Source organism: Dermacentor andersoni, chromosome 4 (genome assembly GCF_023375885.2).
Source record: "Dermacentor andersoni chromosome 4, qqDerAnde1_hic_scaffold, whole genome shotgun sequence".
Taxonomy (NCBI): domain Eukaryota; kingdom Metazoa; phylum Arthropoda; class Arachnida; order Ixodida; family Ixodidae; genus Dermacentor; species Dermacentor andersoni.
In genome coordinates, this window is record NC_092817.1 from 110593046 (window position 1) to 110665134 (window position 72089).

At 44.5% G+C, this 72089-nt stretch overlaps 2 protein-coding genes across 2 annotated transcripts; one reads left to right on the forward strand and one right to left on the reverse strand.

Moving 5' to 3' along the window:
• Nucleotides 1-553: 553 nt before the first annotated feature.
• PMP34 (Peroxisomal Membrane Protein 34) lies at nt 554-1716 on the forward strand. Its single transcript, XM_050184472.3, has one exon. The coding sequence runs from the start codon at nt 775-777 to the stop codon at nt 1714-1716; it is 942 nt and encodes a 313-aa protein (XP_050040429.1). The 5' UTR covers nt 554-774.
• A 94-nt stretch (nt 1717-1810) lies between these two features.
• Tfb1 (transcription factor B1) lies at nt 1811-48555 on the reverse strand. The gene is made up of 12 exons (XM_050184471.3): nt 47977-48555; nt 45865-46072; nt 39413-39509; nt 32470-32629; nt 20737-20886; nt 20004-20083; nt 17713-17877; nt 11515-11715; nt 8558-8648; nt 7433-7548; nt 4524-4616; nt 1811-1900 (listed from the first exon to the last, which is right to left on the reverse strand). The coding sequence occupies exons 1-12, from the start codon at nt 48128-48130 to the stop codon at nt 1811-1813; spliced, it is 1605 nt and encodes a 534-aa protein (XP_050040428.1). The 5' UTR covers nt 48131-48555.
• Nucleotides 48556-72089: the final 23534 nt, after the last annotated feature.

Consider the following 72089-nt stretch of genomic DNA (forward strand, 5'->3'; position numbering starts at 1 on the left):
GGTGCCATAACGCAGGACATCGGATTTTTCGACCCATGAGACATCTAAAGCGTTCGCCTTAAAACTGACACCGGCGTTAATTGCCACCGCGCTAATCCTGTACTTGCGGCAAGGCGACGGGCGGATTATTTTATTACCCAACGTCGTGCTCATGTGGCATGACTAACGAGCAACCACCAGTATTTCTGTAATAACTTGGAGGTTGGTGTGTTTAATAGCGTATTACAAACCGCAGGCCGTCAGGGCACCAGTTTGACTCCTAACTTGCTGGGAAACTCCTTTACATTTCGGCGGCGGCGACAGAGATCAGAGTGTAGTAAAACTGGAAACACGAAAACCGAGACTGAGTGACTGAGTCCGATAAATGTATATGCTTCAAAAGGCTGCGACGAATTCAATTTGGCGTTGTGTAGGCGAAATCGTGCTAATGTTCGCTGTAGAACCATTTCTAAGCTTTCAAATTTTCCGCCGTTTACCTGTGGCGCTGTACACGCCAGCGACACTTACAGGAATGCAACGTTAACACCCGCAGCGTCTCTAGCGGCTAGCGTCGGAAGCGCGTAGCAGGAAATTATCAAAATATCGCGTGTCGCAGTGGTGTCAGGTTGGATAGGTGTCGTCAGCAGTTGGCGACCTTTCAAGATTCAAGGCCTCCAGTTACGTGCAGCTGAGAGGCCGTCCGTCATTCATCAACTGATGCTGCCGCAGTTGTGAGACGGCGGGAGGCAGCCGGGTGCGTATTTGACAGGCACACCCCGAACGACCGGCCTCACGATGTCGAAGCACATCCGATGGGACAATTTGTTCACGTACGACACCCTCGTACACGCTGTCGGAGGAGCCGCCGGCAGTGCAATGGCCATGACCGTGTTTTTTCCTCTTGACACGGTCCGCTCCCGCCTGCAAGTCGAGCAGCACCGCGAATCGAAAAGCACCCTCGCCCTCCTGCGTGAGATTCTGCGTGACGAAGGACCGGGCGGTGTGTACAGGGGCTTGGGACCCGTGCTGACATCGCTGTGGTGCTCGAACTTCGTGTACTTCTACTCGTTCCACGGTCTCCGATCGGTCGTCTCCGCAGGCGACGCACGCCGGCACGGAGCCCTGTCGGACCTCTTGCTGGCTGCCCTCGCTGGTGTCGTAAACGTCCTCACAACCACGCCGCTATGGGTCGTGAATACGCGGATAAAGATGCAAGGAGCCAAGCTGGCCGCCGGCGACCGCGAGTCCCTACGCAAGCACCCGCGGTACGAGGGCCTCTGGCACGGTCTGGTGCACATCGCCCGCACCGAGGGCATGTCGGCCTTGTGGGCCAGCACGTTACCTTCGCTCGTGCTGGTCTCCAGCCCTTCTGTGCAGTTCATGGTTTACGAGGCGCTCAAGCGGCGCGCCGACAGCGCTGGCTTGCCCCTCAACGGCGCCGTCGTCTTCCTCATCGGGGCGGTGTCCAAGGTGATCTCGACCGTGGCTACTTACCCGCTGCAATTGGTGCAAGCCAAACTGCGCTACGGCTGCCCACCGGAGCTGACCAACAAGAGCCTGCTCGGAATTTTGATGCACATCGCCCGAACGCAGGGTCTTCCTGGTCTCTACAGGGGTCTCGAGGCCAAGCTCTGGCAGACGGTGCTCACGGCGGCGCTCATGTTCGTAGCTTACGAGAAGATCGTGCGCTTCGTCATGCAAATATTGAGGCCATCGGCGGTGCGCCGCGCTGCTTAGTGAACAAAGAACAACACAAAACTCCGCAAAGGGTTCGAATTTTTTTTATTTCTTTTTTTCTGCTTTATACGACGCCCCACAGCTGCGCTGTCGGTCATCTTCGCCCCAGCGACAAACGACGAGACTGCCAGCTGCTGAATTTTGTGTAGGCCGCCTGCAGAAGGTCGTCCAAGTGGCCCGCCAACTGTGTAAACAACAAAACATATGACACCGCTATTAGGACAGCTTGTAGTGGCATCGAAGGAAAATAAATTTAACAATGGCAATAAGTGCAAGTGACAATAGTTTGATGAACTACTTCTTTATTGGTTCTCGTGTTCAAGAGTCAATTTTGCAACTGTGTTTATTTTTCAATGTCCTGAAACCTTAGCAAGCTTGAATGGAGCGATGCTCTAGTAGTGTGTATCTCCATAGCATGTTTAGTAGAAACTATTTCTGAACCAATTACGCTGCACATGTTGCAAAATCACATGTTCAGTATTGCAGAAGTGCAATGTGGTAAGTACAAGCCCTTCTACACCTACTAGATGGACCTAAATGGGCAAGGTTCTGACATGTTGCAGAAGCCACCGGGTGTGCTAGAGCTGAAATTAGCGTCGAAAATTGATAGCTGGGCATAATTATATCTTTTATGAATGCTACAATGGTAAACTATGGTGCCAAACTACTAACACTATGTTTACTCACCAACCGGAAAATTTGGTATGCTTGCTATGACTTGAAGTTGCTCATTTCATGTTTTAAGTGAGAAGGATAGTGCAGGAACAAGTTTTTCTTTCTGATGGTTAAGCAGATCTTGGTGCAATTATGCTGCCATGTCCATCATGTCATACACAATACATTACTGAATAAGTGCTAGAAACCTTGTTTCTTTCACTCCCCAGATCACGAATGCATTATGTAGATCTTTTCTCTGACAACTCTTGAAACTTCCCTTTGCAGTCGGTGCTGCGTCAGCTAACCAACCTTGAACACTAAACATAGCAATGTTTGAGTGCATTTACTACAGCGGACTTTCCAGAATAAGCAAACAAGGTGCTGTGATAAAGACTTGGCACTCAAGGCACCCATTTGGCCTTGTGCCAGCTTGATCTGAAGCAAAGAGAAGTGCTTGCAGCAACTTTACAAGGTATGCACATGACGCAAGTGGAGTGCTGTGTTTCCCGTGCAACCAGTTAGGAGGAGGAAGCACTCGGCACGACAATAAAGTGATCGAAGCCCTCAAGTGGAAAGCAAGGAGATTTTCCTACTCTGGCAAGCAAGGCTGTACAGAGTGTCTAAAAAAAAACAGATAAACAAGGTCGCATAATGAAATCTTTAAAAAAACAAATGTTAGAACTGAAATGGATGCAACAAACTTGTATATAGCACAGTGCTATTAACATCACTCCACAGCAATGGTACAAAGTTTGTGCTTAAAATATTTACAGAAGAATAAATAATGACAGTTACGCTGTCTCTGCAGACTACACCTTCAATAATTGATTCTGACTGAGGTTTTTGTCGTGTATAGGCTGTGCCTAGGGGGACAAGTTGTAATTAATATATTGCCCATATAGAGCAAAGATCATTGCATAGATGACTGCTGATCAGTTTGCAATGGCAAAATGTTATAGCTGTCTAAGCCCTATTCGCGTACACACACAGTAGAAGGGTGCATTTCTGACATACACACTTGGTTCTGCGCGATGACTGGTTTGACCACAGCATGCCTGCTCAGATACCTTTCTTTGTTACGACATGCTGTCAAACCAAAGTGTAAAGCGCAAATGCCACGATCTTCCTGTTGCATAGCTCACAACTGCTGTTATGCGAAAACATAAGCTCAAAAGCACACTTTGATCATGCATGACTTGTACTGATTTTACAAGCAAAGGGACCATCCATAACACATTTGGCTTATCATGCAAGTAGCCACAGCAAATCATTTTCTGCTGTCTGTAAGTGCAAAAGCTATCACGGAAAGGGCAAGAAACACAACATTTAAATAATGAACCCAACATCGAAAAATAAAAAAAATAAAAGAATTTTCAGACTCAAGAGGTGCTGCGATTCCTTTAACTCAATCACTGTAAAGAGTACATGTTGCCAATTAATCCTTCATCATTCTTTACCCTTCATTTGCTGAGCAACATTTCCACTCTACATTATATCCAACGTAGTCTTCACTACAGCCAAGTAGGATTCTTCACTGTATCCAGTACATGGTCACTGGTTCACACAACTACACATGAAATGATTTTCACAACACCATTGCTTTTGTTCTGGACATTCTCTGGTATGGGAGAATGATTTAGCACTGCACATATTACATCTTCACCCGGACAAAGCACCAGCTACTGCATGGTGGCTGGAATGCTCAGCTTGAAACTGCACGGTCATTCGTTTTAATTGCGGCTACATCTGTTTACGTATCATTTCATATTATGACGTGCTCTTGAATATAATCGTGATGAGCAAACACCACGATCAACTTATTGCTTGGCTCATTACTGCTCTTCACATACAAAATACAACCAAACAGCTACAAAAGCTAGCAGAATACCCAAGTAGAATCCACAATATCTTTACTCAAGATCAGTCACTTACCAAAAAGGATTCTGTCCTTCGTATGTCCAGCATATCATAAAGCTTGTATCTCTCTCTCTCTGTCCTTCAATTTCACTATGACATTAATGCTTTACAAGCATAATACACACAAACCTCCAATCATACTATTTATTATGATGCATCAGAAAACAGTGACTGGGGATAATAAACCTGTCAGGAAAGTAGAAATAAATAACATGTGGCCTCAGGCTACTCACATCAGGAGCGTGATGCTCACGAAGAAGCTTGTCTCGGAAAGGCTGAAGTTGAGCATATTGGAAGCGTTCCAGTGTAGACCTCATGTTAACTGCCTGCAATACAACAAAGTAAAATAATGAAATTCAGTTCCTAACCCTGCACCAGTGATTGTACACATCATATTCAAACCTGTTTTGATACAGACATTACTCAAACGCCATGGCAGGGAAAGTCCTTTCAGTTCACTAGAAATGGACTAATTTCACGAGTTTAATTATGTCACAGTGACACAAACGATGCCAGCAACAGAAGTCCTTAGCAAGATGAAGGGCAACCAGAGTAGAAAGCACATAGTTCCTTTACCATGACAAGACAACTTAATGCTCAAGTTGAAAAAGTAGGGAAGAGAGCAAAAACATAACAGTTTCACCTGTAAGGTGGAGCAGTGGTGTAATAGCTGGCGAAATATAATGCACCGAAAGCCTCGGACTGTTTCGCGGGGTGTTTGTTGAAGCGAACATTCACAGGTAAGGACGAGCAATTTCGTATTTGATTGCGGAAGTTGCGCCTCCAATTGGTGAAGTGGAAAGACTTGCTTTTCTTCCTCCTCTTACCTGTCTGGACTTAATTACTGATCTCTACCAAACAACCCTTTAGCTTCCTACTGCTAGATTCATTAGGCTTTTCTCAAATTTATATTTGGGCTACCCCATTAACAGCCCCCATGTTATCCTTGAAGAAAACAAGACAGCAGTGCAACCCAGTAACCATGATGAGAAGCCAAGCGCTATAGAAGAAAAAGCCGATATGCTCAATCACTGTCATTCAATGTAGAAAAGGAAAGCTTAATTTCAGACCGCTTCCACAAATGGGAAAGTGCAGGGGGAGATCACGAAGAAGACATCGATGCCAGCTTTATCCAGTACGCAGATGTTGAGCGGGTGTTAGCCAACCATGGCAGCTGCTGGCGTGATCCTGCTTTCCAGGATCAGTATTCTCCATTGCTGTAGCATCGGCAGAGTGGCTGAGGGTAGAATCCTGACCTGCCAGCCTGCTGGTCGTAAGTGAAATCCTCATGGCACAATGAGAATTTTTCTTTTCTCTTTGTAATTTTCTCGCAAAGGATTTTTCGGGTTCCAGCGACAAAAACGACCAGGGGAGCAAGCCCATAGCATCTACCGCTGTAACAAAAGTGTACAATCGGAGCAGGGATGAGGCAATGCACTTTTCCCCCCAATATTTCCTTGGCAAAATTCACAATGGCATTCTCACTGGTATTCCTCTCAAGGTTGCCTTGAACCCAAGTACTACAGTGAGAAAGTCCTAAGGACTATTGGTACAACAGCACTGGCAGGCCCAGTGCACATCTGCACTGAATGTGATGGGACTGGTCTGTAGATGGAGTCCTGCATGCTAAAGCTGCACTGATGGCTATGAGAGACATCATACTGGAGGGCTACCAATCTCAACCAACTCTATGTCTTTAATGCACACCTAAATCTAAACGGATGAATGCCTGTGCATAGAGACTTCCCTTAGCGAAGTGCAGCCATCCCGGCTGGTTATTGAACCCATGACCTTGCACTCAGCTGCAGAGCCACTGCAATCATCTCAGTGTATTTTTTCAATTGTAGAGTAATACAGGAGGGCTAACCGATTGGATGGCACTTTGGATTAACAAGAGAGAGAGAGAGAAAAGTGTTTTGCTTACTCGTTCTTGAAAGAACACCAATAACGTAAGCCATAGTTGCACCATGACCCAGTGCGGAGTTATCACTGGGCCATGAAATTTTGGCATACCCAGACGTTCCTGCCAACTACACTTACCGATATTTACAGTGAACCTGTTATCATGACTAGATGAGGTGAAGGATGTCTGCTGTCAACTTCTGCACAAAATGTCGGCAGGAATTCAAGAAACCAAAGAAGATATAGTGCAATGAAATTTGGAAGGGATGTTGGCTTAGTCAAGGGATGTGGAGAGAAATTATCAAAGTTTTGTTCGTTGAGCTTTGCAGCTCTACGAAGGTTTTCTAAAGTGTGTCTTTTCTCAACTGCAAGGTACATCTAAAAAGAAACTTTGGCAGGAAGAAAGTGTGGCTTATGAGTAACGCACTGGAGATATTTTCAAAAGTTGTATTTTACCAGCTGCTGCAGTAAACAGACAGCTAAACATTTATGCTTGAAAATTTGTAAACATATACGGGTGACCATTCACACTTAGGTACAACCATCGAAAGTATCTACGTTTCTAACGATTTTACGCTGATAAGTGTAAGCAGTTGCCGAGTTGAGGCTGCCAGCAATGGTGCTACAGATGTGGCTAGGTGCAGCATGTGAGCAAGGAAATCAGTAAGGAGGTCACACGAGGGCTGCAGAAAACTTTTGCAGAAACACATTCTTGACATAAGAACACTCCAAGGCTATAACAAGGAGCATGCTGGCGGGTGCCGTGGAGCCTTGGCAATGGAAAACATTGCGCTGCCGGACTATGGGTTGTGAACCTGCAAGGTTGCACAGAGCTGCCAAGGTTTCCTTGCCACCTGCATTAATTCTTTACAAAGATGCAGCAGGATTAAAATTTCGTTTTTCGACCTTTGCTAAGCTTTTACCAATGTGTAGCCTCGGCGACACAGCATCATTAGCTGTAAACTTGGTGCACATTTGTCGACACGTGAGACGTGACCCACTACTGACTCATGACATGGTGAGCATGCTAACCATCAAGCTTTATATAATATAACGCCACCTTTGAGGCTGTTCCTCAAAGCTTCTCGACTGGAAACATCACCCTTCTATTATCCAAGTCATTTATCCGAGTCTCGATTCCTTCAACATGGCACTGTTTCATAAACATTTGTGTAATCAAATGAGAAGCAATGTACAGATCGGTAGTCGGTGCAGTCTGGCCAATCGGCAGGGTGCTCACCTTTTCTTCAAGTTGGGCACTGGTGCTGGGGAAGCACGTCCAGAAGTGCCGCAAAAGCTCAAACTGGGCCGTGTAGATGCTGCGAAGATCTCGCTGCACATCCACGCTCACTGTGTCTGTAGAAGGAGCAAGACACCAAAGCGACATCTCACAGTTGCCAAACTGTTGGCTACATTGGCCAAAACAATTTCAGCCAAATTGTTGATCACACTGGCAAAATTTTAAACATGTGAAATCACTCATGATTGGACAATTGCAAATCACTGTCAATTTGTCTAACAAAAGGCACGAAGAAAGCACATATAGACAGAAATGGTGCTAACACGCAACTACGTAGTTTTACTTCTGGAAAGCGTATGCATGCTGAATGCGCAACTCGAAAGAGCAAGTGTCACAAGTAGCCCAACCAATGAAAAAAGAAAATTGAGCAGAAACCATCGCAGAATGATTGTCAAAGTCAGGCAATAGCTTCCAATTCATCTGCTGAGACATCCTGCTGACACACTTATTTACCTCTATTGTTTAATACTATGAGGCATGTGAATGCTATGAGGTATGGACGTGTCAAGGTGCACTCGGCATGTAGTTTAGAGCCTCACCATGTGACAAGACAAGAGACAGTGATGCATTAATTTTTCCTTGCAGCTATGGTTGACCCATCACATATGCTGTGGTCAGCATCTTGTGAAGCATTGCCCATGATGCAAAGTGCTTCTTTTATATCCTGCAGTCATGTGCCAGTGCTCTAGCACAGCACGTCATGATTACAGAGGAACAATGTGTTTTGTGTACACAGAACATTGGTTCTGCATTCTCTTTTGCCATCTGAAGTGGGCTGCAGTTGGCGAAGGCATGAAACCAACACCGCCAGTGTGGCTGCTGTGTCTGTGGAAAGCTATCACAATAAATGCAAAACTCTTAGTATTCACAGCTGCATCTAGAATCTGAAACTCACTCTGGTGTAGTGAGAAAGAAAAAAGACTTATATAATCATTAACAACAAATTAATCTGCAAGAAAATAAATTTAATGCAGTACCTGGGTCATGCGCCTCACTTTGTTTTGTCATCTACACTATTTGTGCGATGTTGAACCAACACGTTACCACAAACAACATGAAGCTTGCCTTTGAGAGGCACCTGTTGTGCATTCTTCATCAGGGCACCACCTGGAGATAATTCACCCAGGACAGACAGGGCAGCTGAAGCAGGCAGTATCTGCACAAAGGGAGAACACAAGGCATTTACCACACGACAAAGACATAGAATGTGCATAGTGTAGGTCTCGTTGCCGCGATAGAAATATCCCACAACATGAACAACGACGCACCGACTCAGCAAAGACAATAAAAAATGGTGCAGCTTATCTTGCTTGCTCAACCTCAGCAGCTGGAGAGTTGTCAAACATGCCATATTGGCCACATCCTCTTATGTCAATGCAACTAACCATTTGCAAAAATAAATGTAAGAACATGGTGGCCCATTGTGATTCCAGCTCCTTTAATCATTTCCGGTGCACGCAGTCCTCAAAAGCATTGCCTTTGAGACTTTGAGGATGCTGTCACCAAGGCGTCGATCGATGGCGAAGGTGATACCATGTCGCGCGACATATCGCTTGGCTGGAAAAGCGACTTTTAGTTCAAGCCAGGAACTGGCCACCGCGGCACACAGTTCTAACCGCCTGTAGTGGACCCGATTTCCACGCAAATTAACAAGCAAGTATACATGAAGTTCAATGCAGTTTGGCTGGACTATGCCACTTAGATTGAATTATCAAAAAAATGCAAATTAATGAGGTGTGAATCAAATAGCTTTTGCTGTTCGGTCCAAAAAGATATAATTGCCTGTGTTTGATCATTTCTGAAAGTTACCAGAAAATCCTGAACTTTGGGCTGCCAGACAACAAAAACCAAGATTACTCCCCACTCTTCCTCCTTAAACACAATGTAATACCTTAAAACAAAGGACCCTCCCTATATTCTGTGAGGGCACCATTCAGGGCCTGACTGTCTATGACAATGATGTTGCAACTATGAATGGATATTCAGAAAATGTGTTGATTGATACTCAGGCCATGTGAGCATGCAGTAAACAGTGGTATTTGCCAGTTTTACTGTGACTAAGTTGGAAATATTTTACACACAATACATACTCCAAAAAAAGTTTACTGTCCTTCCTCAAGGTGTTCCCCATGCTTGTCCTTCCTAAAGTGTTGTCCTTCCTAATGTCCACAAACAGCTCTACTCCAGCGTTACAGGTGCACTGCATAGGTCCTTTGCTTGAGCAGAGGACACGCAATTCTTTTCACCCATCTAATGTATGTTCTAGTCATACTGCTAAACTGGAAAAGAAGAAATATTCAGAGGTGATTTAGCGGCAAACGCGGGATAAATGCGTGAGCATTACGTTGCAGTTATTTGAGATCCCAGGTGCATGATTTAAACCGCATGCACCACACTGTAAAGTGTTGTTTAGGAGCTCTGCGCTGTTTAGGAGTGGTCTGCTCCAGACCACCGTCAGTTGCACTGCATATATATATATATATATATATATATATATATATATAGTAATATCATAAGAAGCCAACAAACACTGACACCATGGACAACATAGGGGAAATTACTTGTGCTTAATAAATGAAATAAAGAAACAATAAATTAATGAAAATTGAAGTGGATGAAAAAACAACTTGCTGCAGGTGGGAACCGAACCCACAACCTTCGCATTTCGCATGCGATGCTCTACCAATTGAGCTACCGCGGCACCGTTTCCACATCCACTTTCTTGGGTATTTATGTGTCCTAGTAGAACCCTGGGAGTGTTAGCCAGCACCACCACCCACAGACGTTGGCGGCGGCCGTGGAGCGTCCTTTTTGCTGCAAGCGTCACGAGACGCCTTGGTGACAGTTGTGGGTTAAGTTCCCACCTGCGGCAAGATGTTTTTTCATCCACTTTAATTTCCATTAATTTATTGTTCCTTTATTTCACTTATTAAGCACAACTAATTTCCCCTATGTTGTCCTTGGTGTCAAGTGTTTGGTGGCTTCTTATGATATGACTAATAAAATTGGGCCCCTCAGTTAACCGCCTTTCTTCTCTGTTATATATATATATATATATATGACATCTATGTTCATTTATTTTCATCATACACTCTTGTCATACTATGCCAATTTTGGTATCTATCAAGTTAACGAAACAACCATGAGAGCACCAAAGCATAGGCGGCGGTATAGATACTGTCAAAGTGGCAAATCTTCGCCAAGAAATGCTTCGCATTTAGAAAACACGAGCCCCTTTGTCACACCCGCCTCTGTGCCACACCGCGTCAAGGTAAACAGCACAAACAACTTATTCCTCAGCAGGACGGTAGCCACCCTGTTAGGTTCCTCTTATGTTTCGTATATAACTACTCATTGCTGCTAAACCACAGCTTAGAATTAGTGAGAGTGCAACAGTAAGGGCACATTTGTGAAACGAATTTTCAGAAATACACAACTGATCTTCGAGGCTGATTGCAGGCTCTCTCTCTCTCACACACACACACATCACGCTGGATGCTCCGTCTGCCTAAATGCCAGCAGAAAGTGCGGCCTGTCAACTTGAATCACTTCAGTACATCTCACAAAACTGTTTCCTACATAAAAGACGGCATGTCATACTAAATAGACTGCACGAGCGCAAAATAACCACCAGAAACTACCGCCAAGCGTATACCTCGTATACAGCACGAAACGCTCACCGAAGCCAGAACACTGACTGCCCCTAGATAGTAGTGCCACTGCCTACACAATATAGTGGCACCCATGAAAGAAAGGTCTATATGCACGAGAAGAAAGGAAACTTTCTGATGATCACTTAACACACATACTTTTTTTCCCGCTTTGACACTCCTAATGCTAATGCACTAAAAAAAAACACGGAATAGGCAGTGCTCAAGCAATTGTACTCCTGCGCACAATTGTAAGATACAAGCCTTTCCAAGCCTGAATTTTTAAGGGATAAATGCCCAAGAATGTGCATTACAAAAAGTCCAAAGTACCAGTACAGTGCACAAATAAAGCCTGTGCTATCGCTTCCTTACCCCTTGGCTTGAGGGGGTCCACTGCGAGAGCTCCCGTTGCAGGACGCTAGGTGCCACATGAGCCTCAGGTGTCGCCGAACTGTCACCTGTCGTGGGTCCCCGCTGGTGACGCTCCCCCTGGCCCAGCCGCACGGGGAACCCACTGCCAGTCCCACTGTTGCCAACCAGGTCATCCAGCTGTGCCTTTTCCCACACTTTGGCCTGGCAGAGAATAAAATGAGAAAGGGGAATGACAAGTGAAGCCACAAAAGACATTGGGGAAATTTCTATGTTTTCCTTGGCTTCATAGTCTGCTGGCTTCGTGTGGTTGTTACTAACAAAACAGAGCCACTCAGTTCTCTTTACCCTTCATTGCACAGTAAGGGTCCAGTATCTGGCAGCCGTGATGTTTTGAGGCAGTTTACAAGGATTTATCGGCCAGTTGTCAGTAAGTGGCCAGTCTGAGATCACGTCTACGTTATGCCTGCATTTGAAATGATGTTCTGCATACTCTATGACTGCGCCATGGCTGTGTCTTGCACTAACACTCCCAGGGTTATTCCTGGCACACATATACAAGTAACTAAGACTGTGGATAAAGGAAAAGCTGCCACCGTGTAGCTCAATTCATAGAGCATTACTAGTGTAGTGTGGAAGCTGTGGGTCCATCTCCCAACAAGAGCAAGCTTTCCTCATGGTGTTTTCGTCCATTTTCATTTTCCTTATTATTTTTAGATATCGATTAAAGACAGTTAATTTCACCCATGCTTTTTTGGCTTCATTTTCTGATGGCTTCATGCGATACTCGCTGGTCTTTTAAAAAGATCATCAAGTAGTGCTACTTCTTGCATGCAGCCTACATCCCCCATGTTAGTGTTTAAACAAGTTGCACAGCACTGCATTGCATCTGCTGCTTCAGTCTGTGCTTGCAAACTAAAGAGGTGCTCATCCATATTACTATCAGAAAGCTAAGATATCTGAACACTTGCCAACTGAAAATGTGGCCGGGCAGACAAAAAATCTTGTCTCTGGTCAAGTTTCAAACTCACACCTTTCAGTTGGAAGCCATGAGTTTGGCCTACTGTACTAAGGCAGTTATGTGGAAGTTATGTGATATAGGAACATGTTATTAAGCTAACACACATGCAGGAAGGCACATAGATGTACCATTTTGCGCATGTTTTACAGACGACTACAGTCTCGCATTGCAAGCACGGGAACACTATGTGCAACAGCGAAAGGACACATTTCCTTGTGTGTCCAGCCAGATTCCTCCTGTCATGAATATTATTATTCATGACAGGAGGAATCTAATATTATGCACTGCTTGATGATCTTCTTAAAAAACCAGCAAGTAGCGCGTGAAGCCATCAGAAAATGAAGCCAAAAAAGGCACAGGTGAAATTAACTGTCTTTTTAATCGACATCTAGAAATATTTATTATTTTTCATAGTTCCTTGTCAACAGCAACCCTGCCACATGAATGGAAGACGGCCCGAGTAATCCCTATATTCAAGAAAGGCGACAGATTATTACTACCTAATTACACACAGCTATATTTAACTTCCTCATGTTGTAAACTTATACAACATATTATAGCCAATCAGATTACAGAATTCCTTGACAAACACTCAATATTAACAAGTTTTCAGCACGGTTTTAGAAAGAAGTATTCGACCATGACGCAACTCGTCACTGTTACGCATGAGTTTGCCAAAGGTCTTGATAATAATGTTCAAATAGACACAATTTTTTTAGATTTCTGTAAGGCCTTTGATAATGTTCCTCATGACAAACTAATCTATAAACTAAACAAAATTGGTCTTCCAAAGGTGTTGGTCGCTTGGGTGGCTGAATATTTGAGAAATCGGGTGCAGTTTGTCACAGTCGAGGATCGAAATTCGCACCTTCTACCAGTCACGTCTGGTGTGCCCCAAGACTGCAGTGTATTAGGACCTTTGCTATTTTTGTGTTATATAAATGATATCGTAGATGTAATTGATTGTTCGCAGATGACTGTATCTTATTCTGTGAAGTTTGCAGCATACATGATCAACAAGAACTAAACAAAAATCTAGATTACATATACGAATGGTGCAAGAAGAGGGGCATGGTCATAAATGCACAAAAAACATTTTCCATTTATATAACTAAAGAGAAATCCCCTTTTCAGTATGCTTACTCCCTAGGTTCATCTACAGTTAATCATGTCAATAGCTACAAATATTTAGGTGTAACGTTCACTGCTAACCTCTCCTGGAATTTACATGTTGACAACATTTGTTCTGCTTTCAGAATATTGCGTTTCTTAAGACACAAGCTTCGTAATTCACCACCAAACGTAAAACTTCTATGCTATCAATCATATATCAGACCAAAGCAAGAATATGCAAGCATAGTATGGGACCCTTACACAAAACGTAACATTGATAAACTCGAAAGAATTCAAAGAAAGGCCGTTCAATTTATCTTGTCTAAATTTCGTTGTGTGGACTCTCCGTCGGAACCAATGACAGCCAATAACATACCACCATTTCAGTACAGAAGAAGGCAATTTCGCTTGGGCTTCCTGAATTCTCTTCTTAACCAGAAATTTGCTATTGACTCTTCATTGTATTTATCCCCTCTATCAACAAGAAATACACGACATCACCAACCAAGATTTTAACGCCATATTTCGCAAGAACAGATTTCTTTTATTTATTTGTAAAATACCTTACAAGGGGATTGAGTAAGGGGGGGCATAGAATCAAGTAAGTACATACAATCTAGTAACAATAATAAATTTTTAAAAAACACCAGCTACATAAAGCTGTATATGAGTGCAATAAAAAGGAACTCTATAAGTTTGTAACAAACATATTACAGTGCAAGAAAAAGGTAGGAAAAATAACACAGGACAATGAGTGTAATATCAATGGTTAACAAGGGTTAAGCGAGTTGAGTGAGTGCTTGAATTTTTCACGGTCAGTTTCCTCAACTATGTTGTCGGGGAGGCTGTTCCAGAGCCGAATGGCACGTGGAATTGCAGACGAGTTAAATGCTTCTGTTTTACCATAGATGCGCATGAAGCTATTATGATTGTGTAATCTGTGCGACGTGTGCAATGACGTTTCTAGGTGTAGGGAACGTTTGTTAGTGTGGTGGGTGTATTTATGAAACAACGACAAAAGGGCTATGTCGCGACGATTGCTTAGCAGCTGAAGCGAAAGGTGACTCTTTATTTGAGTTACGCTAGAACGGTAGTCATAATTACAGCAAATGAAACTTATGCTATAAATCTTCCTTTTTCCCGCACACAGTGTCTCAATAGAATTCTATACGCACACAGTGTCTCAATGGAATTCTATACCAGAGCGTGATCGTCTTGCCATCGTGTAGCATTGTGTACATTTGCCCATTGTGTTCATTTTTGCTATTTATTTGTCTCTGGATGTAAAACACAACGTATGCTCACCGTTATACTTAATGTGATTTGTTAAAAAAGAATGCCCGTCCTGCTTGGACCACGTTATGTGGTCTGCAGTATGTATGTATGTATAATTAAATAAATACATAATAAATAAAAAGTGAAACACCTTAGGAGTGTTCGCTGTTGGGCAATTTGGTATGTACATAATGTCACAGGGAATGTTAGGCTACCAGTTCATGCCATATTATAATGTATTGTGTATCACTGCTCACTGCAAGGCTAATTGGTTCATACTTATTACGATGTGTTAACCCTTTCCTTACCATAGATGAGCTGAGCTCTTCCACATGGTTTGCACCACTCCCACCGAAGACAAGCTGGGTTCGTCCACGCTGGAACAAGCACTTGTGCACTGCCGCAGTCAAGCTACCCTGATTCATTTTGTTTAGTTCTTTTTGGCTTCAACAGACGGCACAGGAAAAAAACAAAAAACTAATTAAAAGCTCGCATTTTGGCCGAGTAACGTTTCGATGCTGGCAACTGGGATTTAAAAATGGCGTCCTCCTCTTTGCATGCGCGTGTCGGCAACGGCTCCACTCCGGAAAAAAGGATTTGTTTGGGGAAGGTTTGTCGGATGCAAACGGTGAAGAAGAAGCTTGATTTTCCTCTGAGAGTGGCAATGACAATGCTAAGCAGCATATCTTCTCCGAGTCGTCGGATTCGGACGATGACGGCGTCTCAACGTGTTGGCAGTGGACAGAGTTTGTTTTCACAGCCGCGCCTGGCCTATAGGTGCCTGTGAAAGAGGACGGGAGCTGTGCGCCGCATTTTGAATTGTTTCTAACGAATGAACTAACAGATTTCCTTTTCTGTGAAAACAACGACTACATGTACCTGGTGCGAGGAATGTGGAGTAGCACTCTGCCCTATTCCGTGCTTTGAAATGTACCACACCAAGTCTACAATTTAGGGATCTGACATCCTTTGTCACAAGCATGAGACCCGCTTGTCACAGTATTGTTTTTAAATTTCCAAAGAGACATCTTTTGCAATGAGAACTACAGAAAGTCCACTGTGCACTGCAGTGAAGCCAATCCTTTCTCTATACTTTCAAAAAAAAAAAAATATTTTGCATGTATATTACAAATAAAGTGCTTTTAAGGATGTGTTTTGTTGTTGTTGCTGTTTCAAAGTGCGTATAATTATTTATGCATATAAAAATATTTGTATTTTTGTATTGTTTTTGGCCAAAAAAACTCGGTAGAGAAAGGGTTAGGACACGAAGCAAATTGAAAAACGACAAGGACAGGAAAGAATGCCTTTCCTGTTTCTTCTTTTCTGGACAGGACAGATGCTATTCCTGTCCTTGTCATTTTTCAATGCGGTTTGGGTCTGAACACATCGTAATAGATATGTCAATCTCTACACATCATAATATGGTATGAACTGACTGTAAAGGACATAGAAGGGTTGCGAAGTGCTTATGTAAATGCATTAGCTGATGAAATGAATTTCTCTCAGCTGTTGCCATTACAACTCACTCACTGTCGAAAGTGAAGAGTCTCGGAGTATGTTTTTTTACTGGACAGAAAAGGCCGTTAGAAACACAATATTTAACAAGAAGAATTATTTGTAGTGTGTCATCCTGTAAAACAGCTGCAGACTTGTACACAGCTGCAAATGAAGTGCAAGGCCTCGTGTGGCCCACGTCAGTTTTTTTAGTACATAGTAAAAGCAATTGGCTAGGGTTTTGGTGAAGCAGCAATGGTGAAGGTGGTTGCATGCTCAAACGAATCATGTGAGCATGAGGTTGCATGCAACCAATGAACAGCATGCTTGAGACACTTTCTGTAGCACCGAATGACATCTGAAGTTCTAAGGGCCTGGGCCCCTACTTTGTACGCGTTCGAAAAGCCGACATTTGGTTTCACCTCACGCGATTGGCCTAGATCGGCCTGGACAATCGCGTGAGGCGAAACCAAACATCGGCTTTTCTATCACGTACAAGAAGTGGCCCGGCTCAGATTACCGAAACATGTCACTGCATCAGCAATACATGCTCTCCAACAACTCAACTGTTATTGTGCAAATTGTCAACACTGTTTACAGGTTGCAAAAACAAGTTCCCAACTTCTTTTTCTTTCCTGTGATGCAATGGGGCTGCCAACACGTTTACGAACCACGGTGGTGCCAACTTTATGTCCAGCATGGCGTTATAAGGATGCTGGCAGGTCACCATCTTAGCTATGCCATTAGGCTGTGCAAAAAAGTTTACTTGCAATGTCCTGAACATCTTGTACTGGTGAAACTTTGCACATTTGTACATCGGGCTAGCGCCATAATTTTCTTAGCCACGACAACAAGATGAGAGAAATTGCTGGTGATAGGGACACAATTTAGCGTTTCGTTGCAGTAAGCTAGTAGGCACAGCAGCACACTATAGGTATAGCAAGTAACATTGGTGGGGTTTTATCTGTGTCACAATACGGATAGTATTATTGTGAAATCACATACATATTGGATGCAGTCCCCAACTCCAGTCAAAACAGGTGAAAATGCTGCCTAATCAAACAAAGTTCCCAGCAATCTGGCCATTTTTCAGGATGCCAACATTTTCTGTCAACTACATTCTCTCACTGTAGCAAAACTTAGGGCATGGCAAAATGGGTTTATGCTATGGCAGAAGCTAGCTTCACTGAAGCAGCATACTAACCAGAAAATAATCGTTTTGACAGAATTACCTGTCTGGTGGAACTATTTATTCTTATTAACATTTTACCCAGAAACTTTTGCATGCAAAAACTTACGTGCTTAACAGCAAGAGGGTTTTCTTCTTGGGAAGCTTCCACAGGGGCATCCTTGTCATCACCGCAAGCACGTAGAACCATCATGGAGTGATGGTTAAATCTACGAATCATAGAGTGATTCGCTACACTCCCTGCATATGTCACCGACCCTGGCAGGTCCCGTTCCTGGTATGCACAAGAGGTTGAAAAGCAGTCATTCAGTGTACATGTCATTTCTTACTTGCATCAATGTAACACTAGTGAAAGGTCAAAGTGAAATTATGGAGTTTAATCTCCCAAAACAACACTGATGATGCATCGTAGGGTGTGCTGCAATTCTGGCCATGATTGGAGACAGTCAACGCTAACAGCTAAGAAAACAGCTTCAAGCCCTAGTCATGAAATTCATCTGAAACTGTCTGGAACGTGTCCCTGCGACATTATGCCACCTCGCGTCGACTAAGAAAAGCTAAGAAATGCACATATAATTGTTGTAGTTTAACTCTTTGCAGGTGCAAACCTATGAAAAACAACAGAGCTCACATTAAATGCATAAAAGCGTGTGACTGCGTTTTTCTGTGAGCAGAACAAACTTCTCATCAAGTTTCCAAGCCTCCCGCTCAGCCATCACTTTGTTTGGACAGCAAAGTAGTCTTCATCGCTTTGTCTTCAACGCTGTTTTAGTAAAGCTGTCTCTTTTGCTAGCTTAGTCAGAATTAGAACGAGACTCAAGATGGTTGCTGACCGCTTAGTTGTCCATTTAGCCATCTACAGCGAGTATTAGGACACAGCCACAGTGGGCTACGAATTAATTTCAACCACTTCCGGTTCTTTAAGCTGCACCTAAATCTCAGTATATGGGGTTTCTTGCATTCTGTCCCCATAAGAATGCAGGTGCCACAGCCAGGAGTCAAACCCACAACCTTGCACTCAGCATCAGAATACCGTAGCCACTGGACTAACACGGCAGGTATACCATTAGTAATGCTACCATCTATCGAATATCTTGGTTTGGTGACTTTAGTGGAGTGGAAACTAAATTCAAACCTTCACTTGCCCCTGCCTAAAATTGCAGATATGCTGGAGCACAGTGCAAATTAAGCACAACGCAATGTTTTGAAACAAGCCCATTATTTTCTTTTATTCATCAAGCTTTCAAATGAGTATAATATATGCTTTATGTACATAGCTTGTGCCTATGCACAATTTATTCAGACGGTGTGAAACTCATTGATTGAACAAGTGAGCCGATAAGAAACTGATGGCGCTAGTATTCAAACCCTACTTCTCTAAGATTCAAAAGTGGCATTTTATACTAATGGGCCATAGCTTACAGCACTGCTGCTTTTTACCACTGCAAATGGCATACTTTGAGTGTCTAATATGCTGCATATGGGTATCAATGCTGCATGCATTTTAAAATATATTGTAATATGCTGGACCAAGTCCTAATTACATTAAGACTGTTGTCTAAATGTTACAGATAGCTGCATTCCTGAGAGACATGGCAAGAAGAAGCAAATAACAGTGTATGAGAGTATTGGGCCTATTGGCTTGTAGACAACACAGCAAACACACACAACAGCTTGAGAGACAAACAATGTATGCACTGCCTACCAAATAATGGTATTACCCAGAGCTGTCACATGCTGGCAGAGTTTTCTTTAGTAAAGAAATTGCTTTCTGTCACTGTTTGAGTGGTGCCGTACATGACACAGATATCACAATAAGCAAGGCACGGTTAGAGATAAGAGGTCCTAAGAGGCAATCTAAGTCTAAAAACACAGCAATGCTTCGATAATTAAATCAAAATCACTTGCTCAGCTGGTCAGGGAAAAGGCAGCCCTACACCAAACCAACGCTGAACATGAGCACGCAAGTGGAACCTTACAAATGGAATAAGGTCAACAAGAAAACATAAAACTGACTAAGCTTTTTGACAAGACAGTTTATATAACACACAACAACAAAAAGATAACCAAAAACGGGAGAGTAGAGCACTGTATTAGGCGATGAAAGAAAAGGAAGGCAAGCTTTCCAACTGCCAAAAAAGCAATGGAAATGTACTCAACGTTACTGAGCTGCACAATGCTCTTCACTCCACGCACTCATTACTTAGGCCAAAATCCGTCCCCAAGGACAATACACTCGTTGCAGACTACAGTATAGACTCCAGAAGATATGACAACTGCATTTTGATACATTCTATGCCTGCAATCTAACACCACTCCCTTTCCAAACAAGGCTGTGAAGTTATTTAGAACGAAGCTCTGAAACACAGGAGACCACAGATACGCAAAATACAGACTCACATTAAATGATTCGATGTCCTGGAAAGATGAGATGTCGACAAAGGGATCACGGAATCCTTTTGCAATAGCCTCCTGTATATCTAGAACAGCAATGTACAAATAGCAAACAGTGAACACAACCAACCTGTGCAAAAAGAAAAAGCATTAAAATAATAAGCACCAAAACACGGATTATAGCACGCCTGAATGTCAATAACAGCAAAGCTAACACAGAATGGACTGATGAGCTTTAGTTATGCATGCACATATCAGAGAAGGGTACACAGACCCTTGTATTGTTGTGAATTTATGCTACTTTCAGGTAGCTATCAAGTTTCTTCTGAACAAATTTTGTTATAATTCTTTGAACACATCTTTAATGCCTAAACTTCCCTTTTAGGCTCTTTCAGAAGGAACAGGTTTTGCACACAAAGTAGTAAACAAAAATATCAATTTCTTTTTGGTTCAGAGCAAAAGTGACTCATACCTAACAAATACACTCTTGCTTACTCATGTAGATTACAGGAAAAAACGCCCAAATATTACCAAGGACCCTCGGTACATGCTCGCAGTATGTTCTTAATCGCCAGTATAAAATTTAATGAATGCACTTAAGCATTTCAAAAATAATCCAACTATCATGATAACATCACATATTCTTTTTCATTAATGCACGTCAACGAGAATATTCCATTTCTGCAAGCATTTAGTCGCACTGTTCTAACTAACAAACAACACAGCCAGAACTCCACACCTTTATCGTCACTGCGAGCACAGTCGGAAAACAAGTCTCGTGTGCCTGTGTGGAGCCTGTCTCGGTGAAAGTAATGGGACTGGAAGAACCGCGTCCAGAATTCAGATTCAGTCATGCGCTCAGGCACATTTTCCAGGTGTTTCCGCTTCACTGAAAAAAAAAAAATCGAAAACAGTCACCTAAAATTCGCTACGAACACAAAAGGCAAGCCATGTACCAGTCATCCGAGCATCCAACATTCAAAGAAAGTGGATACATAAAGCAAACTAATTCTCTTACCTGAACACACACAAAAGTGGTACTAGAACTTCAATTATCATTCACATTATCCTACAGTTTGCTTCTTTTAACTGAGAGGTTAACGAAACGCCACTCAGACTTACAGAAATAAAAAGTGATGCCAAAATTTCACAAGCTTTTCGGCTGCAGCAGAGCGAAACTGCGCACCGCTTAGCCGCTATATCAACACTCCCGCTGCTACGCCGCGAGAGACGCGTCGCCCAAACCCTCGAAAACAAGATAGTAAAATTAAGGAGAAAGTCAAACAAACAAACGGTCGCGCATAGACAGAAATAGCAATATCGCCCGACTCCACCCAGACCCTCCACGCTCGTCGTCTCTGATAAACTGGGACGATAACGAAATGGCCGGTTCTTCCGGGTTCCGCGCGGAGTGCAATGTGGCGCAGACGACTTCTGAAACGCCGCAGCAAGAGCCCGCGGAAGTGCAGAGCCGTGCTTAATACATACGCGAGCCGGCCGGCCTCCCGCTGCCGATGTGAGTGAGCGATGTCGCGCGACGCCGGGTTCGGCTTTCCGGCTCGCCGCGCCGCGTCTTTGTGCTTTTATCTGGGGACCGCATGTCTTTCGCCGACTTCCCCGCTCCCTCCCCCCCCCCCGTACTACTATTTTAACTGTTTCGTTCCGTCTAGACCCTCCCCTCCCCCCCGCCCCTTTGCCGCTTTTCTATCACGCGCACCTTCGTCATGCGCTGCGGCAACTTTCGCAGCGCCAGACGGCCTAGACGCCCTCAAGGCCGCGCGACCGATGCGGCTTTAGCGACGTTTGATGCCAGGCTGCGCGCGCAAATGAATAGATGCGACTGCGGAAGCAGCAGCAGGGGCAACAACGTGCGTGCGTGGAATCACAAGGGCACATAATACGTGGTATCGGTTGCGGCGGCGGGAGCGGTCGGTAATTCGACACTGTCGGGCAGGCAGACCCCTTGGCGCTAGCACGCGCAGTTCTCGTACGGGGATAGCAATTCGAATATCCGGGTTCCGCGTAAACGATGCGCGACTGCACGCGGCTGCATAACAAATTTAACGAGAAAAAAAAATTACGTCACCGAAATGAAACAATTGTTGGCAAACGCCTTTGAAGGGCGACTTCACTTTTAAAGCTCACAAAGGACAAGAAAGGGGAGGGATTTTGGGAGAGAAATAAGTGATCACCATGAAACGTGAGTGTTTGACTTGCTAATTTGTTAAGCAGCTACAGGCATGCTGCTTCACGTGACGGCACAGAAATACGGCGGCGCTGCCGGAAATTTTGGTGCAGGCAATGCTACTGCCTGTGGTACGTACCCAAACTTGTGAGCAAGACACATTCAATGTGCTGCATAGGCGTTAATTCTGTCAAATAGTGGACAAAAAGGTTGTGGAGTTGTCTCTGAACAAGAATAGCAGTGGACAGCAGGAAAGTACAGCAACAGTGCAAGTGTGTTGTAGTTTGACACATAAATTTCATGCCAGATTGGCATACATTCTAACGCGAAAGCGTTAAGGAGCCCGTGTCGCAGAAAATCCGGCGTCTGCGTCCTGCGTTTGACGTCGTGTCGGCAAAAAGATTTTCGAACCAAACATACCCAGGCCATTTACTTGCAGCAAGGCATTCACTGAACCAGTTGAACTTCTCAAGCAAAAATAGGTGGAAAAATCGTAAACTATGACTTACACACACCCTACAGACATAACAGCTCTCGGATTGTAATTTGACTATACGAGAAAACATAATTCTGTTACGTGAAAACTCAAACAAACCCTTTTTGCAGCATTTCTACCATTTACAAACCAGCCGCGGCGTTCATCATTAGCGCCTGCCTGCGCCCGGATGTCTTGGGGGCCACGGAGCAGCACACCGCCCAATTCCTTGTAATACCTCCAGTTAATACCTCCGGTGTAATACCTCCGCGATGCCTCCATCGCATTGCAGCCCGCACAGGAGGCAGTGTTTGTACGAGAAAGCCCGCTCCGTGCATAGTATTCCCGGTGAGCGCTTCCCGGTAAACATTACGCCTACATACGCTCCAGTTGCCGGGAAGCGTGAGAAGCAGCCTGGGATCTTTGAATGCTATCGCGTTCCACTCTTAAAGGCAAAGCTTAAGTGTCCTCTAAATTTTTAAGACATTTAATCTCAATTCCTTCAGTAGGAGGTGCCCTTCTCTTGCTTCACATAAAATGTCTGTTATAAAAATATTAGGTCAATTCTGTGGCGGAGGTTTACCCACGAAAGCCATACTAACCTCAGTGCAATTGCAATGCTCACAATGAAACTATATAAGAAATGCAGTATAACTTTTTAAATATTGAACCATTAAATACTTTTCTATATTGGGCAACACACAGGACAAGTAATAATGTGAAAAAACCCATAAATCACTTTTGTGTTCTTAAAAAAAAAACTAAAGATAAAGAACACTAAATCAGTTTAGACTAAACTAAGTATTCTTTCAAGGCACTACCTACATTATTTTGTAAGAGAGGTTGATTACTAAAAGAAAGAATGAAGGCCACACTTTCATTTTCTTATTTTATACCGAACACCCAGTGCTGGTATGTCAATGTGACATACTCTCATATTTTTGGACGCTGTGACCCAGCGGAAGTTCTCAAAACTTGCTAAGTTGTGCCTTTGGCTTTTAAAAATTCAATACAAACTTTTTGTTATCGATAAAAAATTCACTAAGCCGGATAGAATGCCATCAAAATCCATGGCAAAATGGTGAGAGCTGGTGCGGAAACCTCAAAGCAGCTGCATCACCCATCTTTCGTATTTGCGTCTTTTCTGGCTTACCATTCCTCCTCCCAAGGTACATCATTTTCATTCTTAAGTTTGTCTACCAGGCTTATAACCGCAAGTTTTTCATTACAATGATATTTCAAAATAATGAATGATTTTCGGCGGTCAGCGTGATTCGTTATAACGAGATTTGGTTGTAGTTTGTTCAGGACACAACAAATACATACACAAAGAACTCGCATGCACAAATGATAACAAGGAACTGACTGATGAATGAACAATGAGAAAACCCCGCCAAGCCTGTGAATGTCAGTTATCATCCGTGTATGTCGATTCTTTGTTTATGTATCTGAGGTTTATGTGCTGAATAAAACAGTTTGATGTTATTGCTCATGCCATCATTTCCTTGCCTTGTGTTTGTCCTTTAAATAAACACATTCTTCCTAGCCCCTCCGCTTTGCTATCTTAAGTTTGACCTGCAATGGCTGTCCATGGTCTATTTTTACATGCTTCTACCAGAGTAACAGAATTGGGGCTCAGCAAAACAAAATTGGCGCCAGCTAGTTCATACCTCTTCCGTGTGTTTTTACGTAATGTGCCACATCACTTGTCTGTAGCAACATTGCAACACTCCTTTGTTATGCTCATCAGTGCCAGGTAAGGTTAGGCTAGGTTAGGCTACCCTGTTGAGCACGTGACTGCAAGCATTGCTTGACTAAGAAGCCCAGCAAACTAGCATTTTCATATCTGCTCATTATTGCAGGCTTTCCCTGAATGTTTCAGTGAAAATTCACTAACAAACGATAGCATAATTATTTCTGGACCATGCAAAAGAGCAGCTTGTAAATAATAAGGTTATTGCATCAGCATTGCCATTTATTAGGCGTGTTGGTAAAATGAAAGCATATTTAGGGCCAGCAAACAAGGACGGAAGGGAGATGACACCACAATGCGCTAACTTCAACAACTTGATTTTCAGGAAATACACCTATATAACCCATGCACAGTGGCGGGACCTCATCCAAATCTTAATCATCCAAAAAAGCCGTCTGCTTATCTAACAAGTCGACCGAAGGGGCACTAACACACGTATCACTATTCCGCCAGATAGCCTGAGCCTCAATAATCTCTCGCACCTGTCCTGTGGGAAAAAATACATCGGACAGACAGGGAGATGTCTTAGTGACCGATTACGGGAACATAGCCTAAATGTGAAAAATAAGCAATACGGTCATCTGTCAACCCACTGTCAGGAATGCGGCTGTGCGCCGGTGTATGGATCCTGCCGGGTTCCTGCGAAGCACAAAGATAAAGATGCGCGAGAGATTATTGAGGCTCAGGCTATCTGGCGGAATAGTGACACGTGTGTTAGTGCCCCTTCGGTCGACTTGTTAGATAAGGAGACGGCTTTTTTGGATGGTTAAGATTTGGATGAAGTAGCGCCACTGTGCATGGGTTATATAGGTGTATTTCCTGAAAATCAAGTTGTTGAAGTTAGCGCATTGTGGTGTCGTCTCCCTTCCGTCCTTGTTTGCTGGCACTAAATATGCTTTGCTTTTATTGCATCAGTCAATAACTTATAATAGTTTCCTTACAAAGAGTTGTAAATACATTGGACATCATGCACTAAACCTAGCATGGTAGCATTTTTATATTTTCTTGTCATTGCAGGTTTTCCCTTAATTTTTCAGTTGCACTTCGATGAAAATCCATAGCATTGCTATTTATTCATGCATGATTCAGTCATAAAATAAGCAGTGCACGTCGCATACCCTAGCCAGCTGGCCAGACCGGGCATTCCCGAAACCAAGGCACCGAACCTAGATGCCAATTTACAAGGTACCTTGATTGTGTATCAAATTCCCTAACAAAGAGCAACTGGTGTAAAAATTTACTATTCCTGCCTTGACTTTTTTTGGGGGGGGGAACTGCAAAATTCCTTGACAGTTCTAGACTTCCTGAATGTTTAAAACAATGTGTCTCCCGTTTATTGCAGCACTTAAAGTGGTTTTAAACTACAGAGAGCAAGGAGAAGACTTCTTACTCAGCCTTACACCTTCAAAGGTTAGGCAGGACTGCAACAAAACTCTAGTCACGCAAATAGTGACTTGTAAGCTTCCAACTTATATACAGTGCAGGCCCTCAAGAATCCCTGCCAGCTTCTATTTCTTACACAATTAAGCAGTTTCTATGAGAAAAAGGAAAGCTCATGACAGGAATGAGCTCGAACAAGATACTATTATGGGTAAATAAAAGACTGACATTCAGTGCTGACAAGGTTATTTTGTGCTAGTTCTTGGATTCGAATGTTTTTGTTATTTATGCATGGTGTAGTTGTATAGTATTGCATGCCGCCCACAGCTAAATTTACAACACATCAGTGCTTGCTGTCAACCACATTTGTATATAATGCTTACCCATAAACACTGCTGAACGGCAAGAAAGCCTCTAAATTCTACCCATGAAACCTTGAGGTCATGTACAAGGTGTGGTTTAAGTTCCTGCATTCTGCAAAAATCAGTTGTAAAAAAGTCTGCCTTGATTACTTCACACTGTTTTTAAGTTGCTATTATTATGCACGATTTTTTCCCCAACTCCTGATATGCAAATGCATACTTTTGCTCTTAGGATAACCAGAAGCGCAGATTTGTGAGCCACAATGGAATGCAGCATCACCACTATCGCAGCATTCTCTTCAAAGATGAGCAATTCTTATCAAGCAATATCGAGCAATTCTTAAACCACCAAAATGGTATGGTATTGAGAGGAAACCGCAAAGAAGCAAACATCAGTTGAAGGATTGCCTCAAGAGTTTCTCACCCTCAATCAGTGATGGTTTTACGGGCAATCACTTCTGATAGTAAGATCCCACTGGTTTTCTTGGAGCAGGGAGCAAATGCAAACAGCACAATGTAATAGGGAAGATGTCCTGAAGAAGGAGGTTCTGCCTTGGGCTGAGTCACAATTTGGAAACCGTCAGTAGATGTATCAGCAGGATTCCACTTCTGCTCACAAGGCAAAGGTGGTGCAACAATGGTGCATGAAAAGCTTCCCTGATTTCATTTCCAGTTCAGAATGGCCCCCGAACAGCCTGGATCTCAACCCTTTTGATTACTGAGTCTGGTCTGTGTTAAAACGCACAGCCTGCTCTACCCCTCACCACAATTCGGGTTCTCTTCGTCGGGCACTGAAAAACGCATTGAGTGAATTTGACGAAGACTACACCCGTGCCACCATCAATGCATTTCTAAAACGACTCAAAGCTTGCATTTGGGAAAAAGGTGGACTTTGCGAAAATGCAGATTTGGATTTAGGTATGTAGACTACATACAGGGTGCTGAACTGAAAAAAATACCGGTTCGGTTTGGGTTTGGATTCAATGCACTCTGATTTTGTTCCAGTTTGGAGAAATATGGATTTATAACCGTTCATAAATACTGAACTAGTTCACAAACTGGTTTGGGGCAGTATTTTATTCCACCCCATGACAATATGCTGCATAGTACTAACGACTTGTCTGCATGGCGCATACGCAAGTTTCATCAAGAGCAGGCAGAAATTTACGGACGAATTACACAGATAAGGGTGATTTTGATGTACATATTAAAGACAGAGGTAATTAGTCAGAATCCCTGCATCATTGTAATGTCTGCATAGCTTCCACACTCATTACATTGACAGCAGCAGAGTCAGTTAACTTTAGTTCTGCTTCACGTTTTTACTACAGGACTGGTGGTGAGTGAACTGTGGCATGTGATCTATGTTGTCAAAGACAACGTGAATTCACATTGTATTGCATAAATGACGACCTCAAACTTCCGGTCTGTAGCAAAGCAAGAAGCCAGCATTTGACATTTTGCTCATTTTGCTGCTTTTTGAGAAGCCGGTGAGGACGTTGATACTTCTGAACAACGAACAAGGGCGGTTTGTACTGAACCATGCGTCACTCTTTGTTGTGCATCTGCAAGTGGCATGTAGTCTTGTGCTGTCTAAGGGTGAACAGAGAAGTAAAACACCTGTGCATTGTGCCCCGCACAAGAACAATCGTAATCTGCTTGGCTAAGTATCAAATGTGCATTGAACCATGGTACATAACCAAAGATGATTTCACGTGCCGTTTACAACCGTGGTTAAGGCTCACTGAGAACATAATAATCATTAGCGACCACTGTGTTACGATTAGCGTAAGTTATGGAGATGAACTATTCGATATCCCTCTTTGAGGACATTGTCTTTTCCACTCTTCGTGTCCATCTGGTTATACTAACAAGTTGACCTAAAGCCAAACTGGGAGCATCACCAGAAATGTTGATTCCGCAGAGCCCCTGAAACAGCCACTGAACACAACCAAGCAAGACCAACTTCAGAACTGCAAGCATCTAAGCTGAGGTGGCCGTAGTTACCATTGTCTATCCCCATTCTAGTACACAACCCAACTCATGAGTCGTGTAACAATCTGCTGGAAGGGTGCGCTGACTGAAAGAAGTAGTTATTCGAACAATCGTGCAAGCTATTGAGCATCCATTGTCACCTCATATGCTTGCACTGTCTCGTGCGAAACCAGTAACCGTTATTATTTTTTGACAGTTTAGGTTCCGTTTGGGTTCAAGCACATTCCAAAAATATTGATTTGGGTTTGGATTCAGTTCCACCGAAAATTGCAGTTCTGGTTCGGATCTCATTCAACACCTTGATTGCATAACACATTAAGTCAACGTAAATGTTCTTTTTTGTTACAGTGCATCGCAACCATCTTTATGTGTTTTTATTTGAGCAGAAGAACTTTTGCTGCACCTTGTACTAACTTCAATAGCTGTGGTGCAGTGTTGAAGTTCCAATGCATGCATGTGTCTACTGAGGGTGGGTGTGGTATGCGGCAAAGTGGTATGGTATAGGGATGTGACCGTAGCCACGCAGCCATAACCTGAAAAGAAAGCCAGCCTTTGCCGCTGCAGCTTACCCTTCTCTATGCCAACAGCCATATCACAACTGACGCTGCATGTTGACCTCGAAAAATTATGTGACACTCACATGCAATGTGAAAGATAACGCTAAATTATAATTGCTCACAAAAGTAGTTTGCTGGGCTAGTCGGTAATAATGCACAGTTAAATAAAGCAGGAAGGCAGAGCATAAGTTACAAAACGTATGTGTACATGGAATCCCCCAGTTTCAGATTGTTTCATTAGACAGTTCACCGTATGAAGCACCTTATGTTTGATATAGATAAATGACACACTTTTTGAGCACTTTGAACAAGTGATTGCAAATTGAATGTTCTGTGTCGTATACAGATGAGGTTAATCGACTATTCAGTTTAATGCCAGTCTATGCGACTTCTATTCTTCTGCACCATAGGCTGTGCGGAGATGCGATGATGGCACCACCAAATGGCGCCATTGTGCACCATGGTGATGCCGTTGCTATGTTTGTAGCATAGTAACAAACATACTGAAAATTTTCACAACATATAGTATGTATGCCACGTTTCTTTTCTTGTTCATTTTGGCTGTTAAAAATCTTCTGGTACAGTACACTTCTGTTCATTTCATTTTTCAGTTGATTCGACGCTGACCACAGGTACCAGCTGGGGTCCATTTACTTCTGTGAATTACTTGAATCCTTATATTAGCTCTCATTGGTTAAATTGAACATGACTGGCCAGTATACATGTGCCCGACTCCAAAAGTGACTCCACGTGAGCCCCTAGTGACTGCAACGCTAGTCTTAGCAGCGTTAGGGGACAGTGGATTTGCCATTGTTTTTGTCAATGTTGCTAGTGGTGTCAATCGTAACTGCCGATGCCAACTTCAGTGTCGTTAATTATTGTGCATGTTGAAGGGCGAGTCCACATGTAACGATCTACTGATACAACAACCTCTTTTCACAGAACTATCGAGTTCATTATAAAAGGGTTTGACTATACGTGAATATGGTGCGTGCCTAACTTTCGCATAAATTTCAAGCAAACCGGGGTATATAGAAATATATTCAGTGCCTATCAGCGTTGAGTGAACGAAAGCTTTTTGCTTTTTTAGTAGCCCTGTTTACCTCAATACAACAGTGGAACATTCCAACGCATTTCCCGCGTGCCATGTACCTGTAAACAGTGATAATGTGCTAGGAAGCTAATTAATGCAGCACTCACCTTGGTCTGCATTGAGAGCAGTAGTTGTGACGTTAAGAGGCTGTTTACCCAGCCAGGTTACGTTCAAAGGAAAGCAAGAGCGAGGGAAAACCTTAAAACAGGACGACCACAGACAAGAATGGTAAGCTCGACAGGTCCCCCACGACAAGAATGAACACAGAAATGCTCCCAATGCATATGATAATCTACGTCAACAAAGGCTTGTTTGACAAGAAAATTGAGGCATTGCACCTTATGCGAAGCACATCCGTGTGCGACACCTTTTTTTATGTTTTTCCTTTGTTAACAAAGGACAGAGAATAAGGTAAAGAAAGGATTGCCAAACCTGTTTCTTTTTGTTGTTTTGTTCATGTGGCCTTTTTTACTTACATTATTAGTGCCTGACAATGAGGAATTTTAGTGGGAAGTTCACATAATTTGCGAGCAGCTCTAGCCAGTGTGTGTTTCTGTGAGTGACTTCGCTTGTTTAACGATAGCGTGTTTGCATCCAAAAGCAGGGTTTATACATGTCTCAGAGACAAAAATCCAATATTCAAGAACTTTCAAGGCCCTGTCAAAGCTTCTTCAAAAGTGCAGAGCAGCATCCCATTAAAAAAATTTTTTTACTTATAAAAACATTTCCAGAACACTATAGCTAAATGTATATATACAGAAGTCCATAAAATCACCACTTCACTTCGTTATATTGAAATATTTTTATACTGAAATGGGATTTTTTTTGCAAATAAGTACAGTCGCTGACATATTCTTATTGTACAAGGGGCTACAAATGTTTTTGCACTCGTGCAATGAAAAAAAAATGCTAATTTAAATTAGGAAAGTAATTCAAGGCCATTCTGCCCTGCAAAGGTGGATGACTAGTGGAGCTGTAAACATTTTAGTAAGAAAACTTGTGGTAAAGACTTTAGTGCATCACTCATTGTCATTAAGTAACGACAGTCACAATGGCTTTGTGGTCGCTATGATGTACACTGATTGGCATACTGTCAACTGCAGACACAACCTTTGATAATGTCAAATTGAAGCACGTACGCTGCTGGGTGGTCGGTTGGGCCAGATCGATGTGGAATTGCAAGCGAAATGTCTCCAACATGAAACGCGAAAATTACTCCTTTTTCAGTCCCGACACATCCACACTGAAATCACCGACAATGCATGTTGTATGCATGATTCCAAAGAATGTATGCACCGTTCACTGTAATTTGATGAGTGCTTGTAGCGTCTGCCTTAAGGACATATGAGCAATTGCATTTTTTGCTTGCTTACGGGGACATGAGTCATTGCTTACAGGGGTATGAGCCATTGCTTACGGGAGTATGAGCCATTGATGATGAAAGTTTTCGACACGCTGTTCTGTATGCTGCATGCGTGATTAAAAAGAATGTAAGCACTGTTTGCTTCACTTTGCTGAGTGCTTGTAGCCTTTGCCCCACAGGGCTATGAGCCATTGCATTTTACAGAAAGGGGTATGAGTGCTTATGGGGGTATGAGCCATTGATGATAGTTCTTGTTGCCGCATACAAAAATTCGACGGTTCCTTTGCCATATACAGCTCCACTGTAATAAAGCAATCAAACCACCGTGAAGTGGATACCTAATGTCATCTGTTGACATTTTTAAACTTGTCCAGCGAATATTGGCTGTCGTGCCATCTACGAAAAGCTTGTTAAACCAACAACAATACTGCCCCCCCACATCACCTATCACCAGCTTTGGCAATATGGCCCCCGTTTTTATGCTTTGGCAACCGATGGGTTAAATGAGGTCTCACAGCATACATACCATATTTACTCACATAATGAAAGCTCTCACATAATGAATGCACCTCCCAGTTTTCCAATAAAAGAGTGTTTTTTTTTTCCTTTTCCTCAGATTATGATCATACCTTGAAATTGCTGCTGTGAAGTTGGAGGCACATGGTACGATTCGGTGTCATATACATCGTCTGATGCACATCCGAGGCATTTTGCCATACCATAGCGCCGAATTAGATGCCAGCAGATCCAGTGTTACAGCATGACAAAATGCCTCTTTATTCCTTTTCTTTTTTTATAAATTGTTCACTTGCATTTCCACATGGCATAATGTCAGTATGAAACAAAAGATAAGCAAGCAGACCTGTTTCATAGAGAGACTTCAATAGTGACTTATGTAATGTATTGTCCATAATCCATTGTCCACAGTCATCAGCTTTTGATCACTGTCCAATTTCACACCTCTAAGTACATTTTCGTGAATTATCTTTGTCCCACGACACGTCCAAAGTAGATGATGGGCATTTACTGCAGACGCAGGAATGGAGCACTTCGGACACTTGACAACGCCTTCGTATGATTGACGCCAAGCGCAAGCACAAGTGGTCCCGGCACATTGTACACCGTATTGGATGCCAAATCGTATCGTGTGTCCGTTACTTTTTAAAGGTGGTCATGAAAAAAAATAGTTTGAACTCGTTTATCTCACATATGGAATGCGCCCTCTAAATTTGCACAAATTTTGGGGTAAAGATATCAAAATCATTAAGTGAGTTAATATGGCACCAGCATACATACAAGGTATACATACCAGCAGGGTAGGTCCTAAATATAGAGTCTATGATGTCAGCTGTGAGATTGTACTTCAGGCCCTCTGTGCCATCTGTTTGTGGCTGGACGTCAACGAGGAATGCTGCTGAGACACCAACGGGTTGTGCCGAAGGGGACATCTGAACAGTCCCAGCCTTTTTCTGTAAACAGTACGAAATGACAGTGCAAAGCCTATGTCAATAAGATTAACACACAAGTACTGACAGCTAACAAAATAAAATCCCATCACTATGTCGAGATAGGTACCATATTACCTTCAGTCATAAAGTACACATTTGTGTACGTGCCTTGTTTTTCTGTCCAGCAGTGGCCAAGCAAAAAAACCATGGACATTCAGCTGCAGGTCAACTAAACCTTCTGCTTACAAGCCGCAACCACATTTCATATCAGCCTGCAACATATTGTTACACAAACAAAGGACTAAGACTGGAGACTATTTACAAGGTATATTTACAAAAGGTAACTGCAGCACTGGCCAGTTCAGCCGACAACTCGAGAGCCAGAGAGCGTTCCTCGTCTTTGTCGAGGTAGGTGCCCGCATGCACCAGCCACAAAAAAACATGCAATATGCATGTATCATTACCCCCGGCGGCAGAGCACTGTCCCGGGGCAATTAAATATCGGTGATAATAGGAGAGTAATACGGCTTGAGGCATGCAACATGCACAACGTCAGCGGAATTTCGGGCAGATGAGGCACTGATACTGACTGGGGTGATTTCGTAGGTAACTGGAGTCACGGCCCGTAGCACTCGATATGGGCTTGTGTACCGAGACAGGACTTTTTCTGACAGGCCAACATGATGAATCGGGGACCACAGAAATACCAGAGATCCAGGCGAAAAGGGAACATCTCTGTGTTGGCAATCGTACAAGCGCCGTTGCTGGTCTTGAGAAGTCAGGAGGTGAGTGCGGGCAATTTCGCGTGCTTGGGCTGCCCTGGTGATGGTGTAAGTGCATACTCGCTGGTCTCTGCTGCAACGGATGGAAGGGATGCGTCCAGTGGCAATGTGGGTTCTCGGCCGAACAGCAGAAAGAACGGGGAATAACCGGCAGTGTCGTGATGCGAAGAATTATATGCAAAAGTTACACAAGGTAGGGCAAGGTCCCAATCAGCATGGTCGAACAAGAGTACTTTGCAAGCAAATCTGCTAGGATGCGATTCAGACGCTCGGTGAGACCGTTAGTCTGTGGATGGTAAGACGTAGTCAGCTTGTGCTTGGTGGAGCAGGAATTCAGGATGTCGGTGATGACTTGAGAAAGAAATGTCCGACGACAGTCTGTGAGCAGTTGGTGTGGAGCACCATGCTGCAGAATCACGTTGCGTAAAAGAAAACCGTGACATCTGTGGCGCAACTTGTTGGAAGCGCTCTGGTGATGGCGTAGCGCGTGGCGTAATCTGTCGACACAGCGACCCACTTGTTACCAGACGTGGATAGCAGGAAAGGGCCAAGTAAGTCCAAGCCAACGCGAAAGAATGGCTCCGAAGGAATGTTGAGCGGTTGAAGGCACTCAGCAGGGAGCATCGATGGTGTTTTTAGGCGCTGGCATTTTTCGCACGCCGCAACGCATTTCCAGACGGAGCGGGCAAGGCCTGGCCAAAAGAAGCATCGGCAAATCCGGTCGTAGGTGCAGGAGACGCCAAGGTGACCTGCCGCTGGTAAATCGTGAAGTTCTTGGAGAACAGCTGACCAGAGGTGCTTAGGAATGACGAGGAGTAGGGCAGGACCATAGGAACGTACATTGTGGTGGTATAATACACCATCCCGGAGAACAAACAGGATAAGGGAGGAATCAGAAGGCAAAGATGCCAAGCCATCAATGATGGCGCGCAAAGTGGCATCACGGCGTTGCTCATCAGGAACGTGTAGCAGCTGAGAAATGGAGAAAACGCAAGCGTTGGTATCGAGGTCAGGGTCGGCAGGTGGTTCGTCCACTGGATAGCATGATAAACAGTCTGCATCTTGATGAAATCGGCCCGACTTGTACACTACTGCATGGGAATATTCTTGGAGCCGCAGAGCCCAGCAACCAAGCCGGCTTGTAGGATCCTTGAGTGAGGAAAGCCAGCAGAGCACGTGGTGGTCCGTGATTACAGAAAAGTGCATGCTATACAAGTACGGGTGGAATTTGGAAACCGCCCAGACGAGAGCCTGGCATTCACGATCTGTAATCGAATAGTTGGCGCTCCGCTGCTGTGAGGGGGTGGCTAGCGTATGCGATAATGCAATCTTGACCCTGTTGGTGCTGGGCTAAGACTGCTCCAATACTGTGACCACTGGCATCGGTACACACCTCTGTAGGAGAGGACGGGTCAAAGTGGGCCAGTATAGGTGGCGTGGTGAGAATGTTGGTGAGGTGGGTAAACGTGGCAGTTTGAGCGTGGCCCTATATAAACAGCACGCCCTTCTTCAGAAGATCAGTAAGAGGTCGGGCAATCGCTGAGAAGTCTTTAATGAAGCGTCAGAAGTAGGAGCAGAGCCCTACAAAACTTCGGACGTCTTTGACAGACTGAGGTACAGGGAAAGACATGACAGCACAAATTTTCTCCGGGTCTGGTTGAATGCCGGAAGCGTCGACGAGGTGGCCCAGCACTATAATTCACCGACGACCAAAATGACACTTTGAAGAATTTAGTTGGAGCCCAGCCTCGCAGAAGACTTGAAGAACAGCGGATAAGCGCTCAAGGTATGTCTCAAATGTAGGCGAAAATACGAGAACGTCGTCTAGGTAGCAGAGGCATGTTGACCATTTGAACCCTTGAAGCAAGGAGTCCATCATACATTCGAACGTTGCTGGGGTGTTGCAAAGACCGCATGGCATAACTTTTAATTGATATAGACCATCAGGAGTGAAGAACACGGCCTTCTCTTGGTCTTTTTGATCCACAGAAATCTGCCAATAACCGGACCGCAGGTCTGTTGATGAAAAGTAGTTGGCACCATGGAGACAATCGAGGGTGTCGTCAATGCGAGGCAAGGGGTAGACATCTTTCTTGGTAATGGACTTTAAATGATGATAATCTACGCATAAACGCCATGTGCCATCTTCCTTTTTAACAAGCACTATGGGCGACGCCCAAGGGCTCGACGAAGGTTCAACAATGCCTTTGGCAAGCATCTCGTTCACTTTATCTTGAATAACCTTACGCTCTGAAGCACAAACTCGTTATGGCTGGCGATGAATAGGATTGCCATCACCAGTATTTATGTGATGCTTAACAACTGAAGTCTGGCCAAATTGGCGATTGCTGAGGTCGAATATGTTGTGGTAGGAAACCAAAAGGCGACACAGAGCGGCTGCTTGTTCAGGCAATAGGTTCGCAGTAATCACGGAACGAAGTGTTGCATCAGGGCAAATAGCATCCTGTGGACATGGTGAAGAATCTGAGCAGACGTCTATGGAAAACGTCGTGACCTGGTCATCTCCGACAGTATGGAGCATTTCAACCGATATGCCTTTGGGTAGAACTTCCTTTGTCAGGCCAAAATTAACAACAGGGAGGCATGTCCGGTTATCGGCGATGGTGACAATGGAGTGGGGCATAGTGATATTGCGCATCAAAAGGACATCCGGAACAGGTGTGGCAACGTAATTACCATCGGGCACAGGAAAAGATGAGAGCAAATCGACAAAAGTCAAGGCTTTAGGCGGCAGGCAGACAAAGGCGGTCGTACTAAAGTTTTTCGGCGGTTCAGCACGAATATGCACGAGTAGAGGAAGTTGAAGGCAAAGAGTACCGGCAGAACAGTCGATCAAAGCTGAATGTGCCATAAGAAAGTCGAGTCCGAAGATTACGTCGTGGGGACAATTGGTCAGCACTGTAAAAAGAACAGGAACATGGCGGCCGGCGATACTTACACAGGAAGTACATATTCCTGTGACATCAACAGTGCTGCCATCGGCCAAGCTTACAGCTCAAGTAGTAGGAGGCGTGAGAACTTTCTTCAGTCGACGACGGAGGTTGCAACTCATTATGGACACCTGGGCTCCAGTATCTATTAACGCCGTCAAAGGGACACCGTCAACATGGACATCAAGTTCTGGTTCGTTGGGAGCGTCAATGGAGGATTTTGACACGACGATGATAGTGCAGCACTACCTCTAGGGGCTGCATGGTCTAGTTTTCCATCCGGGATGGTCCGTAACTGGTCGGTGACAAATAGCGGCGTGGCTGGGGCGAAGGGGACCGACGGCGCTGAGGTGACGGCGAGCGAGCAGGATAACTGACATCTAAAGATACGTCAGAGGTAGGAGGCATACAGCGAGGCAAGTAACGGCGCGGGTCGGCATATGGGCGAGGAGATGGGGAAAAGATGCTCGAATACGACGACGTCCAGGAGGTGCGGCAGTGGCGAGCGACGTGGCCAATACGGAGGCAACAGAAGCAAATGGGCTTGCCATCCGGAGTTCTCCACTCAGTAGTGTTGCGGTATCTGGGAGGGGAATACAGATCACCGTGAGGCGGAGCTGTCGGCACTGGTCGGGCATCAGGTCGGGAGACGGAGCAGGCAGCAGGAAAACCTAGGTTTGCAAATTCTTGGTGTACAACTACCTGAATGAGAGAGATCTCTGGGGCTGGTTGGTCAATGGTGGGTTCAAGTGGGCGTGAATAGAACGGTGCAGGACTTGTAGCCTCGAGTTTGCGGCGAACAGTACGTGTGACGTGCTCATACAAGGGTGGTGAAGCGGTAAGGTCAACGCAAGACAACGTCGCAGCCGTGTTAGGGAGCCGGGAGAACTGTGGAATGACGTGGCGGCTTTTGGCGAGCTCAAAGCGGCGGCATTCCTTGACAATGATGTCGATGATGGACACATTGTTGAAGACCAACAAGTTGAAGGCGTCGTCCGCGATCCCTTTGAGTACGTGGCCGACTTTATCAACCACGGCCATTTTTTCGTCGACTTTCCGGCAAAGAGCGAGCACGTCTTGTATGTACGAGACATACGATTCAGTAGAAGACTGAACTCGGGCAGCAAACTCTTTTCTAGCAGCCAGCTGCTGACCAGCGGGATTTCCAGAGGTTGACGAGCTTCTCCTCGAAAGCATCCCAGCTAGAGATCTCGTCCTCATGTGTCCGGAACGAGACACGAGGAGTTCCGCCCAAGTAGAATAGGACATTAGCTAGCATAATGGTAGGGTCCCAGCGGTTGTTCTGGCTAACACGCTCATACAGGTTGAGCCAGTCCTCAACGTCTACATTTACTTGGCCTGAGAATATGCCAGGATTGCGGGGATCGGTAACCGTAACGTACGTTGTTGTCGGGGTTGCAGGAGTAGAAGGAGACGAGGTGTCGTCACCGGGAGCCATGCCGTAAAGCAGGACAATGCGGCTGCTGCGGAGTTCCGTGGCGAGGACAGGGAATGGCAACCTCCACCAAAATGTTACGCGAACAGAGGACTAAGACTGGAGACTATTTACAAGGTATATTTACAAAAGGTAACTGCAGCGCTGGCCAGCTCAGCCGACAACTCGAGAGCCAGAAAGCATTCCTCATCTTTGTCAAGGCGCCCGTGAGCATCGGCCACAAGAAACACGCAATATGTATGTATCAATATTGTTACACACACCCACTTCACTGCAGACACTACCATGTGTGACAGGATGTTAAACATGCCGCTTCTGTCAGCAATGGTGAAAGAATGGTTCTTCTTTCCTCTAATGCCTGCAGCCAGTAATTAACTTGCGCATGAGCTCCATGCTGTTAATGCTAATTTTTTTAGAGAAGGGAAGAATGTGACTGACTGCAGATTGAATCAAGATTTAATTGCTCTGTATTTATGTGCACTAATTAGAAAACTCACAAAGTACAGTATGATTCTACCACCTTGACTTTCAGTAGTCTGCCGTGCCTCGGAATTGAATTATGCAGCTATGACACACTTTTTGAAAGTTCATCACAATTTGGTAACGAACGGGTTAACGCTAGGTTGTGGCAAAGCAAGTTATTTAATCTGGTACAAGGAGATCAGTCCGATAGGCAAGATGTATACTTATACTGAGCTCTGCGAAGCCGAGTTTGTGAAATATCTGTTCTCAGCAACCAGTGAGCATTTATATGTAGTTATAACATTGTACAGTTTCAGCCAAGAATGATCAACTAACACTAGCGCGATTTTACATCAAATTAGGCTCCTGCTACATGGGCAAATGTCCATTCTCTCCCCACTCAACCTAGACTAGTCTATATCTAAAATTGAAGCAGAGAACCATAAAAGGTTTGGCAAGGTGCTCATCAAGATGACTGACTTCCTACACATCACAAGATGTGCATGTGTGCAAAACAGTAAGCTGAATGTTTATAGACAAGCAAGTTATACTAGTTCCAGCCAGCAGTCATGAGTGCAGAAGCATGTAAATCCATTCACACATCTCATGTCTTAATGAAACGAATGAAGCATTTTCATTTTTAGTGTAAATGTCTGCGTTGCTGAGATGGGACCACTCACACTTTATTGCATCTGAACCAACTACTCTTCAGCAACACAAAATGCTGCTGCATGTGTCAAGACATATTTGTAAATTTGTAGATAAAGTTCGGTAGGTATCTTAATACAGTCACTATGGCTGCTTTTGTTTGGCATCTGATAGCGCACGCTTGTGTGTGCCAATTCACCCGAGTATCTCTATTGCAATCGACAAAGCAGATTTCAGACCAGCCAGACTAATGTAGAGTGTGCTTTGAAAAGATAGTGCACCATTACCCTAATTGCACTGCCGTCAACCTGCGGTAACCCAAGCCCATTCTGCAGTGTCGGTGTGACAAGAACATACATGGCACAAAATCAGCAGCAAGGAAATTTGCGCAGGCTGTTAGATGACGTTTGAAAACTAATAACTAGAAGATAGAAAGCAAGTGCTTCTGAATATTTATGGCATGATTAATTATTTAAAGCTAAGATAACATAAGTGAAAAGCTCACTGGAGCGTGGTTGGCCCAAAACTCCTCTGGTGTGATCACCCGGCTGACAACCAAGTTCCTGTACAGCTCAAACAGGCGCGGGTCTTCCTGAAGAATCCTGAAAAAGGGTTCCAGTTCAACATGAATTCAAACAAGAATGGCAAAACAAGACAACACAAAGGTGCTGGCTATATGGCAGACTGACAAGAGAACAGTGAGCATTGAAAAAAAAAAAAAAAACAGATGAAAATTCAATGACAAACGCCTCTGCACTGCACAGAAGGGTTACAATTTGGCTGGAATGGAGCTCTCTCAAATGTCAAACATATGCTGTCTTGTTAAAGGGACACTAAAGAGATACACCAAGTCCCTTTAGACTGATAAAGTATTCTTGCAAAACACTATTTTCATTAACTTCGCTGTAAAAGGCTGGTTATTAAAAGAAAGAATGAAGGCCAAAGTACCACATCTTTGGTTTCACGCCAAAACCCTGCCACCAGTACGTCGGTCTGGCATCATGGATTTCAATGTATATTTTAGTATTTGGGCTTTTGTAGCTCAGTGAAAGCTTTCAAAACTCGCTGAGTTGAGTCCCCTTAAGAAAGATTCTTGTCAATATTTAATGGCAAAAAAATTAACTAGGCCCAAGCAGAGGCTGTCAAAATCCACGACATCCTGAAGAGCAGGTGTGGGAACGTCAAAGCAGCATCTCCACCTGTCTTTCATTACTGCACCTTCTCTGGCTTAACAAGCCTCTATTCATGGTAAGAATGCCTTTCTTGGCAATGTAGAAGGCCAATTTACTAGCACAGCTCAAATAATTTCAGCTCAATAATTTATCTCTCTAGCGTCCTTTTGATGGCTCAAGAAATTTCCTCACTACAATCGCCCACACACCATTCTTAAACAAAATCCCACATTAAGGGGCCCCTAAACAACCTCTAACATTTTTTTACACATTTAACATAAGCACGCGCATTGTGTACAGAATTCCGTGACGCTGATCTTTGGTGAACGCGGCAGGGCTAAGCGGCGTGGGAATGGCACAAATTTAAAAAAACAATTCCATGCTTCTCTCTTGATCTTCCCGGTGCTTCTCAGCACATTGCGATGTCATCGGGTGCTCCAAGTGATATCGAGTAGTCGACCTACAAGAAACTATGACTTTTGATTTGTCTACTAATGCACCTGTAAGCAGTTGATACAGTCACACACCTGCTCTTCCTAGCAGTGTTGCTTGCTTGTGCACACATGTGTTACATGTTTCGTCATGTCATGTCACTCTTATTAAGTACGTATTTACAAAAATAAAGAAGAGAAAAGAACAAAACAAATAATAGAAGTCCTTTTCTGCACCAACACAATGCTTCAGCTTTCGTTTTTCTCACAGGCGCCAGTGATGAACACCCTATAAATTGCTATGCCACGTCTCTGCAAAACACAGTGGTATGTATCACGTTGCAGGTCTGGCAAAATGCCGGCAATTAGCGGGGCCTCCTTCATCCGTTTGCTTGCACTTTCTCTTTTCTATTTGTGCGGTGGGTTGTCAAACCTCTGACAAAGTACTGTAAGCAAATTGGGCAGTGATCGCGTATCATTCACAACACAGGGTCACGTCTATCGCAGTACTGCTTCGCAGGAGCACGAGGTACAGGCCAGTACGGTAGCCAAAAAATGTGGAGTCATGGTAACTGGATGTGAATGGTGTTTAGAAACGAGAAAAAAAGAAAGCGCAAACATGACATTGCTAATGACCACTAATCTCGGTTCATAATATAGATCAGTGGTAATGACATAGTGTCCACATGTCACTTAGAGGAGCACACGGCAAGGAGAAGAGACCTCTCGAAGGGGGAGACACAAAAGAAACGAAGAAATGAGCAACGGACGCATTCTTCATCATCAAACAGCTCTAACTCTACTATTACGGCATCATTTTCAAAACTTTTTGCAGCTGCATATTTGTTGTAGACTCACACACAACTGCCACTATATAACACATTTTCAACCTCGGAGTGGTTGAGGGGCCCTTTAAACTATCACATGCCACTGCAGTACGGCGATCATCCTCTTCTGTCACAATAAACCAATTTGCTCATGGTTCACATACTTAATAAGCCCACAGCCAAGCTGGCTACTACGACTGCTATGAGCACTGCATATGCATCTCAATTTCACATGCTTACTCTGTTTCAGAAGTTTGTGCAGCAGATCCAAGGCTATGCGAACCACAAACACAAAGTTTTCCACAGTGAGACGTAGTTCCACAGTTTGGAGCACATTGGACAAATAAATGGCCTTGATAAGTGACCTTGTCGGCAGGTTGGAAGCTTCTCTGCAGGTCGCAGGGCTTTTTTTTTGCAAGATATTGCGTTTCTCTTTAATAAAGTATTTCTTGAGGCTCTATGACACTGAAAATAGAGTTCTCGACTTGTTCGAATGGACACACACAGAGACCCCAAAAAATGTGCATTTAAAAAGCCCAATCAATTAACTGATTTGACAGTGGCTAAATTAAAGCCACAGCCACAACCACAAAAACACGGAGTACTTCCTCCTGGGTAGTGCTTCATCCTTTGCAAGAATGGCATCTGCAGACTTGCTTGTGTGGTATCATTAGCATCATCCCAACCCACTCTTTTACGGGAAAGGATAGAATAAGGTGGCGTTCAACATGATTAGAACAGTGTGGAAGGAGTAAACATGCACAAATTCTAATTAAATAAGCGGCTGCACTTACGAATGTCAGTGAGGGCACCGTGTACAAGTGAATGCTACAAGAGGGATCAAGAGATGGCGCCACTGTCCCGTGCGACGCACTGGACGAGTGCTCCTTCCACCTCTGCAACCCTCCTCCTGCTCTGTATCTCAAAATGTCTTTAAGGCGCACGCCTTTATGGTATCAGAGCAAATATGGAACGAATTTTCTACCGCTGCTATCACAACAGCTGATCTCACTGCACACTTGCGGTCTCAGTAGATGCTGCCACTGCCTTTGCTACACTACTTGCAGCTAGCAGACAACAGGGCATGAAAGGGCACCTTTAAGATGTGTTCACCCCCCTAATTAGGGGGAGAAGCCTGTAGCTCCCACACTGCTGCACAGAACTACTGAAACAGAGTACAGTGCCAGAAGCAAAAGTGTCAACCCCATCGCTGAAGGGACCGGCAGGGTCTTGCATTCCAAAGCTACACACAGGTTATGACAACACACTGTGGTGGGAGCTGCAAATTATTTTGCTCACCTGAGGTTCTTTACCACAGTAAAATTTTAGTTGGGGAAGATTTCTTGCATTTTTTGCCCTATCAGAATTAAGCTTGTCAAACCCAAAACACTATTCTCAGCAGATGAACACTATGGCCACTAATGAACCACCACCACATAAAACTGCAGAAGTCTGTCAAAATGCAGCACCTATGGTTGATGTTCATTGTTTCTTTTAGAAATCCCAGTTCATGCTTGACACCATCTTATTTTTTTTATTTGACTCAATGATTTCTGTGTAAGAATGACACTAAAGAGCAACTCCAAACTAGTTTAGACAAGTAGAGTATTCTTGCAAGACTCTTTGCATTTATTTATATTTCACAGCAAATTTGGTTTTTACCAAACTTAACTCGGCATAGTGCTCGCAGTCAGAAAATGCTCACATCCCCAACATCAGTCATCAAAAATTATTTTTATTTTTCTCGAGTAATCATCACACCCTCAAACATTGCTGCAGCAACTGCTGCCCACTCGTTCCAGCCAACGATGGTGATAATGTATGGTATTTAACAGGGATAAGCGGGCTAGTTGGTGGTCGTTAATGGAATGCATCATGTAACCGCACTCTTGTGTGTTCCTTCCTTGTCCCTTGTTTTTCAGTGCGGTTACATGATGCATTCCATTAATGTATGGTAGCCAAGTGCTAGTGTTGCAAATAGCAAAGTCAGTGGTGAGACAGACTCTGAACAGGTGTGGTCAGGGTCATTTTATTTAGGTATTCATTTAGTGACTCGTTTTAGCTAGCGCCTGCAAATAAAGGGCCTTTGCAGTTCCTGCTTGTGTAAAACTTATGCTCTTATTACTAAGTTAAATGCTGTTTGCAAGTAACATTTTGCTTGAGCTTACAGTAGCTGATGAGAGAAAGACTATCTACAACCACTTCATTTTTCTATATAGCCACTAGGACGTTCTAAGGAAAACTCTCTCCACATAATTATCACACCCCCAACTTCGCATCAATTTCCCGCAAGAGAAAAGTGCCAGCATTACGCAATCAAATATGGTATTAAAGAAAAGTTGCATTTTCACCCATTACATGAAGCAGTGACAAGATATGGTATGGTAAAACTTTATTCTGGTCCTTCGGAACGCACGACAATATAGTTGGCAAATAATGCAAACTACGTCTTGCACTGGTTAGTATGGTATCGGTTGGAGTAAACATTTGCAGGTGCTTGTGAGCAATAAATTTTTGAGAAGAAGAAAGCTTTAGTCAGTGCTGCCTCAAGTCTGAATCATTTTCACCTGTGGAGGTGATGCCCTCAGGTGGTTAAAAGCAGAGAAACGACTGTTTCTTTCTCCTCTGCACTATCCTGGCTTTCGTTTCTTGCCAATGGCCTCATTTATATTCTTTCACCTTGTCATTGACTTATGAATAATCTGCAGAGCACGGTGTCAACCAATCACATGAACGAGCACCCAAGAAGATAGACAGAGCTTCTTTTGATATAGTCTAGAGTCCAAAGCTGCACATCAGCAGATATTGAAAAGATTAGAGGAGTAAGCCCGCAATCACTACTATTGCCATAAAATAAAATCACAGAGTTCAAATGTCCCACAGCAATACACAGGCTATGGAAGACGTAACAGGAGTCTCCAGATTAATTTAGACCAGCTGGGGCACCTTCTTTGAGGCGCACCAAATGTAAGCGCACAGGTTTCTGCATTCCACAACCATCTGAATGAGGCTGACTTTCAAACCAGTGACCTCATCCCAAGCGGCAGAACACCACAGCCACTGAGCCACCAAGGTGTGGCAGCAAAGGCTTCCTTTTTCGTAAACCACAGCAGGTCAGTGGGACGCCACTAACTTTGAAGTACTTTCACTTGTTTTGAGCGCCCTTGTGCAGAAAATGTTCTAAAAGCTGTTTTAAAAGTTGCATGCACTGTCGTGGCCCCTTTTTAAGCCACAGTTACAACTGTAGGCAGATCTGGAGATGTAGCAATATGCTCCAGTCACCTGCGACAAGTTCGTGCTTGAACTTGCACTGACAGCACATCTAAGGCAGCCTTAATTGACCATTTGCAGAACTGTGAACATGTGTACCAGAACAGCTAGGGAAGCAAATGGCTTTCTGGGAAAACAAGCTGCTTGGTCAGGTTGGCTTTGTTGCATCATTATTTTTTTAGCACTAGCACTTGACTCAATGAGAGTTGCCTATATTCGAGCATGCATTCTACCCTCTTGCAATCCTGGTCGAGTGTTCTCTTCAGTTGTGCTGTCGTCATGAGAAAATGCTATATGTATGCTGTTTAATTTTTAAAAAAAAACATCATTTGAGAGCCAGCACTGATGCTATGTTTTTGTCTGCTGTTGTCTGTACTTCAAGCCGGAGAAAAATTCCTTCACGCCATTTGTGCATAGCATGTACATTGTCACCGCACAAACTTTCCAATCATGCCAACAACCTGCATTATGTTTGCCCACGGAAACTGTCATTCTAAGTTCATTGTTCATGACTCACAAAATCTACCTGGTTAAGACCAACTGCATTATACAAGGTATATTAATATAATTGCGACTGACTGGAGACCCACTTGACAAGAGGGCCCCACCCATAGTGGAATCTAAGAGACCATGTTTTTGTAAAATTGTTTAAGTCGATGAAAAAAAGGAAACCTAACAAGAAAAAAAAATTGAGGGTCATAAAGGTGCAGAAAGTGAATTTCAGGAGATCTATAAGAACTCAATCCCACTGTCTCTTGGTTTGAGTCCAGAAGGTGCCATCTGATTTACAATATCCAAAATGGGAAAGGCAACTTCAAATTTCTTTCATTATTTTTTTTTCTTTCATGTGAAATTTAATCACAAGAAAGTGTTTTTGTGGATTGCTATGACAAAGCAGGCTAATATTTGGTGGCTTCTTGTTGAAGCCAAAGGAGCAATTCAGAATCTGCGTGCAGCAAAAGAAAGCTACAGCAGCATTGCTGTGGTGCGTTTCACAGCACTGCAGTTGATTTGGAGACCAATATGTTCACCATAACAAACTTTGCTTACTGCCTCTTCAAGTAATATGTGACTTGCATGTGTTTTACTGCAGCCCAAAGCTAAACCCCCAAAAGGCGTTTTCTCATTATTCTGATTACAGATTACAGATGACATAGCTTATTTCTGTTATGTGAATTTAACATTTATCCCTCTTGCATCAAGTGTTAACAAGCAATCGGCATTCAAGCGAGGCAAAAAAGTATTGTCACAGAGCACCTGTTTTTTTCTTCAAGGTCAGAATTCAAAGTCCTTTTGAACTTTGGCAGCAGCTGCTGTAGAAGCTCCTTCACGCTGTTCCTGTCTTCCAGTTGAGCCTGGGTGCCCAGAGAGTTGACAAAATGGAAGGTGGTCGCAGAACCCTCGGTACCATGAAGAACAACTTGGAGCTGCACTTTAGCCTTGCCCTCTGGAGATATCTTTTGCACTGCATGAAGAAAAAAAACACAAGCACAAGCACGTTTAACTACCCAAAGTGGATGAGAGTTATGTGCTGGAATGTAAACACTCAATCATGAACGCTGATCACATGCTGTACATCAAAATACCACCATTATTTGCAATTACGAAACAATCAAAATGTAGTGAGAGCAGGTGACTGAAACTTTCACAACATTATAATTTACACAAGATACTGTTACTGACTGCAAATGTTGCCGAGATCAACCTAGAGAATTGAATGATGACAGTGTTATCATTCACAAGTGAGCTGTCCCATTACTGCTTGCCTAAACTACAGCAAATTTTAGATAATTGTGGGGTTTAATGCACAGAAACTGTACAGTGGGTTATGAAGGATGGCGTATGCAGCGAAGGCTCCAGATTCATTTTGGACCCATAAGGTTCTTTAATGTGCATTCAAAACACAGTACACGAGCATTTTTGCATTGTGCCTCCATTGGAATGCGACCGCCATGGCCGAGGTCGAACCCACAACCTTGTGCTTACCAGCACAACTCATTAGTCACTGAGAAATCATGGCGGATATCATAAATTTGGTGACAACTTGAGGACTATAATGACTTTTACACTGGCATTACCAATCCTTGCATTGTTAACCTATATCAATGAATGAACAAATTCTTTATTTATTTTTTTCAATAAAGGATAACTTGATTGGAAAAGCAGTGACAGATAAAGCAAAAGAAGGTGACACCACCCTAGTTCTGATGGCCACAGGTTCCACATTAATAAAACGTGCACATCCCCTTTTTAAAAAAGAATTCATCCCCATTGCCTGAGTACCATTTCCCGGTGGTTGGAGGGTACTCGTTTGAGCTACATTGTGGGCTCACTGATTACCAGGCATGGCCTCATGGCCAGGGTTCCATACTACTTGACTCAATGCAGTTTGTCTCGATATGTCATCAGTAGTCGGTGTGATGCGCATCCGTCTAGGTAGGCACAGCAGGCCACTTCAGGGACTATGATGGTGTTTGGGTCACTGCAGGTGGCAGCGAGGGCAATGGCAGCCTTTTCAGCTTCTAGCGAGCTGGACATTCTTATGAATGCTGTGACGATTGTATTTGTCGCCTGGTCTATGATGCTGATAGCTGACGCCCTGTGTCGCTCATATTCTGCCACGTCCATGTATCTGACAGCAGCGTGGTTGGCGAACATTCTAACGTGGGCTTTAGCCCAGGCCTTCGGTCTTCCTTGATAGTTTTCTGGGTGCATATTCTTCAGTGCCGGGGCTACCTGTATTAGTTCAATAATTGCCAACGGTAGTGACTGTGGCATGTTGCTGTGCCTGTTCAATGTCCATTAGTACTCTAGCTTTTTCAGCAGGTGTCGTCATGTGGCTGAATTGAACAGCTGCTGTTACTAGTTAATGAAATGAACTTCGAGAAGCTGTTTAAAGTCGCGCAGCTTTTCACAATGAAGATTAAAGCCAGTGTGCATTCTCCTGGCAGCTGGGAGAATTTCTGAAACGAATTTCTCCCGGCACTTGCTTCCTATTGTTAGGTTAGGTTAGGTTAGGTTAGGTTAGGTTCGGGCACACCTGCAGACTCTCGTGCACACGTGCAGGCAGTTTTTTCAGGCAGTTTGTCGCGTGACCTCCGAGCGCCAAAAGGAGGTGAATGCCGGGAGAAATTCGTTTCAGGAATCCTCCCGAGACGCTGCCAAGATCAAAGGTTCGACACGGCAGTCTCGCGGAACTGACACTGGAACGTCTATCGTGCGCTTGCATAACTGAATTTCAAGCAGAACTACCTCACGCGCCGCGCGATCATGTTTATACATATACACACGCACACGTGGCATCATGTAACAGCCTGGTTCGCGAGTCATCGCTGCTACTGTCACACCCTTCACGACATGAGCACTCACTTTTGATATCGGCGTACTTGTGGCTCACGGAAAAGGAATCCTTGCCTTCCAACATCCAGGCAATGCGCTCTGCCATCAAGTAGAGGGTCCCGTTGTTCTTCTTGTAGCGCACGTTACTAACCATCAGAAGAACGTCTTCCGAAGATGTGCCCATGGCTTCGAGTCGATGGGGCGAATTCGCGCCCAAAGCAAGCACCCACCGATTTTAGAATTCAGGCGCACAGTGTTGATACTGAAGGACGCGAAACGAAACTGAAGCCACGCTTGAGATGAAGTAGTCAAGGTAACCGACGCATCTGTAGCTTGAGAGTGGGCGATTCATACGGGAAGATTAGTTCTTCGTAAAACAAATCGCAACCGAAGAACGGCAGGAAATTTGGTCCGCTGTTCGCACATTCGGAACAAATGAACACCGAAAACCTTCGCGGGCGAAAACACACAATGCCTTCGGACAATGTACAACATATAATACGCTACACTTGCAGCAGCCAGGAAAGAATTTAAGCAAATTCTACTACACGACTACTATCTACTAGTGCCAGAACCGCCGGTAATCTCCATTCAACCATTCAACATGTTGTGAATTGTCGGCATCGGCCGCCTAGCGGCAAAATTGTTTCTAAATGTGGCCTCCGAGATTGCGCAGCGTCGAACTATAGTTTTGTAAACCGCCAGTCGGTGGCGACACAAGTCCGTTAACGCTACGATGGAATGGCTGTACCGCATTTCTTTGGATTTTACGGCCTTTTTTAAGAGGGAGCTTTAGCTCGAGCCCAACTCCGACGCGGCCTATTCAAATACATATAAAACGCGAAAATGTATTTCTGGGATAACCCCTGGACCGATTTCAATGTAATTTCTTGCATTTGAGAGAGAAAGTTAAATAAATTCTATATAGTGTTTGTTGGAAGCGAAATATTGATTTAGGGCCTGGATTTTGTTAAACAGATTTTCAAAAATGTGAGGAGGAGGAGGAGGAAAGAACTTTATTGTGAGCCCTGCGAGTTGGTGGGGAGGGGTCTGAAAAAAATAGAAGCACGAAGTTTACAAATTATTAGCTCTGCATTAAGAAAAGATATCGCAGTTCTGTAAACGGCATCCTCTAGGTCATTGAAAGCGGACAAATTTGATATGTCATTTTATATTTTACGTGATTTTTTTTTACGTTGTATACAAGGGTTCTGCAAAAGCTGTATTTCCATATTACCAATTTATTTTTTAGATTCATGTGTGACATATCAATTTTGACCGTTTTAGATGTGCTATTAGATGCAATTCACATAATTATAATATCGTGTTTCAGTGCTGAGTTACAGAGTTGTAAACTTGATAGTTCCGTTTTCTGAAAATTTGCGATTTTTGCCAATTTTTATATGAAAATTAACGACCTATGGCAAAAACTCGAAACCAACAGTCACTAGATTTTAAGTTTTTCCTTTAAGTGCAACAAACCTCTCTAAATTTTCTGCAGTGGTTGCTGAGAAAAACGAATTCTCCTTTTACATGTGTTCAGATACGACCACCCGAGCTAAAGCTTCCTCTTAATATTCTCCACTAGTGTTTGAACTCCGATCAACATTTGCATATTCCAGTTTAGTGCCTCTCCTGTTTAACTATACTGCTAATAATAATTATATTTCTGAAGTGAACAGCTACAAGGGCTTCAGATCTGTAAATATCTCTCCTGGATACAACACGTAGATAACGCCACAGCTAACGCCCTTCACAAACTCTTTTTACTTCGACGTGCTTTCAAGCTCACGCCCCCCAGTGAGCGTTAATTTTCTCACATATAACACCATTATTCGTCCCATGTTAGAATATGCCGTCCTAAACTCGGATTCATTCACTAAAACCTGCTGCACAGCAAACCACACAGCAAAAAAAAAAAAAAAAAACAGTGCAGTTTATTCATAGCTCCTATGGCCGTTCATCTCTCGCTCATCTACTTAATCAAAGTAGTTTGCTTCCAGTCTCATAGAAATCGCATCTGTCGTTTAAACTTTCTTTCTTCAATTAATCAAAGTTCAATACAATTTTAACGCAGCCAACGTCATACTGTACTCCTCTGGACATAACACAACACAGCGGCACGATTTTAGAGTGACACCACTAAACGCAAGTATCAACTCTTATAAGTATTCCTATTTCCCCAAAACGATTACAGATTGAAATAATCTTACTAATGATGCGGTATCATAAAAGTCCCTACAAATGTTTGAAACCCGTCTTTAATTTCCTATACCATATTTTGTACTACATTATATCCTTTTGTTGCATTTGTATCTTATATTTTTGCATTTCTATTCCTTGATATTGATTTATGATTTGTAATATGAAATGGCTTATGATTTATTTTGAATTTTATTTGCTGTTTCCAACGTGTGTTTACTTGTATATATATTGTATGCCCACCTAAGGTCTTATAAAAGATCGCAGTATATATATATATATATATATATATATATATATATATATATATATATATATACGTCCAGCGGACGTCCCATCGCACGATCGCTTGGGTGGCGTATGGGCACCCAAGATCGTGCGATGGGGTACCATGGGGACATGCGCTTGGCACGTTGCGGGTACATGTCAGGGCCTCTTGCGCAGTGTAAGATAAGAGAAATATCAAAAAGTTTGCCTACGTGCATACGCATGCGCACATGCGCGAGCACGCAAGTGTAGTGGGCTTCTTCTTTTTCTGTGGGTCTTCCGCAAGGCAAAATTAAGTGGCATACTGAACTGTAACTGAAGCTCTTAACGCAAGCTGCTTCAAAACTTACGCAAGGTAGGATATGCACACTTGAGCTGCAGACATGACAGCTTCAGATTATAACATGAACATATTAGAAAAATGCATTTCTCTCAGGTGGAAACTGAAAGATCAAGCTACTGGGAAGAGAACTATTCACATGTATGTGGGCAAAAAAAAACAAAAATAAGCAAGAACAAGATATCATATCGATGGGACGTCCTTAGTAAGATATCCGAAACTAGATGTCCGAAGGACGTTCTGTTTGTCTCCGAAGCGGTGCATGGATGTTGGGACGCGATAGGGAAGTCCCGAGGACGGGGGCTTGTCAGCGGTTGTCAACCTTCGCTGTATTTCAATAGCTAGCAAAATATTTACGCCCTATCTCATTTATATGGGATGCTGTGCTGCTCAATCAACTCCAGCCTCTATGACCAGCGCCAAACCGGGCCCGCTCGGCGGCGGAGGTACAGTGCCTAAAATATAGCCAGGGTCACGGGAGCCTTGGAATAAGATCCCCTCCATTCGCAAAAAATTGCTTCCATAAAGTTTATTCTCTCACTGTGTGTAATCAGTGAGCTTCATGAAAGGCACGTCCAGGCCCAGAAAGCGCGTGCTGTGCTCTTGCGTAACAATGCCGCTTAGGACCACGTCATTCTTCTTCACTGGAACGCTTCCCCCCTTCCCTTACTTCTTCTTCTTTTTACTCTTTAACGTTTGTTAATGATCTGCCATGAGCCGCGTTCAGCTCAAGGCTGTCGATCCTCGTCATCTGCACCAACAATTAACAAGTTGTGCTTAAGACTTCCGCCTACGACAAGTGGTTCTTAGCTCGAAGTGAGACATGTTTATAAAAAGCTGTGGTTCCGATTATAAATGCGATTGATCGTACAGCTTACACGGAAATGGTTTCTTGCAAGTGCGTGCTTCCGAGAGAAATAAGGAAACACGCGCAAAGCGAGCTTCACCCGACCACTGGGTGAACGGCGGTGAAACAAACTAAGCAAGAGCACGGTGTCTTCGATACACACGTTGACAGATCTGTGTATGTGGTCTTGTCGCTCATTCTTAGCTACAGTTTAGAAAAAAAAACGACAGTTGTTTCTTGCAGATGTTGCACGTACGGTGAGGCCCAAATAACTTAATTACTTTCTATTCTTGTTCTTTTGCTCCAATTAGAAAAACAGTGTCTATATATGAGGAGGGTTTTTTTTTTTTCGATATGGAGCCAAATTCACAAACGGAAATTATGTGAGATAGAGCTGCAATTGCAAGAAGAGCTAGGTAATTTTCCTATAGAAAAGGTATCACAATGAAACGGGTCATATAAGGCAAGCGAACCATGGGCGAAGATGGTATTTTGGATCAACCATGAGTTAGATCCTGCTGTTGTACGGATAAAAATGAAAACCAAATCCACTCGCTTAATAGGAAAGCGCTTTCCAGGCATTGTGAGCGAGTCAATATGGCAGTCTCATTACAAATTATGTTCCTTATTTGGGTAACAGCCTTCAATGCTGCTCAAGAAAAATATCCTGTGAGAGCTGACACAGGAGACTCCATATATATGCTTCCAAGTAGACGAATTTGCTCCCTACAAATATTATTCCCAGAGTTTATGGAGCATGGCAGTGCCCCTAATTGCCAATGTTCTAATGGCCTTATTTCTGAAATCAAAACGGACCGTTCTTGAAAGTCGTTCTCAACAAAGTTTTCGTGCCAAAACCACATCAAATGGAGTGTTTAAAACCGAAACGAGTCAAATCCCAACTTTACATCCTATGCATATATTGGTCAAATGTGCTCCATAATATTTCATTGCTTGTTGCTGTAAAGTAGCCCTAGCTGACGTGTAAAATATGTCATATAATTGCTTGGACAGCGTTGCATTTCGGTCCGATGACGAATTTTAGGGTTTTTCTCAAATTCCGCTTAGGTGGATTTGACTCACTTCGAAACAAAAGCTCTTCATATATACTCAAGGTTAAAAAACATGCTTTCTACTAACTTCGTGCTTTTGCATACGTTGTGTAAAAGCTACGTTTTGCCGTTTCTCGCGTCTTGCCAGTAATGATCACACTACTATAAATAACTGGGTCATTTATTAGTAATGAACGCCTCCGTTTAAGTGAATCAATAGAGATTACACAGATTTCTTCTAAATAAAAGCTCGTTCCTTCTTCGACTCAGGTACACTGTAAAGCGATCACACACCCTTAAAGAGTGCTTTCTGTCATTCCCTTGCAGGCGTAAGGGTGTGAGCTTTAGAATAAGTTGCACCCTTAGGGCCGATTTACGCTCGAGCCGCCCATCGCCGCAAGCTGCACCGCACGCTTGCGGTCGCGCGAAAGATTGCACGTATCAAACACTTGTGCACAAATTTCGGTCTACAATGTGTAAGGTATACACTGTGTACACAATGTAAACGGTAATTTGTGCACAAGTGATGGATACGTGCAATTTTTCGCGCAACCGCAAGCGTGCGGTGCGGCTTGCGGCGATGGGCGGCTCGAGCGTAAATCGGCCCTTAATGACCTTTACAGAGCCCCTGAAGCGGTTCGGACAAATTTTGTAGACGCGTGGGTACGGCTAAACTTAATAATTCGCACCACAATTTGTGTAAAGCGTCTCATGTTAAGAGAGCTACAGACGATTACAAGTTACCCTCCTCAGTAAAACACGTTGTGGGGCTAGTTGGTGCATAGCTTTCAATAGGTGAAGCGCCAATGGTGGCGGCACACAAGAAGGAATACAGACAGGACAAGGCGCTTCCTGTCTGTATTCCTTCTTGTGTGCCGTAACTATTGTCGCTTCACGTTTTGAAAGTTACCCTCCTCCATAGTCATGCATTTTCTCCTCAACTCGTTTGCCGAGTGATCAGGGTCAAGCTCCGCCTTCACTGGCCCTGCGTCATGATGGCACGTCGTGTCGTCGACTTCCGGTTCTCTAGGAGCGAGCGCGCGAAGCACGGAGGAAGGAAACTAAGGAGAGGCCCTGACGTCACTCTTTGTGAAGCAAAAGTGAAGCCGGAAGTTGGCGTTGCTCATGGCGATGCTCCGCCTTTTGTGCCACCCTCCTCTCTTGTTTACATCTTTCGCGAAACCACGCCGCGCTGCGCGTGGTTTCGCACGCGGAGCGCGCGCGCTCGCGCAACATGCGGCAGAGCACGGTGCAGGTAACACAGCGCAACAAGACACGGTGACTAACGCAAACCCGCCCACACAGCGCCTTTGCCACGGCACGATACCTACCAGAGCAACACGTGTGCGCGCTCAAAAAATCAGAACAACGCCGCCATTGTGGCCCAAAAGGCGTGGCCATGCAGCAAAAAAAATAAAAAAGCAGCAAAAGAAATGAGAACCTATACGTCATTTCCGCCACACTTTTCTCCTAGCGCGCGGAGGGGGTAGGGCCTCTCCTTAGTTTCCTTCCTCCGTGGCGCGAAGCCTTTCCAAACTCTCCGTAAGCTGCTTGGCAGTCGACGCCAAGCGAGAGCTATCGAAGCAGCGTGCGTTGCGAGCATTCTGCCGCAGCGCCGAACGTGTCTGGTATTCCGGTAACCACAGGCGAGCTGGGAGTTTCGACGGATGGCTGGAGGCATAAACTCAAGCTGATGAAGGAACTTTAGTGTAGACGTACGTGAGCGGCCTGATCGGTCTGCACGATCCAGCCACTTGCTGGCGCAGAGCTTAACCAGCCAGACAAAGCTCTAATATTGCTCTAACCAAGTCTAAAACATTTTAAACGTTTACAAAAACACGTGTTGATGGTTACATTCCTGCGAAAAATTTACACCAGCAGCAAAGAAGTATACAACACGTCACTACTACTGTGTGTGGTTGAGCTCTGTGCCACCAGGTGGCTGCACCGTGCATTCACATTTGCGCTTCTGCTCATCACGTGAAACGGCACGGTCAAACGGCCAGGCCCTGTTCCCTTGCGCTTGCGTTTGCCCTAATACCGGACTCGCGAAACGCTATTGCGTTAGTAATCCTCCAGTGTAAAGTGACGGTCGCAAACGCGCAAATCCTGGCACCAATCGGATAGTGGCAGTCCGATACGCTGCAGCCAGTCCGCTCATCTGGTGCCTTGCAGAGGGACACGATGTCGCAGCTTGACATTTTTCCAGTCGCTACGTTTGCAGCCCACAACGCAACAAAGTCAAATCATGGTGCTGGCGAAATGTGACCGACTCTGACCGTGGAGGTCTCGTCAAAATGGAGGACGTTGTAACACAAGCAGACGACGCTTGCCGTGTGCCGGATTAAGTGTAGTGAGAAATTGTTCTTGTGCGTTCTCTTTATGTTGCTTTCTTTTTATAGAAACAAATTAAATAACATTCAAACTATTACGAACGACATTTGTTCACTATAAAGTTGGAAAAATTATTTATGATGCGCCCTGGGCAGCCAATAAGATATCTCGCCCTACATTGGGGTAAATGACGTCAAATGGGTAGAGGCGGCTTAAAATTCAGCCGAGCGATGTGCTGCGATGGGCAGTGATGTACATTTTGAAACCTTATAATAAATTGTACGCTTTATACGCGGAGCACTTGGATGCGTCAATTAATGATCAGAAGGACCTACTCTAACGACTCGGTACGCTTATACAAGATCGTCAAAATCGTTTCAGGGTCCCTTTATAGGTGTAAATCCGTTTACAGTGCGCAAATTAGCAACCGTAACTTCCAGTGGACGTCGTTTCTGCTGTCGGCGCAGCATTGCATACAACCAAACACATTTGAGACAAAAATCAGGAACTACCTGCTCATTACTGCTAAAAAGCAGTCGCTCACTGCTAGTTGAGAAGCGAAAGCGCCCGGGCTTGCGTGAAAGCGGAAGACATGCTACCGCCAGTTATGCGCGTTCGTTATTCCAAAGCTTGGAAGAGGCTTAACATCATTAGAGCCATGCCTTGGTGGCAGAGTGTCTCCAGGTTAGCTTGAGAGTATCTCCTATAAGCCAGCTTCAAAAACTGCACCTCTCGTGGGCGGCGAAGGAAGCGCGAATGTTTTGACGGATAAGTGCGTACTTAAAGGCTCGTGGTGAAGTTCCAGTAAAGCGATTTCGGAGAGAAGACAAAAGTAGCTCAGCGGCATATTATATGAATAACATGTTTAACGCTGACAGGCAGCGCGCGCACACTAGCTGTAGCATTAGGCTTTGCGATGCAGTCTTTCTTGATATTGTTGTGATTGTTTCTGAGCAGTATGCTTACGCGAAGAGCGTGTATCATCCTGTTCCGCCTACACACATTTTCTTTCTCCAATCAATCTCGGAAGCTTGCATGACCTTTGACAAGTACTTTTAAAGCCTTGTGAACTTGCCTAACATCGACGAAGCCCACATCTGAACTCACAACTAACTTTATTAGATGGCATTCACAAACTTATGTACTACAACCCATACCCACCTGCTCTCCCGTCGATGGCGTCATTATCAGTGCGCAGGCAAAAACGCAAAATCTTGTAATTTAATGCTACACTATGAGGCAGTTTAAAAATTCAAATTCACTGTCATACAAGTTTAATGGTGGCATGCTTACACAACGCGCATAGCAATCAGACTACGAGGGAGATTATTGAGGCCTACTATATCATGGAAAAGGGATCGCGTTGTGTAAGCATGCCATCACTAAATTTGTGTTACAGTGAATTTGAATTTTGAAACTGCCTCATAGTGCAGCATTAGATTACAGTATTTTGCGTTTTTGCCTGCGCACTGATAATGACGCCATCGACGGAGAGCAGGTGGGTATGGGTTGTAGTACATAAGTTTGTGTATGCCGTCTAATAAAGTTAGTTGTGAGTTCAGCGCTGTCCTGTGTGTTTCCTGCATTTTGTTTTCGTCGTCTTGCGCTGCCCCTTCAAGATGTTCAGAGGAGTCTAATACCGCAAAGCACGCTTCTGCAATATATCAAAGCAGCCATGCACTTACATATACCCTGAGAGGACGAGGTTTGGTATAATCCAGACAAAAAAAAGGACGACAAGTGGCGACGCCGCCGTCAAGCCCCCGCACCAGCTCATCGTGACGTCACCAGTTTCGATAGCGTCTTCTCGGGCGTCAGTTGCTGAGCGTTAAAAAAGGACTGCGTCGCATCTAGGAACCAAAGACTCAACCCACAGCAAATTTCGCGAGCTTTCGCAATGCCAAAAAGAAAGGTCCGAGCTCACGAGATGTTACTTTCAAGTCCGTGACCTCACTTTGAAGTATGCCGCGGCGCCGTGGTTTCGGCGCGATATTCAAGAAAAGCAAGCTTGGCGTGCCTTTCTTTTATTTTTGCCTAATAAAAATCAACTCCTTTTCAGTAGAGTGAATGAAAATTGGGTGTTGAAAGAACAATTTACCTCTCTAACAAAGAGAAATAAGAAGAAAAGGCAAGTAGGTTAACCGAGGGCTCACCGGATCGCCAACCTATACGCATGGGAAAGAAGAAAGGAGGAAGAAATATAAGAAGGAAGGAGGAGGGTCAGTGTTCACGCACCGGCAGGAGAATGCACACTCATATACCTGTATCTCCTGTAAAAATCAATAGCTGGGCTAACCGCTCCAACCATTTCTTTCTTTATCTGTCTCAAAATTTATTTAAGCTGGGTGTCAAAACGTCATACTTCACTCGTCAGTATAAGTGGTCTTTTGTATGTATGTGGTAACACGAATGTCCAAAAGTCATGGAATCGGAGCTTTTGGCTTATGGTCAGTTTCAGTTTCAGTTTATTATTTTTTCAACATACATAGTTGGTTGTTAATAGTATGCAGGCTTATAAATATTGTATATCAGCACAAGCGGTCGGCTGCCTTTTGAAAAGGCAACCCCCTACCTTTTGATTCACTGACTGAATGACACCCTTTCTTTTTTCAATCTTTCGCTGGATATTATAACGCGTATACGTAACTGACTGTTATAAATAAAAACTAGGTAAGAAAATATAAAGAAAAACACTGTTGAATAAAAAAAAATTTGCTGATTTTGGTAAAAACTAAGGGTATTCGACGTGGCCCATACAATAGCGGCTATCTTGCTGGAATGGCTGTGTTAACTTCCTGTGGGCCACAGCAAAGCAGTTTTAATTTCCTAAACTGTAGAGCAACACTGTAAATTGTGCACGCTATCATGCTTCTCAGTGTCTTTATTTTTTCTTTCTTTTCTTTTTCTTAATATTTGTATCGTCTTTCGCGTCATTTTGACATTCAGACGCACTGGAGGTTACGCTGTTAATTTTAGGCTAGACAGCGCCTTGTCACAGGCATTAGGATGGAATGACAGCTTTACTGTTGCTGACAATAATACATGACCGTCGAACTTTTTTTTTAATTGGGCTCCAATACACACTGTGAAGGTGGTTGGCCATCGAAGCTGTGCTATCACCTGATCCGACATACCAATGTGACGTAGCCTTGATCGATTGAGCAATGTACTACATGAAATGATTGACAGCAAGATAATTAAACGCGCTGCACCAAATGCACAGACATTGCTGTTTCGTGCGTCGCTCATCGTATTCGATCTGCTCTCCAGGCATCCTAACTGTGCGTGGCTTGCTTTGGGCAGGAACGGCTGCGTCCTGCCTAGATTCAGTATGACGCCGTTGTGCATATTGACCTTGCTGTTCCCATCGCCGCTCACCGAGTTCACCCTGTTCTTCGGGAACTATATTCGTGGCCTTCCCACAACACAAATGAAATCAGATGCTAGGCCGGTTCTTCTTTTACACATGAAAGTGTACTGACGTCCCTGCTTCGTTTGCCACAGTTTGCCGCTTCCCGCCAACTGCAGCTCATGCAACCGTAATCTTTTGGGAAACACATTCGGTGAACGCTATACGTGATTCGCATTGTTCGAACGCCCTTATCATCTATCATGTGGTTCTGACACTTTTTCTTTTTAGCTCGTCTTTATTGAAACGAATACTGGGGTGTGTCTTGCATGCGTAATTCCAATGGAGACCGGCACTTTTCGGTTTAATTCGTGGAATGTTTTTTTTTTTTCTGTCGACTGTTCTGTCGACGGAAACGAAGAAATTCCGGGATCCGAGTCATATAAAGCTGCACGGTAGAACAAACTGATGGCAAGGAATGAAAACTACTGCGGGGCAGAAAACACGGAGAAAAATTACAAAACGTTTCAAACAGCTTAAGCGAAAATCACACACGAAAACAAATTAAGGCGGCCGACAATGCACAGAAAACAATTTTAACGAAACTTTATTTCGAGTGAGAGTGGAGAAAACAGGAGAACGAGTTGCGTTTAATCTGTGCGAACAGTGTCCCACACTTCTGTACCACGGCGAAAAGAAACAGACGGCCACTGAAGCAGAATCAAGTAATAATAATAAATAATGATGAAAAAAGGATGGATACAGAAACAAGGCGACGGTCTTTTGTATTTTCTTTCTTATTTACGTTGTTTTTTATTGTTATTCTGCGAGAAGAATTGTCTAGGCGTGACTCAGCGCTTCGACAAAGCCCCGGACAGGCAGCCACACAGGCGTGCACACATGGTGCTGAGGCCAAGTCAAGCCAAGTCAAAACCCGTACCAAGAACGCGGAGGGGAATTCGCGACGGCCCTAGACGGGAGAGGAGCCATATATCCGCGCGGGATGAAGTGAGGGGGGGTTACCGCTAGAGCCGAATGTCGCGACTGCCTGGCCTATTCGTCTTTTGGTCTCGCTTTCGACTTTTGTTTCCTTCTCTTGTTAAGATTCCTTTCCGCCTTCGGTGTTTTTCTTTATCCCAACGTTCCTGTCGTTTCTCTACATTTACTACAACTTTAAGTTGTGCCGAACATAGCGAACGCACGCGCGAAAGCAGGCGAGCAAACAGACGAAGAGAAAGGAATGAGCAAATTTTTTTTTTTTCGTATGTCTGGCCCCCATTTTTTTTCTTTGTTTCGTTCTTTCGCAGTTTCTCTCGCATCGTTGGTTCGCAATCCCCCTTCTCCTCCCATTTCCTTCTTTCTCTCGAGTGCTTGCTCTCCTTTCTTTTTGTATATCCTCGCTCTCACGCGGTGTTTTCTTTCTGACGCTCATCACTTCAGTGGGTTTCCATTTCGACAATCTTGGAGCCAGAGACGACTGAAAACGGAAGAATACCGAGAGTGTAAGAAGAAACAGAGGCGGGTAAGGGGAGGCTCTTGAGGAGGAACGGATCGCGCGCAGCGAATTTTGGATCGTTTCGCCGAGTTTTCTTTGCTTCCTGTACGTGCCGCCTCTCCTCTCTTATCGTTTCGTGCTCGGTGCCGTACAAGCGCTCGCGACTCATAACTACGATAACTCTAAAAAGAAAGAAAAAAAGAAAGAAAGAAAGAAAGAAAGAAAGAAAGAAAGAAAGAAAGAAAGCAGAAGGTTGGGAAGTGTGCGCTAAACAAAGTGAGCGAGAAACCGACGATATCGAAAAAAATGCGAATAATGAGTCAAGCTTGAGCGGTGCGAAAACGAAAAGAGAAAAACATATATAAAACAGAAATGTGAAGCATGCATACGCAAAAGCAGAAAAGATTGAAAATGAGAGGGAAAGAGGAAAGATACGAAAACCAGAACGCCCCAAAGAAAGCAGCGGAGGCCATGTGGACCGCGGCAGGCAAAGACTGCACGCCATCGTCGCCGTCCACCGCCGTGAGAGGGCGCCGGCGGCGGCGCGCGACACTAACTGAGGCATTGCGTATACGACGACGGCACGAAAACGACTTCGTGGAGGCCTTTTATCTTACTTTCTTGTTCGTCTCCCCTTCGTTCAGGCCCCGTCGCTCGCTCTTCAGCGTAGTCATCCCGCGGCCGATTTTTCCGGCCTGTTGACCGCGCACGCGGCGCTGGCGGCGAGGAATCGTCCGACAGACAGATATCACGTGCCGACTACATACGAGACCTCGGGTTCGCGGAGATGCGGGCGCGCGGTCGTTTCGTCTGTGTGACTAGAGCTGCTACGACGTGCCTTGAGCCAGAAGCACGCTTGGCATAGCGGGGGTTGGGAAAGGAAACGAAAAGAACGCAGAAAAAAAAAAAAAAAAACTGCGCGGTTCCTTCTTTTCGGAATTCCAAAGCGGTTTCCTCTTCTGCACCGCGCGCGCGGTAGCGCGAAAACTCGCGAAACGATGATTCGGCGCGCACGAAATTTCGATTTCGCCGTGTATATACCGGGTGTGACAAGGTTATCGCGACGGTTCCAATTTCGTTCTCAGTGTGGGAAACTTCGAGGGACGGTATTTAAAGCTGTAAATTTTGCTTAAAAGGCTGAAAAGGCAACGAAAGCTCCGCTTTAAAGTTTTACGGTGGGAATGTCTCTCGTGAAGGCAAAGCTCATAAGTTTTGAACTTAGCATCCTTCTTTACTACCGGATATATTCCGCGAACATTTTTACCACAGGAAATCATGATGCATTGTTCAAGAGGTGGTGCAAGCTAAATTTGCTATAAGCTTCTAACTGAACATCCGGCCCCTATGCATTTGCAGCGGCACCGTGCGCGTAGCACAAATAAATATGCATTCGCATGCATAAAGTATATAGAAGTTGTTAGAAAGTTAAGCACACCATCTTTAAATTTTGCATAACTTCTAAACTCAATCCCTTATTTCTGCATAACATATCATTAAAAACGAGAGGAATAAAAATATCTTTTTCTTTTATTTCCTTTTTTTTTTCCTGTCAGGCAGGTGTGGAAAGCAAGTGCAAGCGCCGATGCCATTTTAAGCAAGGCATACACCTGAACTTACTCCCGCACTAGGGAAAGCGCTCAAGCAGCCTCCCGGTACACTAAGAGCTGCATACATATATTTTGGCACTCTGCGACACCACGTTAGCCTACGATTCGAAATTGCAGAAGGGACACACACTCGACTTTACTCACACTCAGTTCCATTTACTTGACCATTCTAGGCAGCTGTGCCTGTTACCCTGTATTCCCCGAAGGGAAGAAACTTTATACTGGGTCGCTTGTGCCTGGGCATTACATTCGCCACTGCATACTCACTCTTGATTGGAATTATCGATATCGCTGAACGCAATACCTGGGGTGCGAAGAAACTGTACAAAATTGTTCGTTCTACAGCCCGTCCTTCAAAAATGAAAGTATTTCAATCCGCAGTGCTCTAAATTAAAGCCCCTTAAACTTCGTAAAGTAGCGCCACGCTTTGAAGAATGCCGCCTCCTCCTCGCGCGCTCTAGACGAGGCCGACGCCACGTTGCTATTGGCCTAATAGCATCACGTGGGCCCTCGCGCCATGCGCCGTGCAGAAGCGTCTACGGAGTGGCGAGGAGCGCATGTTGGCTCCGTTGCTACGCTCGGGCATTGTAGGCGGCACCACGGTCGAGGAGGGAGCGTGAAAGAGAGGAGAAACGAGAAGGAGTGAAGGCGGAGGAGGAGAGTGTCGCTACTTTACGAAGTTTAAGGGGCTTTACTCTAAATCAGCTAGGCGGCAGACCTTTCTCGTTCGGCAAGATCTTGGGACCCTGTTCTCACATATCAAAGCTGCAGGAGGCCACAAAATCGCCGCTGCGATTTCTTAGGGCAACCAGGCTGAGCAACCATTTGTGACAGAACGCTGAGAATTTTTACTACGTCGGCGACATCAACACTGCTCTTTCTCTCCTTCTCCTAATCCTTTCCAACAATTTCGCCTTCTCCAGTCCAGGGTGGCCAAACGCGCTGGTTGAATAAACACCTTTAATGAAACAAGCAACGAAACTCGCATCAGTCGGTGGCACGAATCAATGACTAACTTCCCACAGCGCACTTCGTGCTGAAAGTCCTCGAACGTCATACCTCAGTGGCTTCGCAAACTCAGGGACAACTCTGCAACCTATACGCATTTTTCTTAAGTTGGAGTAAAAATTCTTCATCTTAATTATGCGGCATTAGGCATCGCTTATATCGATGTATACTTTCGTAAATATTTACAAACTAGTTCCTTGTTACCCTCAGGTCACAACACAAAAATTTTATGTGGCTTGACCTTTCGTCTTCTTTTTTTTTCAACAAATGTTCTCACATGTCTCCATCTTGCTTTTTTAATGCATGACAAGCAGCATGCTTCTAATCCGAAGCGCAATACATCAAGGTCGAATAGAAAACAGGTGCAATAGGGGCAAGAAGAAATAAAAACATGAAAATTCAAGCAGAGAAATATAGTAAATGCGCAAAAATAAAAACAGACTACTGCATGCGCTTTCTTTCTTTTTCTTCTCCTTTTTTGTAACTCTGTAAGCTAAGCTGTAACTTGAACAGGGATTGTTCGGTCTTCAAAACACAAAGGGATGAAGTTACGTTTGCCCGTGATAGCTAAAACAAGCGTCATTTTTATATTCATATTTATAACGTCACCGGAACGCGGTAAGCAACGGTAACCCACATAACGTCAAATCAGGCAGCACCTGCATAGTGGCGAAACAGCACCGACACGGGAACGACAGCTGAAGGGCACCGGACACAGTGTGCCCGTGCGTCATTTCTAAGCTGTGTAAGCTTTCTTTGTGCGAATAAGGTAACCAACCAGCTCTCACGTGCACCCCGATACAGCCTCCAAAGTGACGTTCTACTGTTGTAGTACATTTTTTTACAGAAGAAACGCGATGCCCCGACGATGCAGTCAGTATACGGACGCTCTCTGGCTTCAGAGAACGACGTTCGGTCTTAAGAGACGCGTCATTGTTTATATATATATAGCATGTAATCTAAAAATGTATGTCTAATACGTTTCTTACATGTTGACATTTCTCATGCATTTGCTGCGCCATCATTGCGGAATTCACAAGGATCCTGAGTGAAATCTTCATTATAGAAGGCTCCTACAGAAAGAACGTGAACTCAGAGAAATTTTAGCCCATCGGAGCTTTTCCGTGTCAGCCTTGTGGTAATGCGGTTACCTTTTTGCCTTGCAACTGCTGGCCTTAGGCTGCACGGAAAGACTAACCGTACGACCAGATGCCTTTGGCTCGAGGTAAAACAACACGGATACAGATTTCATAGACTTGCGTACAGAAGTTTTCTGTGAGGGAGTAACGCTGATGCCCACTCTGCCCATTTATGAGCACTTTGAATGAGCAGGCTATTTTCTGCGAGAAGGGAATGATGGAAGGAGGCTTCTCCTCTCAACGTATCTCCTCACGGAGAAGCCAGCTCTGACAAACCAATTCTTGTGGGGGAGAGCATTCGCTGACCTCTTTTGAGGCGCGTGGCGTGTCGTATAGAGATCGTCCAAAGGCGTATGCTCAAGGAGGCTTATTGAGAGGGCTCCGCGAGTCACCGCTTTCGAGCATGAGGGAGAGAGAAACAGGAAAGGGCAGGAAGGTTAACCGGAGGTGAGGTTCTTATTAGAAGGAGAGGACGGACAGCACGAAGGAAAGGGGATGGCGAATTGAAAAAGAAGACAATACAAAAGTAGAGAGACAGTTCACGCTCACACAGTAGTAGACGCAGGGTGACTATAATCGTCTCTTCAAGCATAAGATGTCGCTTTTAGGGTTATGTAGTTAGAAACATCCGTTCGAGGTAAAAACTGAAGGGTTGGTGAGAGTGCTTCCTTTTTTTCTTCTTCTTCGTTATTCTTGCTTGAATAGCGTATTTCGGACTTTGGGATAACCGTTCCTGAAGAGGCCTGCCTTCCAGTTTTTCTACACTTCAAATAATAATAATAATAATAATAATAATAATAATAATAATAATAATAATAATAATAATAATAATAATAATAATGTTTATTGCCACACAATATACAAAACAACACAAGCAGGCCGGTCTAAGCCTTAGTTGGCTTGTAGGACCGTGCCAATGAATATGATAGACAAGGCAAAAAAATATACGAAAATAATAGTAATAATAATAATAATAATAATAATAATAATAATAATAATAATAATTTTATAAAATAATAATAAGTAATAATAAAATAACATGCTATTATTGTCCTTGTTGTTCCTATTTTCATTACATCGCTCACTGCGTGGTCCTTGGCTTCCTTTCAAGTTTGTTGTACTTCAAACATTGGCCCCTTAAATTCGGCCCATTTCGGCCTCTTTCGGTTCTACAAATTCGATATAGGGCAGTATTCAGTGATAATGGTAAGCTTCCGTTCGTACAGTTATTGGAGAGCCTGCCAAGTTTGCGTTAAGCAAGAAGTGCACATATACAGGGTGTCCCAGCTAACTTGGACCAAGATTTTAAAAATACCCAAGAGCTCTAGAGGAATCGTACCGACTGCATAGTAGCCGTAGTCGTATGTACTTACGGCCAGCATTTTTTTCGTCACGGAGTATTAATTCATTACTTTTAATTAGTGAACGTTTTTTATTATTGCTTGAATAGCAAACATATCAATTACAAAGTTGTAGGGCACCTTAAATAACCTCCGAATCAAGCGTCTATTTCGTGCTGAAGTGGTCCTGGTTGTTTTTTTTCCAAGAAAAAACAAAAGCGCGCGAAATACACGAAAGACGAAATAGATGCGCACTCGCACGCCGCTACTCAAGCGCCTACAAGCAACCATTGAAAGATATACGGCTGCATTCTCTTATCGCCGCATCGTAAAAGGTTCCCCTACGCTTATCAACGCGTCAGCCGCGTGTTCTCTTGATGCCGCGACCATCACATAGCGTGAAGCCCTGTATCGAGCTGCCGCCGTTAGTGAAGCCGTGTTTCCGTGGCTATTCGCTTGGGAGCGCTTGAGCAGCGGCACGCGAGCGCCTATCTATTTCGTATTTTGGATGTTTCGCGCGGTTTTGTTTTTTCTCGGAAATACAGACGAGGCAAAGCTGAGCACTAAACAAATGCTTGATTCGCAGGTTATCTGAGGTGCCCTACAACTTTGTAATTGATGATTTGAGTTCACTAATTAAATTTAATTAATTAAGTAATACTTCGTGATGAAAAAAATGCTAGCCGTAAGTACATACGACCACGGCTACTATATATATATGCAGTCGGTACGATTTCTGTAGAGCTCTTGAATATTGCTAGAATCTTGGTCCAAGTTAGCTGGGACACCCTGTGTGTGTGTGTATATATATATATATATATATGTGTGTGTGTGTGTGTGTGTGTGTGTGTGTGTGTGTGTGCGTGCGTGCGTGCGTGCGTGCGTGCGTGTGTGTGTGTGTGTGTGTGTGTGTGTGTGTGTGTGTGTGTGTGTGTGTGTGTGTGTGTGTGTGTGCGTGCGTGTGTGCGTGTGTGCGTGTGTGTGTGTGTGTGTGTGTGTGTGTGTGTGTGTGTGTGTGTGTGTGTGTGTGTGTGTGTGTGTGTGTGTGTGTGTGTGTGTGTGTGTGTGTGTGTGTGGTCACGAAATGAAGGAAAGTCAGATGCCAGAAATGATTAAAAAAACTCAGATGATAACTTTAAAAAATTGTGGAGATACTGTCGCGGTTAGTACATTATTATATCTACATATATATGCATGGACATTTATGATGCGCGCAAGCTGACACAACAGGCCATATTCTGTTTCGCCGCGATTCATTATTGGCGTTCTTGCTTAACGCAGAGAACGAGGGCCGAACAGCACTCTTCACCGACATCGCTGTCTCTCTTGAAGTGACCATGGTGCGCACACGTATAACAGAGCCGCAGAACTAAAGACAACATATAAATAAATCAACAAGCAAGAGCTCTTTTAAAGAACATCAGCTTTTGTCCCCGCTTTTCTCTCTGCTTTCTTCTCGGCGGCTGCGCTCCGCTCTGAACAAAGCCTCGCACTGAACCGCCGTTCCCTTGGAGAAGACACGCCGCGGCCGTTCACAAGTGGCCGCCGTTCCCTTCGACCCGAAACAGAAGGGGCAACTTGCGCGGAGTCCTCGCACGCGGCGTTTCGCCTGGCTTGCCCGTAAGAGTGCGCTCTATCTACCGCGACACGAGCGACCTCTGTCGCCAGATAATTGCACGCCCAAGTTGACTCAAGAGGGGCGTCCAAATCCGTTTGATCCGCCGCAGGACCGCCGTTATACATATACGCACGCTCGAAACGCAAGAAAATTCCATGCAATACGTACACGGGGCGTTTCAACATAACGAATCCCTCTGTATACCGAAGTATGTGTGAGTATACAGCGGACGGTCGAGGGACTGCAGTGCCGCGCACAAACCATGAATTCCCGAAACGAATTCCGCGCCACGACCGACAGTTGTGACTTCTGGTCACGTCACGCGAGCTCTCCTCCTGTCCGTCACCCGTTTCGACCCCCGAAGCAACGACAACACGCGACGTGCATACAAAGAGCGCTGCATGCACTCACCAGACGTGGCGCAGAGTTGCGCGCCAGTCAATTCATCGTCAAAAGCGCGCAGATAACGTAAACGGCTCCGCGAAGATAGAATCAGTGGTGAAAGGAAAGAAAGGGGGAGGGGGATCACGCTTGGTGGAAAAGAAGAGGTCTACTGGCGCGTACTTCATTTCGACTTCCAACGCTACAAATTTCCGTCCCGCTCTCCACAAAGTCGTTGAGGCACAACACGCAAGGCGGGAGGTGAGAGGGGGTGGCCCGAGGTAGGGTTCGTGTTCGAACTGGCGGAACGATATTTGTCGTCGCACCGTGTGTGCACACGCGCGCGCGCGCGCGCGCGTCATTGTGAGTGAGCTGCCCAACGCTGCGCAACGCGCTCGCATGGAGTGCTATATACTGGCGCTGAATGCGCGCGCGAGTCCAACGATGCGAGTCTAAACTGGTACACGCCGCATTCTCACGCACGTGCTTCGCCGCGTACAGACCACAATGGACGAGAGCGCCGGCAGGGCCTTGCGCTCTCGTCGTCGTCGACGCGCGAGGCAGCGTCGTGCACAAAAAACAAAAAAAAAAGAAAGGTGAGCTGTCCGTCAACGAGGAAAGAAAGAGGGAAACGGGGCACCTCGGCGGGAACGCCAAATTGGCATCTCGTTAACGCCGCCGCGTGAGGTGGTGCATTGAACGACAACGTCGCGAACGAGCCAGCGAGGGGGCCGATAAAAGAGACACGTTCGCGAAAAACGCACGCGTTTACAAGCGGAACGCCGGACACTAGTAGTGAGGGCTGGAGAGGAAGAAGGTTGGAAGAGGGGGGGGGGGAGTATAGAAAGACCACGCGCTCGGGAGGGAGATTGTACCGAAGGAGCGGACGAAGAAAAGCGAGACAGAGATAGGTAGGAGCACTGCTTCTCCGCAGCGCTCGCCAGTGCTGCGGCGAGGCTGCCCCTCCTGTTCAAACCCCCCGCGGCTGATGCTTGACGCCTCAATGGCGCCCCGCTGTCCTGGCTTCCGGTCGGCCATTGAAGGCGCCTGCCCGCCTGCTGCGGGAGGTCGGGGGGTAGGATAAAGAAAGCAACCTGCGGCGCTTTTGCCGCTACTGATGCCGATGCCACTGCGGCGGCGGCCCCCATTAATTCGAGCACGGCCCAGTGGGTACGAGCGTACGCGGTGGGACAGGGCTGCAGCAGGCATTGCCGTTTTGTGAATGCGCGAGGCTAGGGAATGGCATGGGCGCCGCTGCTATGTACGCGGGTCGACACACACATACATACATGGTTGCAGCCGCTATGGCAGAGACGTCAACGGAACTCGTCGCCGGCCCTGCCCCCGTGTGACTGACTGGCCCCGGGGTTGTCTGCTCCTCCTTGTGTTCGCATTTGCTCACGTGCGTTTTTTTTTTTTCTTTCTTATTATATCGGCTCCCTTTTGATGTCACGTATAGAGGCAGGCGGGTTAGGACCCGAGGTTCCTGTCGTAACGGTTCGCAGCGGGAGACAGGCTCTTCAAGGCGGGATCCCTGCTGGTTTTATAAGAGTAGTGCGGCGTCGTGTATAGCGTACAGCATGAAACGCGAGTGGCTTGCGCGACGTTTCCTCCCGTTGTTGGTCGGCCACTCTCGTCTCGATCGTTTTCGCTTTCAGAACGAAGAGTTCGCTTCATTTCTCGTTTGCCCCCTCCCGTCTTTTCCCACTCGTGCAAGTGGGAATGCGCAGCTCGTTGAAATTAAGAGTGTCTGGGTGACTGTGGTACGCTTGTGCGCCAGCCCGCAAGGGTCCAGCCGAGTGCAATGTGCTGCGGTGGAGAGGGTGAAACGAGGAGTTCCTGCGCGGTGAAAGTCAAGATTGCCCTTGACGCCGCGCGGCTTTCGGAAGCAGCTTCGAGGGGACCGGCGTGTTTGCGATTTCTGCAGGTCTCATTCAATTGAAGCACCGAGCTCTTGTGAAATTGGCTTTCTCGCCAACCATTCCTTTTTTCTCTGCGATTCTCCCCCCTCCCCTCTTTCTTTTTTGAATGCGTGTAGTCAGTAAAGGCGTCCACTGTACGACCACGGTTGCGTGCTACTATAGATGAAGAGTACCCCGCCGTGCCCGTTGCTTTCCAACGGGGCAAATGAACTGGGCGACCACTGAGGTCTGCGCAACGCCTAAAAAAATTGCGTCGTAAGGATAAGAAAATGAGGAAAGAAAAAAATACTTGGCTACCTGAAACTGGCAAAAAATAATATCAATCGCCTTTAGTTGTTTATTCTTCTTCTTCTTCTTCTGCTTCTTCTTCTTCTTCTTCTTATTATTATTATTATTATTATTATTATTATTATTATTATTATTATTACATTAATGGAAATCTCCAAACGGCAGGTCTTGGGAACCGTGTGTAGACTCGGTGCGAACCTTCCACTGTGAGCGAAACTGTGCTCTCTCTCTCTCTTCATCCCCATGCCCCCTTCCCCTAGTGCAGGGTAGAAAACCGGACGTGCGTCTGGTCAACCTCAACTGCCTTTCCTGTCTTCCATTCCTCTCTCTTTCTCTCTCTCTCTCTCTCTCCAAACTGCGCGGTGCGTGACGGTGGCCTCGGTCCAAAGATCACGGCGCTGTTGACTAATGTCATAGTGCAAGTGATAAGAATGAAGAAAATTCTGATTGAATGGCGCGAGAGCAGGGCGAAGCTCATCTGCAAAGGAAAAGGTGATAAGGACAAGGCGAGCTCGTACAGGCCAGTTACGGTAACGTGGGTGATGTATAGAATGGCAGTGCAAGTCATAAAAATTTGAATTGTCGAAGTGAGTGGAGAAGATGATGCACTGGGGGAACTACAGAAGGGGTTCAGACCAGGTAGGCGCTTAGAGGATGATATCTCTGTGCTAATTCAGTACATACAGATTTCAGTAGCTCAGAATAAACTTTTATGGATGACACTTCTAGGCATTAAGAGAGCCTGCGATGTGGACAGGAAATTGTTAAGGAATTTTCTCAAGCACGAAGGCACAGATGCTGATTTCGTGGAGCTTCTGAGGGAGGTATACAGAGACAAGCCAGCACAAGTTGTCTGAGAAGGCCGAAAACGTAAGGAAGCGGTGGAAATTCACCAAGGACTGAAGCAAGGGTGTCCTCTGTCTCCATTGTTCACGCTTCACGTTAAGGTCATAGAAAGACGACTGGAGACGACTGGGAAACAGTATATTAGGGTTTGATTTATCTTACATGAGTAATGGACAAATAGTGCAACAGAAGTTCCCCGGTGTGATGTATGCGAACGGCATAGTGCTACTAGCGGGCAACGCGAGAGATTTACCGAGACTTGCGAATATAAGTGGCAATGCAGCAAAAAAAATCTAGGCCTTAAGTTTAGCGCAGAGAAATCGAGAATTAAGACCTTTAAGGAAGAGAAAAGTAATTACTTGGTTTCAATTCAACCTCAAGTCATAGCCATAGTCAAGCAATATAAATATCTTGGCGTATACATAAACGAAGGAAAGACTTACGCAAGCATCCACCAAGATAACCTGAAAATAAAGGGGAAGTGGAATGCCGCAATAATGAAAGATGGCGCACTTTGAGGCCAGTATAAATATGAGGTGGGGCGTGGAATCTGGAAAGGAGAAATGGTGCCAGCGCTAACATTCGCAAATGCCATTCTGTGCTTAAAATCGGATGTCTTGTCGAGTTTGGAAGTCAACCAAAGATCGTATAGGTCGGTTGGCGCTGGGAGCCCGCGGTATAACCACGAATGAGGCAGTGCAGGGCGACATGGGTATAGGGCCTCTTCTTTAAGTGAGAGAAGCACAGAACAAAATTAGTCTTGAAGGAAGACCCGGGAACCTATAGATGAAAATAAATGGGTGCGCTAAGGTGCACGAGTATACACGTACGTGGAAAGCGTGGACAAAGAGTGGACAAGAAATCAAGAAAGTTGGCAACCAAATACAGGGTAATCGAAAGTGTAACTAGACAAACAGGAGTCATCAAAAAGAAAGTGAGAGAAACAGAGACAGTGATGAACTGAACGCAAGAATGCCAACAAGAAAGACCATGAAGATTTACAAGAATGGAAAGAAAAAAATTGTAAGAGAGAATCTGTACGATAACACAAAGGGAAGTGCCTTGCTATTTGAGGCTCGAGCTGGTTGCATAAGGATAAAAAATACTGGAGCAAATAATTCGCAACAAGATGAGGAATGCGTCGGCTGCAGCGAAAATTCGGTGACCACTCAGCACAGCTAATGGTATGCGAAGGTATTCGCCCAGTGAGACCCGTAAGTAACGTACAACTTTCGGAAGCGCTTGGATTTAAAGTGGACGGAAGCATCGACCGGTCAGTAGACCGGTTGACGCGGTGACACGAAGAGATTGATACGACCAGATCCGTTGCAGTCATAGGTAGCGGTACAAGGAAGATGGAGAAGTTTTTAGGAAGAGAAGAAAAAAAAAGATTAAGGAGATGTACACAAAAAGGCTAGAACAGAAAGCATGCGTAGCATACCTGATTAACTCAAGCAGGCTAGGTGACTATATGTTACTGCCCCCTTTCAAAGGGGATGCCAGTGAATCATCATCAGCTGCAGCCTGATCACCTTTGTCCGGAAACTTACATGGATGAACGGGGCGGTGGGTTGCGCTACCAAGCTCTTGCTATTATACTGCCTAATGTCCTATTTAGGTAAAAAAAAAAAAAAACGCACGATGAATTACCAGACCCAAATTTTCTGACCCCCTATCGGTAACTTTGTTTTTGTACGTCGTTGTGTTTTTGGTCGTTTCCCTACTTCGACCATTCTTCAAACCACCTCTTACTAATCTCTATTGTGGACATGTTTACTTTCCCCCTGCTCTCGCTGAACCCAAGGGCCAAATTGACCACTGGGCATATCCTCACATTCTAATAAAGCATGCCCCTTCGTTTCCCTAGCTTTACGGCAGCAAGCGCACGCTTCTTTTTCGTTCTTATATCTCGCTTTATAGGAGCGCGTTCTAAGGCATCCTGATCTCGCTTCGAAAACTAATGAGCTTCCCTTTGAGTTATAAATTGTTTTTTCCCTGATTTCGTTTTTCCATCTTAAGTAGTTACTCATGGCAGGTTTCTTTTCCTCTGCCGCCACCCATGACATTATTTCAGCCTCTCTGACTTTCCGTTTGACGTTCTTTGTTGC

Excerpts from the sequence above, each read along its gene's own strand:
- PMP34 (XM_050184472.3), top strand. The coding sequence starts at position 775 with ATGTCGAAGCACATCCGATGGGACAATTTGTTCACGTACGACACCCTC.
- Tfb1 (XM_050184471.3), bottom strand. The coding sequence starts at position 48,130 with ATGGGCACATCTTCGGAAGACGTTCTTCTGATGGTTAGTAACGTGCGC. Across the intron at positions 17,878-20,003 it reads AGGACATCGAATCATTTAAT|GAACGGGACCTGCCAGGGTC; the intron begins GTGAGTCTGTAT and ends TGTGCATACCAG. Across the intron at positions 8,649-11,514 it reads GGACCCCCTCAAGCCAAGGG|ATACTGCCTGCTTCAGCTGC; the intron begins GTAAGGAAGCGA and ends CCCTTTGTGCAG.